At 40.4% G+C, this 72089-nt stretch overlaps 1 pseudogene; it reads right to left on the bottom strand.

Annotated features, from left to right (window-relative positions):
• Nucleotides 1-34677: 34677 nt before the first annotated feature.
• Nucleotides 34678-35050, bottom strand: LOC147436873 (uncharacterized; annotated as a pseudogene).
• Nucleotides 35051-72089: the final 37039 nt, after the last annotated feature.

Here is a 72089-nt window from a genome sequence, read left to right as displayed (position 1 = left end):
CTTCTTCCTCTCAATCTACTCTCATACCCTGCTAGCTCTCACCATCTTCGAAGGTGTGTGAGGTCTTGGGTCTGAGAACGGGGATAATTCAAGTTGTGTTTGTTAAGTGTTTTGCTTAGTGCATGAAGTTTCCATCTTCATTGCACTAGCTAGTCTTGAAGGAACACAAAGAATTGTATTGTACAATGTCTCTCTTGATGGGAGAAACCATAATACAAAGCCTTTTGGAGGGGGGACCGGCTCCATGCAAATCCGGTCCTCAACTGTTGTCAATAGCTTAATTTCTCTCTCTTTTGAAAGTATTGTCGATCCTATCTAACTAGGTGTTATGCTTTTTCTTGCTCTCTCTCCACCCAAGCACTCTTGTAATTCTCATTAGGAATCTATTCTAATGAAATGCCCACTATGTTCATGCTAATTTCCGCTACACATAAGTTATTAGGCCATTAAATGTTACATCATCCATGCATGGCCACCTCATAGCCACATCATTTATTTATATCTTTAATAAATGTTTATTAATGAATAAATTATATAGATTATATGTAATAAGGATTAAAAGACAACTTAAAGCAAATTAATTTAAATTTTTATGTATTTTAATATTCTAAAACATTATGATTATTATTAAATTTTTATTTATTTAAATTACTATTGGATGAGAACTTAAGGATTATACAATTTTTGAAAAAAAATCATTTAACATAAGTCAACTAACTTAAGAGATTGTTAACATTTTATATAAACTATTTTTCTAAAATTTGATTGGTCTAATCTTATCCATATTTACACCTTTTTAGATTACGTTAGGGAGACAATGTATGTAAACCTTTTTTTTAGTGCACGTTGAGATTTTGAGTGTGAGTGAGTTTGTGAGTTTGGAGCATTTATGCTCTTTTCATTCAATCACTAACTACTCTAACATTCATTTTTTTCATAAGCATGGGTTCACAATCACGAAGGTCTAAAAAAGCAAGATAGACAGCACAAAGACCCCGTCCACAAAGTTCGGGATGCGGAAGCAATTGCCCATGCCAAAGAAAATCGACGCAAAGCTCGAGAACGCAAGCAACACTCTAGAGAAAAATTCAGTGCAGATGTGCTGCAAGAGCCCATACTACAGGCCCTACGATCGAGGAATTTGGGGGTGTTTACATGCATGTATCATTGTATGAGGGTGATTCTTCTTTTCTCCCTCTATCGCCTAGCTTTTTGCCTTCTTTCCCTTGCTTGGTCCCTCTACCATTTTCCTCAACATCTACAGTCCCACTAGGAGAGGGGTCACCCTTGTGGTGAGCTCACATCTCCCACGGTGGGTGCCTTTGGGGAGTCTCACATGGTGTCGCCAGCCTTGGAGCATTTTGGAAGTCTATCGATGCAGCACAATCACCTCATTTCTTCAAGTGGATCTCGCTCTCTTGCTCTTGGAGCACCCTTTGGAGTTGGCATGGAGGCATGTGTGGACCCTACGGTAGCATCAAAGCCCAATCCTTCGGCGATGGTACGCTCACTTAGTGCGTCTGGAGCCAAATATCGTGCAGGCATCATTGCAAAGACCTACATCAGCAACATTGATCTCTCTTCACGCACTCAGGTGCTTAAGCATTTGTTGCAACACCCTTGTATTGTTGAGGCCCGCATAACTATCGAGATTCATAGTCTGAGATCCCATCGTGCTACGACGGTAGTTGTAGATAGTGTCAGACGCTCTTACATTGCACTATCACGATGAGGATCGAGGAATGGACTTGTTGCTCATTGCACACTCACTACAGCAGTGGTGGCTACATCCGTCACAGGTATTTCTCGGGCCACTTCTCGTGTGTTGTGCATTCGTCGGCCCACCTTGCGTGCCAGATGCCTTACGAGACAATGACTTGATTTGGGACATAGTGATGAGATATGGGCGAGCAGTGGGCGTGCTCCACGATGCTCATGCATTCTAGATTCATGCATGAGAGAGTTTATAGCAGAGTTTTGGGAGGAGAATTGTCGCACCTTGCAAGACTTCAAAAAGGCAATTCAACATAGGATTGGTTGCAAGCAATACATAAAGCATGGTGCTATGATCCTAGAGATTACACAGAGTCAGCTCTTTCATGCATTCTAGGATGCCCACCCTGAGATTAGCATTGGTCAGTGTTCCTTTGAGTCTTGCAAGCCTTGGTACGTGTAATTCATGCACGAGAGGGAGACATGTTGTTGCGGATACCATGTGCAGTTTCAGATTATGTATGATGTGTTCCGTGCTCTTTTGGGGCGTGTTGGAGGGATCCCGACGAGGCCACAAGACTTCATCCACTCTTTGTTATGTCAGTGTGTAGACGGAGCCTGCTACCATCAGATGTTGTATGTGGAGGGCAAGTGTGTCCATCTTGCACGACTTACATCTATCATAGATGATGGTGATGTGAGTAGGATAGTTACATGGCAGCAGTATGACTACAAGACATACATAGGTCTTCGAGGTGGCACATCTTGTAGGTTGCAGCTCACATCTCATACTACGCCATGTCCTTAATTCATGCAAGCTTTTGGGTCCCCTGTGTATTCATATGTGCAGCATGCGCATCGTGCAAAGTGTTAGGATCGTCTAGTTTCGTGCTTTCCTTGCCGCCTTCCTGATTGGCATTGTGGTCTCTGTCGTGGATTTCACAGAGAACTACACCTTTGCTCCACAGCAAGAGATCCAGTCCAAATACTGCTTCTCTGAGCAGGTATAAATGATAATAGTTTGATAACTTTACATTTGCTTTGCATTTTTAGACACCTTATGTAATCGCATTGTTTCATTCACTCTAACCTTTTAAAGTTCTCTTGAAGGTGGCAATCCTTGTCCATATATCTTATCGTCATGCAGAGGTGGTAGTTGATGGAGTGGAGAGCTTTGAGGACTCACGAGTGATCATATGTGAGTACCATTTCTACATCAGTCATGATCGCTCACACAGTGTGCAGTTTGTGAAACATTGTTTCTAGCATCATGATGGATCTTCGTGAGTGCCACATCTCATTCTCTTTTCGTTATATTTGGTTGGATGGTTGTGGTGTGCAATTCAAAAGCACACGTCAGCTCTTTTGGTTGTACAGATGGCACCATAGTAGTGGCATACCTTGCATTTGGAGCTTCTTTGAGTCAGGGCATGGAAAGGGAGAGCACGACAATGCATGCGCTTGTGTAAGGTGCACTCTTTGATGATGTCAGTTTCAAAATGATAGTGATCGATTTAGAGATGTTAGACAGGTTGTGGAGTGGTGTTCACAGCCCATGGCACATGACTCATCTTCAGGTAGTGGATGCTCAGTGAGGAGGTTCTTTTGGTGTGTGGATAGCCAAGATATTGATCTCACTAGCTAGGATTGTTACACAATAGCAGGTACACTCCCGTTGCACAGCATTTGAAGCACCGCAGCTAAGGATCCCACTATCTTTACTAGGCACCACTGATGCTTTTGTGATGCCTGCGTACATGGTGAGTGGGCAGATTGCACCATGACAGAGTAGGCTAATAGGTGGACACTACATCCTCTTTCACCATCACAAGGTATGACCACATAGAGTAGCTCCATTGATAGCCAGGTCACACAGTTCTCAGATGATGCTAATACTCTCACAGATTACTTGGCAAATTGCTGAAGAGGGAAATGCAGAGGGAGTTGACTATTATATTCTTAGGTGAACCAAGGCAAATTATGTGCTTCAGGAATCCACCGTGGATGATTATGGTGAGGCATATTATGCTCACAGTATGGTTGTTTAGGGGCACTATTTTTAGCAGGTCCATGGACGTGGGCACTACATCCATTTTGTACAGTATGAGTGACCGAAGGTGGCCATACACTACTCCTATCTTGTCCTTGCTGGCGTTTGGGTCCGGATGAGCACAAGAGCATCATGGAGACATTTCGTAGCCAAGCAAGAGTTGTAGACCTTGCGGATGATATTGGAGTTGCTTCTATAGATGATGGTTGTGATGATGAGTGTTAGCGATGGCCCCTACATTTGTGTTATTTACCATTCCACCTTTTTGGCCCTTTCTGTCATTTCTAGTCTTGTATACTCTACTTCATTGATGTTCTATATTATGGTGTTGTACTTTCCCTTGTTCATTTGATGTTCATTTTTGAAATTACCATTCATAGGTTGTTATTTTGGTTTACCATTGATCTAATTTTATTAAACATTAATGGTCTTACGTTAGCATAAGCAGGACGAATGCCAATTCATTGTAAGATGCAAGATACACGATTGAGACGGATTGTGATCAAGCATTTAAGTGCTTTCCCTACCCCTGCAAAGCTTCATGGCCATTTGCTCCCGTCTCGTCGATCTAGGGTGGCACAATCGCCAATTGTTTCGTTTTGGCTTCGCTAATGGCACCAATTGTCAAAAACTGGTGATTGTGTCACCGTAGACTCTCGAGACGGATTTCAATGCCCAAAAAATTTTGCAGGGACAAGGATTTAGGTGATTTCCCTACCCCTACAAAGTTTCATGTCCACTCTCGTCTCTTCGGTTTAGGGTGGCACAATCTCCAATTTTTTTGTTTTGGCTTCGCTAAGGGCCCAATGGTAAAAAACTAGCGATTGTGTCACTGTAGATTGTCGAGACGGATCTTGATGGCCATGAAACTTTGCAACGGTAGGGATTTAGTTGCTTTCCCTGCCCCTAAAAAGTTTTATGGCCATCCGCTCCTGTCTCTTTGGACTAGGGTGGCACAATCACCAATTTTTTTGTTTTGGCTTCGGTAAGGGCCCAATGGTAAAAAACTGGCGATTGTGCCACCGTAGACCATCGAGACGGATTTTGATGCCCATGAAACTTTGCAGGGGCAGGAATTTAGGTGCTTTCCCTTCCCTTGCAATGTTTCATGGCTATCCGCTCTTGTCTCATCGGTCTAGGGTGGCACTTGTACCAATTTTTTTGTTTTGGCTTCGCTAAGGACCCAATGGTAAAAAACTGGTGATTGTGCCACTGTAGACCGTCGAGACGGATTACGATGCCCATGAAACTTTGTAGGGGTAGGTATTTAGGTGCTTTCCTTGTCCTTGCAAATTTTCATGGCCATCAACTCCCGTCTCATCAGTGTAGAGCGGCACTTGTGCCAATTTTTTTGTTTTGGCTTCGATAAGGACCCAATGGTCAAAAACTGGCGATTGTGCCACCGTAGACTGTCAAGACGGATTCGATGCCCATGAAACTTTGCAAGGGCAAAAATTTAGGTTCCTTCTTGCCCCTACAAAGTTTCATGGCCATCCGCACCGATCTCTTTGGTCTAGGACGACACTTGTGCCAATTTTTTTGTTTTGGCTTCGCTAAGGACCCAATGGTAAAAAACTGGCGATTGTGCCACCGTAGACCATTGAGACGGATTGTGATGCCCATGAAACTTTGCAGGGGTGGAGATTTAGGTGTTTTCCCTAGCCCTACAAATTTTCATGGCCATCCACTCCTGTCTCATTGGTCTAGGGTGGCACTTGTTCCAATTTTTTCATTTTGGCTTCGCTAAGGGCCCAACGGTCAAAAACTGGCGATTGTGCCACCGCAGACTACCAAGATGGATTTTGATGCCCATGAAACTTTACAGGGGTGGGGATTTGGGTGGCAATTGTGCCATTTGTTTTTGTTTTGGCTTCGCTAAGGGCCCAATGGTAAAAAATTGGCGATTGTGCCACCGTAAACCGTTGAGATGAATTGCGATGCCCATGAAACTTTGCAAGGGAGGGGGATTTAAGTGATTTTTCCACCCCTGTAAAGTTTCATGGCCATACGCTCCCGTTTCGTCTAACTAGGGTGGCACAAACACCAATTTGTTTGTTTTGGACTAATGAATTGCATAAACTAGAACACAACTACTGTAATCATAATGACACATTTTACAAAGGTAAAAATGTATAAAGCAAAACATTGTAATTACACTCATAAGGAGACATCAAATGAGGATGTGCTACCATTTAGTATCTTACAAATCTATGGTACAAGTGAACACCCAAAACTATAACGAGATTGTTAACCACCGTCGTCCACTTCTAGTAGTCATGGCTCGGGCTTGTCGGTACAATAGGAAAAGGGTAAGAGTAATCGCCGATGAGAGGTGCACTCTAACTCGAACATTCAAGGGTTAGTTGGCTAAGCATGGGTGCCCAAGTGTGAATGGGCGCGCTCATATAAAAGTCAACTAAACCTAGAAATCATTCATTCTCTCATTTGTGCAATTGAAGAGTGCTCTTACTCCACCTCCATCTTCTTCATCTCCTTGAGTGTGTGTGTGTGTGTGTGTGTATGCGTGAGAGAGAGAGAGAGAGAGAGAGAGAGAGAGAGAGAGAGAGAGTGATTGAGCATTGCGACGACACGACGGTGGCGAGGCAGTTGAGCGTGGCACGATGGTAGCCCCCTTTTCTTCGCGGAGAGGAATCCTCCACGAAGGCGAGTGTAGGGCGGTGAGTGGCACACCCTTTCTTATTTGAGCTTGCTATATTAATTTGATTGTGTGCTTGCAGCCATTTGTGGCTCACATGATGTACGATAAGTTGCTTGCTTTGACACGTGTGACATACGCGCACATTTTTGGTGGCGTTGCCAGGGAAATTCCTTGCACTAAGCTCGAATAGCATTCTATACTACTTTGTGGGGCAATGTGAAATGTAGGAAAGGTAGAGAAAGAAGGTGTGTGGCTTGTTGAGAAGGATTTGTGAACTTTGTTTTTGCTGCAATGTGCAATGTACTATTTTCTGATAATAAGGTGTTAGATTTTTTGTTGTAAGGTACTGTTTTCTTTTCATAAGTGTTAGCTTTAAGGTATTAGATCTATAATGTTAGATCTGTAAGGTACCGTAAGTAGATATGTTAGTTAATTAGTTGTTGTAGTACTTTGTTAGTGTGTAACAATAGCTTTGTTAATTGCATGTAGGTATGTAAGGTGTGTGTGTGCTCGTGCGTGCGGCACGACCGCGGCGACCTTATCCCAAATAAAAAATTTAAAATTAAATGTTTTTAAACAATAAATTAATTAAAAGGGCGGACCGAGATCGAGAACATTCCCAAGCCCAAGCCTAAGACAAAACGATGTGCCATAAAGCACAGCACGACCCCCTAAGCCATATGCTTGTTTTGAGCTATTACATGCTCTAATCCAAAAACCGATCGTGATGGACGTTAAAAAACATCAAAAAACGAGTGAAAACAAGGCGCAAAACACCTAAAAAATTTAAGTGGTTAACCTTCGAGGGTATTTGTCAACGCTTGTAGAGTGCCAAAGGCACATGCATTTACACTCTGGTTGTGTGCTAGAGGCGGAGCAACTTTGACTTACACGGGTTCTCAAATACCAACCTACCTTAGGTTCTGGGCTCTCGACGGGGACCCAAGGTAGTACAACCAAGACCTAAACATAGCATTTAGTGACCCTTCATCTGACTATGATATTATGGAAGGACATCCTACACCAAACCTCGAGCAAGTAAACAAAAATGTACCTATTTGGAACCCACAGCCTGGATCTAGTGTGTTTAGTCGCTTTATAGAAAGATTTAGTAGAGCTACTCGCTCTGAACATGTGGCTAGTCAAGTTAACGAAGGTGAGGGAGAGGTAGATTTGCCTTTGGTATCTCAGGGGGAGCCTATACTCCCCAAGAGTGTCCACGTTCATATCCTGCCCCCTGCTTTCATGAAAAACCTTGCAAAGCATTTACCCCCGAAGTTCTACTGCTCGATGGTAGGAATCTTGTGTAGGTGCAAGAAGTTGAGCGCTATATGCAAGCGGCTAGGGAGAGGGAAATGGAGAGTTTCCTAGAACAATGCCGATCCATGAAGGGAAAGACCCCTGGGACAACAGGCATAGCAATCAAGAAATCTAGTGCTCTTGAGTTAGTAGGAAATGTGAGTCAAGATGTGGGGAACAACAATGCTTCCACCTCAAGGGAAACCTCTAGTACGTCGGGCCTAGAAGGGTTATTTCTCAACAAAAATTGGGAATATGACCTACAAAATGAAACCTTGACTGACCTATACATGGGTTACACATACCATATAGATTGGTTAGAAGTTGTACAATCTACTTCTAGCGCCACAAGTCTAGAGGAGCAGCACCAGATGGTCTGCAACGTCATCCATAGCATCATCCAATCGTAGAGGCAAAACCGAAGGATTAACATTCCTTCAATGGGCCTTATGAGATTCTTGGATGCGAGCAAGGCCAGACAACCAACACTTTCACAGATGGAAACTCCTTTAGTGATTCCAATGGACACTTCATATATGGTGTCGCTTGGAGTTTCGGTACAGTCTGAACCCACAAGTAGTAGTTTTACTTCTCCAAATCTAGCTTATCTGTCTCTCGAAGACACTATGTCTACAATGCCTACCCTGGTGATGAGTACAAAAATTACACCTTGGACCTCATTTGTTAGCACTACACTGCTACCTAGTAGCACAGTGCCCCCAACAATACCTACAGGTGTGCATCAAGCCTATGTACCTGTCGCACCTCATGCCCACGTAGCTCCCACACCCTCAACTATGCCAAGGGCTGACACTCCACAATGGCATTTTCTGAGCTCTTATTCAAGTGGGTCCATACCATCTAGCAATACATGTTGTATATGGCACCGGCTATGCCTAGGGCCACACCTATGGGCTTTGGACCACCACGTGGTACACCACCATACGAGGTATGGTACCAGAGGGCCGCACGTATGCGAAGGCCAAGGGCAAGGCCAACTCCCATCCCACATGTAGTTCCAGGAGAGTCTGCACCTACGGCCACTGTACCTGCTTATTTAGGAGATTTTGGCAACATTTTCTCAAACCATCGGTCAATCTATTGTTGAGAATATGTGTAACACGCCTGATAGAGAGAGTAGAAGTAAGGCAGTACAAATAACCAAGCTCACACAAAAATTCAGTAGAGACGGGGATGTGAGAAAGAATATCGAAGTGTTTGAACAAATATGTGATTCTTTAGGAGAACACAATGACCTGCATAAGAGTAGTGCTTTAAGCCTAACTTTAAGTGGGAAGGCTGGGGATTGGTATAGAACCTAAGGGTGGAAGAAAAAATGATTTATCCTACTCTTAGGAGACTGTTCTTGAAAGAATACATACGAGAGGGAGTGCTTTAGGGTGTAGCCTCTCAGCTCCAGAAAGCCCAACAAGAGGAAGGAGAGTCGGTGAGAGACTTTATTAGTCACTTGAAGCATTTGAATTCTCATTGTAATCCAAATGAGCACTTCAATAATAATCAATTGCTTGATAGATTCATTAGGGGATTACGACGTGAGGATATCTACAATAGCCTAGTCATAAGACGTATCACCACTTGGGAAGCAGTCACCACCAATGCGATCCAATTGGAGGATAACTTAATGGTTCAAGGAGAAAAAGTGTATGTGTTGACCGCTGGGTCAACAACACAACATAACTCAAGTTTCGTACCAAAGTCTTATCTTTTGCGAGTTATGAAATGTTGCGGATTATGGCTATAAACGTCATTTGTAATGAGTAGTTATTCTAGTTTCAGAAGCCGGGGTGCAATGGCACTTCTAGATTGTAAATACAAAGCCATTTGACCCTTTCAACCCCATTTTTGGTTAAACCTAAGGTAGCCTTAGTATATAAGGTACCTAGGTTATTTTGTAAGGAAGACTTTTAATCATAATCAAAACTGAGCGTTGTCGTCTACTGTGTGTGAGAGAGAAAGAGAGTGAGCGTGAGCTTCATCCTCTCGCTACGCCCGGCTCGCTCAACACATTGGAGATCCGACTGCACCATTGCTGTAGGCTCGAGGAGAGCTACGCGACGACACCAAGCATTCCACGCGAGACGAAGCGCACACGTTGACGCATCTACGAGCTATTTGTGGCCGTAAGTGTATCAAACGATGTCATAAGCTAGGCATAGGTACTCATAAATTTCAGTTTTGGGCACTTTCAAAATTCTGCTTTGTCATCCTACGCGTTTTTCGCAGATGGGTTTAGAGTGAGGGTTTTGAGTGTAGAAGCTTAGGGACAGGTGTATCCTAGTGAGGAGATGGTGTTCCTTAAGTTTCGTACAAATCTGGCATGATTAGGTGAGTTACCTTCCGTATGTGTGTATGTGGCTAGGTGGTGTAGTTGAGAGCAGTGAGGTTCTTGATTGTGGTTTAGTTGGCCTTCTTGAGTGTTGTATGTGTAGGATGGTCTCAGCCTGACAAGCTAAAGAGATTTCCTCCATGTGCCTGTCGTGTCATCTGTGTCCTCGATTGACATTATGTTGATCTAGGTAGTGTTTGCATGCACTTCATGGGTGTGTGAGTCACTCCCGTCCAACATTGGCGCCACTGCTAGGGACACAAGGACCTAAGTAGGTTTCCTACTAACACTCGTGTGATGGTTGCTTGATTTAGTTTCGGCTAAAGAAAGCATTTTTCTTAAGTGGATCCGGAAGAGGATATTCCGTGATCAAGTGGATAGCCAGGAAGCGTGTGTCTTGTCGAGGGTCTGCGACTAGATAGGTGTAAGGTCTCTACTTTCAAATTGCACACAAGTTCTATTATGCATTTGTATTTTTTTGAACCATCACTCCTTATTTAAGATATTCGAGTTCAAATTATGAATCGTAGGTTGAGAAAACCTAGAAATTAAAATTTACGCTACAAAATTCTGACATGTTTAGCTATATGAATCACTAACTAACTTATTGCAACACTTATTTACTGATTGTAGAATTTTCTTTTACTACTGTAAAGTTAATATAAGACTGTAAAGTTTAACTTAAAAATGTAAAGTAAATTATCATTAAGGAAATAAATAAAATAATTATAAAGACAAAAGAATACATAGGGATGACAAATGAAGGCACGTGGACTCACATAGGAGGGGACAAAGTGGGGCACACTGTCACATGAAAAAGGAGAGGCTACTCTTGACTAATCTTAATGAGGGGGGGGCTGTGTGGCCTTATCTTTTGATGATAATGACAAAGTGGTCAAGCTCATGGGTACCACAAGGGTACCAAAAACGCGGGTATGATTTTTTTTTGGGGGGGGGGGGGAATTTAAAAATTAAAAAAATATATTTTCTTTTGGAAAAAAAAAAGTTGGACGTTTTCTTTTCTGCTATAATAGAGCATCCATGCTCACACTTTAAACATAGAGATTGTCTCTATAGCGCTCACGAAGTGCTGCCACTTCTCTTAGAGAGAAGGCGTCCACAAACCACTAAGAGAGCAAAAACTCTAGTGGACTAATAAGGTGTGTATTAATTGAGCATTCAATTAGTTTTAAGAAGGATATGTGTGCATGTGCTATCTCCTACTCTAATCTCTCTAATAGATTAGTAAGATTCAATTAGTTGTGTGTGTGTGTGTGCTATCTATTACTCTAATCTTCTAATAGATTAGTAAGATTCAATTAGCTTTAAGAAGGATATGTGTGTGTATGTGTGTGTTATCTTTTACTCTAATCTCTCTAATACATTGGTGACATTCAATTAGCTTTAGAAAAGTATGTGTGTGTGTTCTCTTTTACTTTAATCTTTCTAATGGATAGTAAGATTCAATTAACTTTAGAAAAGATGTGTGTGTATGTTTTCTCTTACTCTAATCTCTCTAAGTATACCTACTCTCTCTAGTTAGTACATCTTCATTATTAACTTATATATTGTTAATTGAAAGTTAATACATAAGAGAACTCATCATATTCTTATTATACATTATGAAATTCTCATTCACCAATGTTATTGTCAATTAGGTTAAATAGAATTTTGAATAATACTAAAAATTGATTTAGTTGAAGTATAGAATTGAAGTTAGAATTGGATTAGAAATGTCATGCATAAAAGTAATGCATTCCTAAACTTTCACTCGTAATTTACACACTTAATTTTTGATTAATTAAGATTAGCAAATATTTGATGTATAGAAATTAGATGCAGAACAACAACACTAAGTGTGAGTCCGAGTTGGCGAGGGTTCAAATTACAGACTCTTTTTGAAAACAAAGAGACTACTAGGGAAATTGACCAATTTAAAGTTCTAAGTGTATAACATAAGTGTAGTACAAAAAAAATGGCTCCAAAGCGTGCTCGAACCCAAGGCGCTAATGATCATGAAGCTGGTACAAGTAACGGTGGAATCCCTGCGGAAAATGCTATGTCTCCACCAATCGGACCAATCGGAGCTATGGTACAGGTTAGTATTGCAATTTCAAGTTATGCATCATTGCATATGCGAGACCATAGGAATATATTATTTACCTTATGAAAAGAAAACACGGACCGAAACCACGGGCCTTAACCCCAAGAAACTCGTCATATGTTTGACAAGTAGGAAAGATTGTCTGGTTAAACTGGTTGCTATAGGAAAGAATGTTTGTCCAAAACCTTCAGTATGGTTTCTCTCAAGTCTCTCTACTTATTAGCGTTGGCATTATGTGGCAGTTGCCGAGGCGTGAGATGATGCCCAGGATGGCACCGCTAATGCTGTGTTGGAAGTACACCCAGATTAGCCCAGTTGGATACTACAGTTTTGATTTGCCATGGCGTGAGGATGACGCCCAGATTGCCACCGTTGTTGCTGTGATGGGAGTACGTTCAGATTAGCACAACGAGTACTTGTCGAGTGGTATGGGACGCTCATGAGGACAAGGATTTTTATAATTAATGTATATACCGATCGGACATAATAGCCCTAGTAGAGATTCTTGAGTGAACCTAATCCAAGGGTTGTTGGTTTAAAATTGGATGACTCCTTATTTGACTATTGTTTGTAATACTGTTTGAAGGGCTGTTCTAACGAACCAGTATCATAAATAAAGTAAAGGAACATGTATGTTTAAACAGTGTGGTAGTAATTAGATAACAAAAGAAGGGTGAGTGTGGTGTGGAAAGTGGGAGAATGATACCCCGACGGTATCATTCTATGGACGGGTGGACCCAATGAGTCGGGTAACTTTCCAACGCTAGAATTTTTTTTTTAGTCATAAATCTTAAAAGAGACAAACCTTGGCGGCTGTGCTTCTGAAACATGGAGAAAAAAGCGCACAGGTTGGTCACTCTAAGATTTATACTTTTAGGTATAATTGATTATAGATAGTTTTTAGATAGGGTTATGGTGGTCACGCTCCGCCATAGCGAGATAGGACCAATCCTTCACTAATGGTTCATGCCGGTGGCTACGTAGTAGCTAAGGCAATGTCCGTTGGTTTTTCCTTATCAGGATTGGAGACCTATCAAAGGTACTCCGCTCCTCTTGACAAGGGACAGGGACCTCACAATAGGTTTAGTTAGGATCTGTGGATTAGAGTAGTTGTTGGTGGTCGAGTGATTTGTGAGGTGATAAAAGCGTTTACTAGTCCGTGTGTGGCAGTGAAGCGTTTTTCTACTCATAGATGCAAAACTCCATATGATTTGTAGGAGTAGCTTTAGGTAAGTGATCCGATTCGGATCTAGAGCTATTCATCACTGAATTATTTGCTAAAGTGCTTGATTGCATTTGAAATCACGGAAAAGTGTGCTTTTGAGGGTAAAAATGCATTAAACAAGCTTTTGTGGATATTTTTGTATGACTAACTGATGTTGTGCATATAAAAGAGCATTTGCAAGGGTTCTGTGAAGAAAACCTGCAATTCTGTAACCATAGACATCCTACGCGTAGGATGTCTCAAGAGGGTTCTGGAGACCAAATTTGAAAATTCTCACTGCACCAGTGGGTTCAGAGGGTAGGTTTCACCCTAGTAACATATTGACTTGGGTGTTTTTTCCTATTTTTGTTGACCAAAAGCCAAAAGGCGGAGTCAAAAAACGTAAAATTTCAGAAAAGGCTTAAATTGAGTGATTTTTGCATGTTTTTGCAATTGTAAAGCATACTTGCACTTTCTAAGAGCATAAGGAAGCATCAGGGACACTTCAGTCTCAAAAAGTCAGCAGTAGACATCCTACGCGTAGGATATCTATAGGGTGATCTGGTGGAAATTTTGAAAATCTGAGGTTACCAGTGTGTTTAGAAGGTAGGTTTTACCCTATTTTCACCTGGAAAGTGGAAATTTGACCAAATTTTGACAGATCAAAGCCAAAAGACGAGAATTGCTAGACTTTTTGAGACCAAGCCATAGGATGACTCCAAAGGCATGTTCTAAATGTTGTATTGAATGCATGTGAGAGTTTTCAGCTCATTTGGGTGAGAAAATTGGGTTCAAAGCGAACACTTTTGACTGAAAAAGGCAAGAACAACTAGTTTTGGGGTCTTTTGACATCCAAACTCAAATCTAAGCATACCACTGGGTTACTGACATCAAGGGGAAGCTGTGGGATAAGTCTGGGGTCAAAGAGGCCAAAAAGACATCCTACGCGTAGGATGTTATATGTGTGATTTTGCACTCCAAACTTAATTTTGAGCATACCACTATGATCAGCACCTTAAGGAGAGTCTGTAGTTCAAATTTGGGGCAATTCTGAGCAGTTAGACATCCTTCGCGTAGGATGTCTAAGGCATGATTTAGAGGCCAAATTCAAACTGTGGACATAGCAGGGTGTTGTATAGCCTTAGGCAAGCCTCCTAGTCAAATTGGGTCCAATTTGGAGTTGATTTGACTTAGGAATTCATCATAACAGACATCAGGCTTCTGGAACAGATTTTTGATCATTTGACCAACCTATAGGTGTCAGAATCAAAAAGTAAAAATAGCTGTGAGTTAAGCACATCAAGGGGAAGCTACAGTGCAAGTTTGAGCTGAAACAGAGCAAAAAGAAATCCTACACGTAGGATGTCTCTAGCTTGATTTAGGACTTCAAACCAACTTATGAGCACACCACTGTGATCATCACATCAAGGAGAAACTGGGGTGAAAATTTCAAGTCATTCTGAGCAAAAAGACATCCTACGCGGAGGATGTCTCAAGGCCACTTTTGACATCCAAATGAAATTCTGAGCATACCATTGTGTTGTTGGACTTAAGGGGAGTCTCTGGACCAAATTTTGTTAAATTCTGAGCATATACACATCCTACGCGTAGGATGCCTCTAAGCCAGTTTTAGGGTCCAACTGTACTTTTGACCATATAGAAGTGTTCACAGTGTCACAGAGATCCCAAATCTTTTTTCAAAATTGAATTTGGACTCATTTTGACTAGTCTAAACTGCAATTCACTGTTTTGGCCATAACTTTCATAAACGGTATCGGATCGAAAAAGTTTTTATATCAAAGCGTAGCCTGAGAGCGGCTCTACAGATCTTAGAGCAAAACTTGAACTTCAATTCAACTTTGAAAAAAACATCGTTTAAGGCCTTAAAATTCATCCGGAAGTTAGGGGTGTCTAAAAGCGACAATTTGCGAGAATTGCGACAAAACGGTTGCGATTTTGGACATAGGTTCGACTTTTCCCTAACCAAATCACTTGAACACAGTGGACCAAGTCTACTTGAACCAATCAAAAGCTCTGAAGCCCAGAAATCATGTCTACCCTAGATTCAAACGCAGCTTACATAAGCTTGGAGATCCCTACGATAGAAGAATATCCTCCCACAATGGATCTTCCAAACTTGTAATTGATAAAGACCCATCTTGTTGAGAGAGTTTAGATGATTGGTCATGAGAGTGAAGGACTATATAGATACATTGACGACAATGAGGTCAATCTTTATAGGTGCTCAGATCCATACCTAGAAGAGATAACAGATTACAAGCTCTTATATGTCTACATATATGGAGTCGAATGTCAATGGAGATCTATAGTTGTTGACAAGTATGGACGAGAATACAGAGTTGTAGAAAGTACAAATCCATAGACTGTACTAGAAAGAGGTGGATATTTGGTCAATGAAGGACCACAAATTCCTCCACCAAACACGAGAATTCCTATAGGAATTCCAAGAAGAGAACCACCAAGATTCCCTTCAAGAGCGATAACGAGAGAAGGATTGGGAGAGTCTCTAGTTAGACTTGTAGACAATCGACGAGTTAGACCATCCCAAGTCCAGAAATGGGTAAACAAAAAATACTCCGGAGATAAAGATCTGAGAGATCACGTAGCGGCTTTTAGAAGAGTGATTAGAGCAGAGGAAGTTTCAGATTTTGCGACACAGTTTGCGGGATTTGGATTGACTCTAGAAGATGATGCAGCTACATGATTCGACTCGGTGGAAAAATGGGATTTTGAGACCCTAGATAAGCTGTTTGAGGAGTTTATTGAAGAATTCTCGCCAAAAGACATTGCTCACAACACGGTCTCGCAAATCCATAGATTCAAATAGAAAGAGAATGAATCAGTACGCAAAGCATCATTACGGCTCAAGAGATATGTTAAGCTCTGTCCGAGAGCGGAATTACCTACGCAAGCACGATTGATGTTGATCTTTATCCAGGGAATGAGACATGCGGGCCTTCAGAAGGATCTGCATATGATAAGGAGGATGACACTAAACGAGTTGATCAAAGAAGCTCTTTATCTAGTGGATAAATGTGAGGCATACAAAGAAAAGCACTTAAAGAGTCAAGGAGATGACACATCCTCTCAGCACAGTGTTTCACAGATAAGTGAGTCCATTGCCAAGCCAACGGCACCTATTGATCAAGAAAAGCTTATCGACGACTTGGTCAAGAGGTTGATTCCTCTTGTAAGGTCTGATTCGGGAGAGCCAAAGTGGTGTGAAATTGAGAGAAAATGGACGAACCATACGGGGGAAGAGTGCTATTATAGCATGGAAAATTATAGGGGGAGGTATGTACAACCTATTCCAGAAGCACCTACTCCACCTAGATACATTACGGGGAATGTGCCAAGACCAGTAGGAGTTTTAAGGCCACAACTTGTCTTAGGACAACAACCTCCGCTGCCAGGTGCTAGAATGCAGGTAGACATGAGATACATGCCAATGATGGAAGCATTAAATAAACCAACGCCAGTACCAGCTACAATGTGGTATAGCAACCAAAGTGAGTACTACCCTTCGGAGCAACAAAATGTGAGAGAAACACATGGAGTGGTGAGGCCAGTACAACCTCCACCTCCTAGGTTTCAGTCGAAAGAAAGAAGATATGAAATGGACAAAAGGACATTGCAAATTATTGCAAATAGGCTTATCTAGGTCAAAGCTTGCTTATAGCCAAGAGGAAATGCTAAAAGAATCTCCTCAACCAGAAACAGATTGTCACAAAAGTCGTGACAACCACTTGGTCAAACAATGTCCTCATACGGAAATCACTGAAGTAAATGCCTATTGTCTTGAGTGTGGCATCACTCACTTGATCCCCGATTGCCCGAAAAAACCAAGCCAAATCAGGAAAAGCACGACAAATGTATTAGGGATTGTTCAGCTCCCAAGTAGCTCAGAAAACGAAAATGTTGTACCAGTTCAAGTAGTTACGAGAGCACAAGCTCAAAAGAAAGCTTATGAGAATCCAGAGACAAAGAACACGAAAAGTGACATGAGTCCAAAGAAAGATGATGGACCAAAGACAGACGCACCTAGTCAGAAAACCAAGAGTAAACGAAATAGTTGTAAAGCTAGGAAGGCTAGGATGAAAGCACGCAGGGAACAAGAGCAAAAATCCCTAGCTGAGAAGCTTATCGAAGCTCAGGAGAAGATAAAACAACATGAGGAAAAGGAGGCACCTTCTCTTACACAGATGGTTAAACCTCTAGAAGAACCATCCACGGATGAGAAACCGAGAAGTGCTAGTTCTGTGTTGGCAGAGAAGGTTAATGAGGCATTAGATGCCCTCTTGAAATCCTATGATGCGAGGCTCAAAAACAACCAAACCCAAGAACACAGGTGGATGACATATCCCTATACGGAACTAGAAAAGCAAAGGTTTGAAATGTGCAAGAAAATGATTCAAACAGCCCAAGCTTTACTAGAACCACCAGTTGCAAAACCTGAGGATGTGATCTGTGTCATACCTACACAAATAATCCCACCAAACCAGGAACTAAAAGAGACAGATTCTAGTCATGAGCACATACCAAACCTCAAAGACCCAGCATTAGAACCAAGGATAGTACTGAATACCACGGATAACTCTTCTGATGGATTTCACCAAGCTATTCCTGAGGATTGTAAAGAGATAGATGGTCTTGACAAATTGTGAAAACAAGTCAGAGAGGCCAATGAAGCCGATGACCTAAGAAGACAAGTAGACAAGACTGGTGATGAACGAGGAGTGTTTCTACCGCCAAAAGAGGAATTTGAGACTCGATCTCAAATGAATCTAGACGTGCAATCGTGTTGGGGTGACAAAGGATCTGTACAATCTATGGATAGTCAACCCCATTCGCTAAGAACACTACCGTCCTACATGGGAGAGTACGAGACCAAGTCAGATGTGGTTGCAGTCCCATCAAAGAGACTGTCTCCCAACAAGGCCATTGATTCAAAGGGGCTAGTAGATATTCTATCTACCCCAGTCACGTGTACAATAATGCTAGCTGAGTTGCTCAGAATAAGACCAAACATATGGGCCAATGTGGGTAAATGTCTAGAGAAATTTGGTGTAAAAACCGCAATGACTCAAATCGAGGAAGGCATCAAAGAGCTTGAAATGCCTCAACTAAATACTAGGCAAGTGCCATTAAACAAGGTAGGCAAGTATTACGAGGGAGAAGATGGAAACACCACCCTTCCTATGGAATTCAATAATGTAAAAACCATGGCAATCCTTGACAGTGGAGCTGGTGTGGCCATTGCAACCAAAGAGGTTTAGAAAAAATGGGGAAAACCTGCCTTGAGATCCACACGAATGACCCTGCAGCTTGCAGACGGACACAAGGAAAAGCCCCTAGGACTACTAGAAAAAGTACTTGTTACTTCTTGTGGCATTGAATATGAACACACTTTTGCTGTTGTTGACTTTGGCAAGAAGAACAACTATGACATCATTCTGGGAAGACCATTCATGCGACAATTGAAAATGGTCCAAGATTGAGGTTATGACCATATATACCTGAGACATATGGAAACCATAACAAAGGTAAACTTGAGGGACCATAGCTATAGGGATGTGACGAGAACACCGGTTGAGGAGTTTGATTCCGCCACAGTAGGAGGATCAGAACTTCTAGCTTGGTTGGGTAAGCCTAAAGAACTGTGGATGTGTGGAGCGTCACAATGTGGTAGCTTGAAACGTGAGGAATGTGTCCTAGAGCGGGTTATAGAGGATACGGACTATACCCCAGAACCATTTCCTCAAGAAGAGTTAGAGCCTTTTGGATGGGAACACATCTTGGCTACTCTGGACGTGTGCATCATGAAGGATGCTCCCACAACAAAGTTTTGTGATGAAAATGGCTATGATGTCGTTCTTTATTTTGCAGTGAGTGTAATCCAGGAAAACAAAGAGAACCAGACATCAACAAGCTCTCGAAATAAGGAGAAAATAAAGAAATGTGGAGAATCAAAAGATGAAGAAGACGATGAGTTCTATGACTCTATAAGACACTTCGAGCTTCAAGAAGATCAACGACCCGGGAATCAATGTCATCGCTACACAAATAAAGTGCATCAAAAGTGGATTCCAAAGTCCTCTGTGAAGACACAGCCACCACAAGCATCCTCATACATGGCTCCTAATAAGGATACAAAGACTCAGCTAGGAGGAATACGACCAGAGCAACAAGCTAACAATGCTCTAATCAATGGGCTAGAAAAGTTCTTCAAGAAACTACCACCCACGAGCAAACAGACAGTAACTTTCCACTACCAGCCAAAAACTCAAGGGAAAGTACAAGAAGTCAACCTTACTGAGGATAGTAGCGATAGTGATGAATCTTACGACATCCCCTATCATCAACTCAGGCCATCACTATCACCAACCCCTTCAGCAACAACCATGACAGGTCAAAAGAACAGGACAACAAGTCAAAGCCAAAAAGCTCGACAAATCTGGATACCAAAAAGCCAGATCGGCCAAAAACAGATATGGATCAAGAAGACAAAGATCTCTAATGACAAATCACAAGATCCAACACCAAAACAAAAACAAGGAAAGTGTGCACGAACGGGTAAGAATATCACAAAGTCGCAAGCTTTCACAACTCAGGTTTGGACTCCAACGAAGTTGATTCAAGCACGAAAAAGTCAGGAATTCATCTGGATTCCAAAACAACCACAGTATCAACTTTCAAAGCCTGAATCCTGTCACCAACCAAGCGTACAAGGGCTGAAGCAAAGAACACTGTTGACTCACACAACAAAAAGGTGGATCCCAAAGAAGTCTCTTCAAACACAAACGAAGCACGGGCAAGTATGGGTTCCCAAACGAGCGTCAGCAACAAAACAGCCAATAATCGCAAAGAAATGGGTCCCAAAGAAGAACAACAAAACTATTGTCAGTGCATCGCCGCTTGAATTCTTACAATTCTTCCTACGATTACAGTACATTTAGAAGAGAGCAAGTCGCTTCAATCAAGCAACGATACAGGAGCTTCAAAGACCATTACATTGCTTAGAATAGGAAGCCTCGCCAACAAATGCCAATAAGCAAATTGCTTATACCCACATCTTGCACAACATAAATCTTTTCTATGCATTGACTGTGTATGCATAATAGGGCTACATTACAAGGCCTACATAGGCACAAATTTTAATTGCCCAAGCACAACACATACCCTTTGCGATACCCTATCGTAAAGGATGACTCCAAATAGGAAGGGGGGAGGCATTCTGAATGCGGACCTAACATTATGACTATTAGAGGGCAATGTTTTGTGAGAGGCGTTGAATTTTTGCATTTTATTGTGATAATTTTTGACGAACTTTAGAGTATATGCCCTCATAGTAGTGTTACAGAGGAGTATGGGGACAAAATCCATATATGAGCCCCTAGGGACATGTGTATAGTGTACATAGCATTTAGATTTCTATTTGAATGATTTTTCTTTTGTTGAGTTGTTTTAAGATTTTCTTTGTTTATTATTAAGAAAAAATAAAAATATCCATAATCCACATGAAGAAAAGACTGACGAGAGGCCTGAGCACTACAAAGAGAAGAAGGTACAGGGAAACGATGAAACTTCACGAAGTATGTCTCAACAGCCACTACAACAGCCGAAGAACTTGTCACAAAGCAGTGTCAACATGCAATTGACAAGTCATACAAGTCAGAGTTGAGTAGCTAAGCCACAAAATGAGTGAGGTGTTAGTCCCAAAGCTTCAAGTAATATTATCTGTGGTCTAAGCATCTTAGCTATTCTAGGTACTACTCAAGCTGGAAGAGTTGAGCATATTTACGTTGTGTCGCTCATGCTGGTATAGGTGAGAAAAAGAGTCGAAGTCTAAGTACTTAAGTCTGGTGAAGTGAAGGAGAAGGTCCAAAAGACACTCACGTACTGAGCACAGTGAGATACGAGTGGAGAAACTTCTACATCGAAAACCCTTCTTGGAAAGGTGGAAGCTATTGAGACATCTTTTGATGTCACATGTGCTACATTTATTCCTTGAAACACCCATCATCTCCTTCTTTCACATTGCATGCTTTTGTTGACAAATTTCTCATATGCATATAGAGTGTCCCATAATTGGCACTTGCATCAAACACTCTTTCCGTGTTTCACCCAAGCACTCACCTTTCATGAACATGTACTTCACGTTCAACTACTCAACTCCAATAGGAGCGTATACCAAAGGCATTTTTTTCCCACCGGGTTTTTTCCCTTTGGTCATCCAGGTTTTAGACCCTAATCTAAAGACACCTATCACCATCCTCTTGTACATATTCCTCCTACATCAACAATAAGGAAATGATACTCAAATCAATTGACAAATGAATTGGAGCACCAATTTCAGATCATAGCATACTTCTCCTCAATGGCGAGTCAAAGAATGGCCTACAATGACAAATCTGCAGACAACACTAACAACATGATTGCACAGGAACAAAGAAGTCCTCAATGACAAAGAGGAGACATAAAAGTAATCAGAGGATCTCAAAAGATGAATGGTTACGATGATAGACGTCCGCTCTAATGGATCATAGTTCTTGGATTCGGCCTGACAGACAGACTTTGCATTGGAGTGCAACTTGGCCTAAAGAAGTTAAGGGTTTAGCCATACAATTTCTACAAAATCCTTACAAAGTTGTCATTGGCTCACAAGATCAGAAAGCCAATCACTCAATTCTACAGATTGTAGAAGTTGTTTCTGAGAATCACAAATACTCCGAATTGACAGATTTGCTAGAGCAAGGGATGGATGGAGCTTTATCTATCCATGATGATAAGAGTCAAGTTAAACGACATTGGGTTCTTTTTGAATTTAGATCTGGCAGTAGACCTATAATGACAGAAAGAGATGCTGCAGCTCGGAGCGTGAATGTGAAAGACATAAAGTTCGTCATCAATTATGATTTTCCTGAATCATGTGAAGACTATGTACATCGGATTGGATGAACAAGACAAGCTACTACAAAGGCTATAGTCTATACTTTCTTCCAACAACAAAATGACAGCAAAGACCACATCGACATCGACAATCAGGTCATGTCGGGGACGACATGAACGCGGAAGGGGGGAATGTTGATCGTTGGGTCAACAACACAACATAACTCAAGTTTCGTACCAAAGTCTTATCTTTTGCGAGTTATGAAATGCTGCGGATTATGGCTATAAACGTCATTTGTAATGAGTAGTTATTCTAGTTTCAGAAGCCGGGGTGCAATGGCACTTCTAGATTGTAAATACAAAGCCATTTGACCCTTTCAACCCCATTTTTGGTTAAACCTAAGGTAGCCTTAGTATATAAGGTACCTAGGTTATTTTGTAAGGAAGACTTTTAATCATAATCAAAATTGAGCGTTGTCGTCTACTGTGTGAGAGAGAGAAAGAGAGTGAGCGTGAGCTTCATCCTCTCGCTATGCCCGGCTCGCTCAACACATTGGAGATCCGACTGCACCATTGCTATAGACTCGAGGAGAGCTACGCGACGACGCCAAGCATTCCACGCGAGACGAAGCGCACACGCCGACGCATCTACGAGCTATTTGTGGTCGTAAGTGTATCAAACGATGTCTGTTTTCTGCGTGCTAGTAGTCTATAGAATCGTGGCGACATAAGCAATGCATAGGTACTCATAAATTTCAGTTTTGGGCACTTTCAAAATTCTGCTCTGTCATCCTACGCGTTTTCCGTAGATGGGTTTAGAGTGAGGGTTTTGAGTGTAGAAGCTTAGGGACAGGTGTATCCTAGTGAGGGGATGGTGTTCCTTAAGTTTCGTACGAATCTGGTATGATAGGTGAGTTACCTTCCGTATGTGTGTATGTGGCTGGGTGGTGTAGTTGAGAGCAGTGAGGTTCTTGATTGTGGTTTAGTTGGCCTTCCTGAGTGTTGTATGTGTAGGATGGTCTTAGCCTGACAAGCTAAAGAGATTTCCTCCGTGTGCTTATCGTGTCATCTGTGTCCTCGATTGACATTATGTCTATCTAGGTAGTGTTTGCATGCACTTCATGGGTGTGTGAGTCTCTCCCGTCCAACAGTATGTTGAGCCTAAAGCTACTAGCTCGCAAGCATCGGGGCTTTAGCCAATGATTCTAAATCCTATTGCTAAGGATCCAAAGATATCTGAGACGACTTTAGCAGATCTCACCAAAGCCATTCAAGAAAGTCTTAGAGACAATCGTGCTCACAAAAAAATTATATGTATCCAAGAAGGGAGCAATAGTGGTTCTCAGTATGCTATGGTCCGGATAGTACCAGTGAATGCCCTACTTTTAGAGTAAAATTCAAAGGGAATTGCAATGCCTATGAGAGGTATGGTCATCAAGGTAAGGATTGCATAGTATTTAAGAACGTGATGGCCAATAGACCATCCTTAGAATGGATAGACACACCTCGAGTGCCTGCATTAATGTCAACACCACCTCTTGAACAAGCGTCACAACACATGGTCCCTAGGGCCCAAAATGTTGTTCAAACAACACCCTTACCACCTCCAATGCTAGGACCACAACCACCACATCCGAGAATCACATATGTGAATCAAGTGGGTTGTGAGTCATCTATTACTTGTTTGGAAGGCTGTGAGGAAGATATAGACCCTAATATGGCCAATGGGATTGATGCGCTTGAAGAAAGTCCACAACACTACATGGAGGACTATTGGGGACAAGTCAAACCTATCAAGTAGCTGCTCTTGCTGCAAGAGGCCTAAATATCAATTACATTGCCAAGAAACAACCTCTTCAATGCTATGAGTGTGGAGGTCCACATTGTGTGGCTGAATGTTCTATTAGGCTACAAAAGAATGCTACACTAATGCAAACCAACCAAGTGATCATGTCTACAATGCCAATACTCATGTGTAATCGATGTGACATAGATCATTTGATTGCCCAATGTCCGAATAATCCAAATGCACCAAAGATCACGCCATTAAACTTGATTGAGGTTACCGAGGAGCCATCACAAAGTACACCTGTGGTACCAGTAAACGTACTCACATGATAGATGCTCCAAAAACAAAACTATATTCTTGAAGAAAGAGACACGACATCAATTGCCCAATCTCAAAGAAAGAAGAAAACACGAAGGAAGAGATTGCAAAATGCAGCGAAGTCAAACCCTACTGCAAAGACCAACATAGGGACTGGTGATGACCCCGTATATATGAACGACATTGAGGAGGATTCTGATTCAGGTGAAACCATGGAGACTAAAACGACCACTAAGAAAGAAACCAACAAGGAAGATCGTCATGAGCCATAATGGCCATGATCCAAGAACAAGACAGGAACTTATCCAAACCCTACAGACGAGATCGAGTGAGTCTAGCAATTAAAGAGTTTGGTAGAAGAGACCCAAAGGGATCTAGAACTAGCACCTAGGCAGATCCAGATTACAGACACAGTGTTTTTGACACAAAAACAACCTCACCAAGTCCATAGACCCTTAGCCATACCTAGTGTCATCCAAGAAGAAAGTGACTTAAAGTCATGGGAAAGTGGGTGTACTCACTTCTTGTTGGAAATAATGTTTACAGAGGGACTACTTGACCCTATTGAAGAAATGGAGATCCCATCTTCCCCACATCAAGGGACTGAAGCCCAAAAGGTGCAGTTAAACATTGCCAAATTGATGGATTTCATGGCTTCAAATGTTAGAACCACCATCATGTCCAAACTATATGGAGACCCTGAGCTATTTTTAGCTCTTTGAGCTTTCGTCAATGGAGAACTGAAGGTCAAGCTACCACAACTTGCACAGATGGATGGAGCTAGGGAGATGCCAATAGACGAGGAACACTTAGATCCACAACCCATCCTAGATGAGAAGCCTGTTGTAGAAATACCTGTTAACAAGCTGGGACGATACTTTCAGGGCGATGAATCCAATGCAACCATACCAATCACTACCAAGGGATTAACTGTGAAGGGAATCCTTGATGGTGGCACTGGGTCATCCACTCTTGCCTTGGGTGAGAGGTACCCTCATTACCTTCCACAAGTGTTTCACATGGTCTTTCCAGTGCTTGCCTATGAATGGGATTTGGTAGGTACGCTAGCATGTGAGAGAAATTTCGATAGCATTTCTCCCATTGCACAAGCCTATGCTTTTGACCAAGATGACTATAGACGTCTAGCGACCTTCTTGATAAACATTGGAGCCTCTAATGATGAAGACAATTTACATGATTACACGGATGGCACATATGGTCTCACGGATGATGACTTTGTTTTTCTCAACGACGAGGATAGGGGTTTAGCCTTAGGGTTCCCCCCCATCTCTACAATATCCTATTCCCTTGACTCTCTAGGGGGACTGCAAATAACTAGGTTAGGGTTCCTTATGTTGTTTAATTGTGTTCAATAAGGGTTGGTACCTCTTCTCAATGATGTGCCTCTGGGGGATGGTGGATGTTTAGCGGTGACTATTATGCAGTTTGTGACTACGTAAGGATTCCTTCGAAGGATAACAACAATGGATGTTTACATGTTACAACGGATGTTCTCCATTATATCAGGTGTACTACTTCCTTTTACCTATGCTTCCCACAGTTACATGTTTGCATCTTGTCATTTGAGTTTCTAGCAATACATAAAATTTATGCAGTTGTGACATTGCCAATTTAGATGCTATAATTTTTTCAAACTTCTAGTACCTTGTCCTTCTCTTTGAGTTTGGTCTATTAGTTGGCTTTAAGTAGGTATCATGACCTTAGGCTAAACTAGGCCACTTAATTGTTGACTTTAATTCTTAAATAGTCTATTAATTGTAGTAACTTCAGTAATGTTTTAGGCTATGAGGATATAGTTCTCTCTAGCTTATTCCACATAAGTGTGACTTGTGTTGTGGAAGTCCATGTGTTAAGCTATTATTTGAGACCTCGAGTCTCCCGGCTAGTTTATGCTCAAGCTAGTATTTGAGACCTCGAGTCTCCCAGCTGTTGGTATTTGAGACCTCGAGTCCCCCATCTACTTGTAGCAACTATGACAACAAAAAAAAGAGAAAAAAAAGGAAAAAAAGAGAAAAGAGAAAGCAAATAGCACAAACTTCCTTGTATTTTATGTTGATAACACTTAAGTGGTATAAGTGACAAGATCACTAGTTTTAAGACTCCGATGAGAATTTCTAGGGTTAACTACTCTTTAGTCCCGACATTTTTAAATTAACATTGGTCAACCTAGTAATTACTTTAGCCCTTGCTCTTGTGTATTTCCCTTAGAGTCGACCTAATAAACCTTAACTCAATTGCATTTTATTCAGGTACTACGCTTGTTGTAGTTGGCAATGTTACAATTCATGATTTTTTTTGCATTTTCTAGAATATCATGTATGCATATTACTTATTGCATGCCTACACATTCTACCTTTGCGCTTTCACAATGTTTTTTTTTTCTGCCTATATGTACTTCTATCGTGGATCTCGATGTTGCACTGTTATATTCCGAGGGTGGAATCTACATCAAGAAGGGGGGCATGTTAACCATCGGCGTCCACTTCTAGTAGTCATGGGCCGGGCTTGTCGGTCCAATAGGAAAAGCGTAAGAGTGATCACCGATGAGAGACGCACTCTAACTGTAACATTTAAGGGTTAGTTGGCTAAGCATGGGTGCCCAAGTGTGAATGTGCGAGCTCATATTGAAGTCAACTAAACCTAAAAATCATTCATTATCTCATTTGTGCAATTGAAGAGTGCTCTTGCTCCATCTCCATCTTCTTCTTCATCTCCTTCTGTGTGTGTGTGTGTGTGTGTGTGTGTGTGTGTGTGTGTGTGTGTGTGTGTGTGTGTGTGTGTGCGAGAGAGAGAGAGAGAGAGAGAGAGAGAGAGAGTGTGATCGTTTGTGTGTGTGTGTGTGTGTGCGAGAGAGAGAGAGAGAGAGAGAGAGAGAGATTGATTGAGTATTGTGACGGAACGACAACGGCGAGGCGATTGAGTGCGGCACGGTGGTAACTCCCTCTTCTTTGCGGCAAGGAATCCTCCACGAAGGCGAGTGTAGGGCGGTGAGTGACACACCCTTTCTCTCTTGAGCTTGCTAGATCAATCTGGTTGTGTGCTTGTAGCCATTTGTGGCTCGCACACAGTGTACGGTAAGTCCCTTGCTTTGACACGTGAAACAGATGCGCACATAGATGACTATAATCATAAAGACAAAGTTTACAAAGGTTTGGTACAAATGGACTACATTAAGTAAACATGGAAATTACAGTCAACAAGATATATTGTTAAAAGGTTTGATACAAGTGAACCGCAAAATTAAAACATGATGACTACAATTACAAGGACATATGGTCCAAAGGAAAAAAATTAAAACATGGCGACTTGAACAAGACGACTATAATTATAAACACCTTTGAGGGCAAAGTTTGGTGCAAATTGACATCATACAAAAATGTGGTACTTGTGAGCTGCAAACACTAGAACATGGCAAGTGAAATTATAATGAAACATTTTGAAAAGGTAAAATTCCATAAAGCAAAGCATTGTAATTACAGTCATAAGAAGACATTGAACGAGGATGTGTTACCATTGAATTGCCAAGACCTAGAACATGTGTTGTCTACAATCATAAGGACAAAATGTACAAAGCTATGGTATAAGTGAACACCAAACACTATAGCAAGATGTCTATAATCATAAAAAGTTTTAGAGAGCTTTGGTACAAATTGAGTGCAATAAATAAACATGAGACTTACGCTCAACGAGACACATTGTAAAAAGGTTTGATACAAGTGAACCGCAAAATTAAAACGCACAAAGTTTTGGCACAAATCGACATCCTACAAAAATGTGGTACAATTGAACTGCAAACACTTGAACATGGAAACTACAATCATAAATACACATTGTACAACAACAAAGTGCAAATGGAATGCATAAGCTAGAACATGGAGAATACAACCATATAGAAAATGCAACAAACACAAAAATATATACAAGTAAATCCAATTTGAATCAGAGTCTGAAGCTACATGATCTATGTAGGGTGCGAGCTACACCCTAGCACGGGGGGACCTGCACTATTCTCTATGCTATGGTGCACTGACTGCCAGGTGCTCTACTCTGCTCAGTGCGGGCCTTAGCTACTGCTGAAGACTCACCAACCTCCCCTCGAGCCTTGTCACACTGGAATTGAATCCTCACAAGTGCCAGCTCTTGGTCGGCTAGTGTGTGCTGTGCCTGTTGTCCCATCTCCCAAATCTGTAAATCTACATATACTTGCAAGGTAAACTGCATTAGGAAAAATATGAACCCTCTAGGGGCCCTTTGGGATTAAGGTTAATTAGAGGTCAGCCAATAGGAAGAGGGTGGTGGACACACTCTATACCCTCAAAAAAGTAGGGGGACAAGGTAGCCTTACACCTCTTAATTGTCTCTTACCTAGTGAGAAGGTAAGGGAGGTGGCTAGGGGAAAGGGGGGGGGGGACCACTTTGACCTCTTTTCCTCCACTTTTTGGCCTGGATTTAAAAATACACTAAAAATTTCAAATTTTCAAAAAAATTCAAATTTCAAGTTTTCCCTCCTTAAAAGGTCCCCAAACCTATTTCATGGTCAAAAAAGTATTTTTGACCTTCAAAAGTAAAAAACGTACACTAAAAAATCCAAAAAATTGATTTTTTTAAAAAACAAATCAAAACATCATTTTCACCCTCCAAAGTCTTTCCAAACCTATTCTATAGCTAAAAAGTGTTTTTCTCTCTCTACAAATCTTTTTCCAAGCTCTCCATTGCTGCAACAACCACATGCACCCCCTATAGTCCATCATTATCTCTCTGCTAGCTTTCTCCCACCTCTATTGTAGCACCAAGCAAGCTCCTCCTCCATCTCTTCCCCTTACCCACCACATAGTTTCACACCAAGCTAGCTCCTCTCCCTTCTCTCATCTCCATTACAACATGAAACAAGATTCTACTCCTTCTACTTTCATTCACTCACACTACATGGAAACCTCTACTCCCGAAGGTGGCAAAAGTATGAGCTCACATGAGTTGCATACCACAACAATAGGAGGTGTGAATATCGCGTGGGCATTGCAAGGGTTCATCTCCAACATAAAGATAGAATGGTAAGAAAACTACCCTTGTAGCTTACATTCAGAGCTTAACATCATCTCCATCTTTAAGTTTATCATGCTGGAGAGAATTAACCTCTTTATGGATTTCAGTGTTTAGGCTTCACACCTCATAACACTGGGTGGTGCTATTTTGTTGATGACTTTGGTGCGCCATCTATAGTTGTGTAGCATGTGATTTGAGTCTCACAATGTAAGTAAGCTGTGTTATCTATGGAGAGTCGTCAAAGATTTTTCTTGTAATTTATTCTTCGTATAATTGTCATTAGATAATTGGAATGATATCATTTTGTACTTTATAACTTTGTGCTCACATAATATTTTGTTTACTTACAGATTCAACTTGTTTTAAGAGGACATGATCAAGCAACCATGTGCAGATATGGAAATCACTCTATTTTTGTTCCTTGAGGAACCTTTCACTACCATGTTAAAAGATTTTGATAAGAATAGTAGGTGTTTTTTAGAATCTTGAACCAATAGGGACTCTCTAGGAGCTCTCATAGAAGCCATCCATATAGTACTACTATCTTCCCTAGTGTCATAGACACACAAATACTCAAGTGTATATGAATCTCTAGATGAGGAAGACAAATACTTGTAAGATAAGCCTAACAGCAACAACATTGTCTCCATTTGTAATTATTTTTCATGAGGCTGGATTCCTCTATAAATGCAATATAAATATGTTTTTTTGTTAAATGGTGTCGCATTGAGTGAGAGTATTTAATTTAGATTACTGAAGTTTCATACAGATCTGAGAAATATTGTTTACTTTTATGGATATTTTGATTTGCCTGTACGATGATTCAAGTCGCAAGTCTTAATCACTCCACCTTGAAGAAATTCAAGCAATATTTTGATTTCAGTTTAATCATTAATGGTTATTCTTATTAAAGTGGATCATAAACTTTGTCAAGATGTCCTCATTTGGGGATTTTGAATATATATCATTAGCAATGTTTCACAAGAACACTAGGTGGACACAAGGAAGTAAAAATTGGCTCCTTGTTTGGTCGATTTCTAGTGTTTAATGTTTAGTGCACAGGATTTGTGAGGCCGTTGACATGGGGAGTTCACTAAAGTATATGTAACATAGCACATGTGTTCAACAGAAGGGATTTTATATTCTTGTAAAGTTGCAGAAACATGTGTAGATAAGGCCTATAAGGGGTACTTTTAATCCATTCTAGTGAACGCACATGATATAGGAAAATTTTACATAGTGAATGCTCCGGACCTTTGAACACAAAGAAAGGGGAGGGGAGCTCTAATTACATCTGAGTGAAAAGAAGTGGAATTTGTACTATCATGTTGCATAAAGATTTGCTTTCACTTAATCTAAAAAAAAATTGGTATCCTAGGTGCAGACAAGGCCATATAATGCAAAAAAAGGGGTAGCCACAAGCGCGCGTAGTGAGCCATCCAAAACTGCTGGATGGGCCATATGTGGGCCCTTGTGGCCACCCTTTTTTTGTATAATTAGGCTATTGCTGCACTCCAAAACCCTGGAAAAGATGAGATGAACCTAAAATTGAACTTTTCAAGCACATTATGCCTTCCTTCAACTCAACTTACTAGTTCCCTGCACCAAAAGGGAAAATCACATTGGATAGTATAAAAATCTAGTCTCATGATGCATAAACATCTGGTTTCATCAAATATTAACATTCTTGCTATTATAAGGGGCAGACAAGGCCATATAATGCAAAAAAAAGGGTGTCCACAAGGGCGCGCAGGTGAGCCATCCAAAACTGTTGGATGGGCCATCTGCGCGCCCTTGTGGCCACCCTTTTTTTTGCATAATTAGGCTATTTTTGCACTCCAGGACCTTGGAAAAGGTGAGATGAATGTAAAATTTAACTTTTCAAGCACATTATGCCTTCCTTCAACTCAACTTACTAGTTCCCTGCACCAAAAGGCCAAATCACATTGGTTAATATAAAAATCTAGTCTCATGCTACATAAACATCTGGTTTCATCAGCTATTAACATTTTTGCTATCCTAAGGGGCAAACAAAGCTAGAAAATGCAAAAAAAAAGGGTGGCCACAAGGGCGCGCAGATGAGCCATCCAAAACTGCTGGATGGGCCATCTGCGCGCCCTTGTGGCCACCCTTTTTTTTTGCATTTTCTAGCTTTGTTTGCCCCTTAGGATGGCAAAAATGTTAATATTTGATTTAAATTTAACTCTTCATGGCCAAAACCACTTAACTTAAAACACATGGATAAACCGAAAAGCCAAATCACTATGGAGACAGTAGACACAACTCTTAATCATTTTGTCATTGCAAAGTCATCTGAAATGATGTGAGCCTCTACAACTTCTTGAATAGCCTCCAACGCTATTGTTTGCATTTTTATACTGATTTCCATAGCTTTGAAGCACCTCCTTCACCGTGTGAGCATATTTTTGATGCATGGCCATGATTCAAGTGTTAGGTTTATTTATTTATTTATTTAAGTGTTGAACTTTTCGGTTGTTTTCAACAGCTTCTAGATTTCAATCGGCTCCGAATCTGTCTGGGCTTGTCTCACATAAATTTGTTCATCTCATCGCGTTCTTCGACCATCATGTGATGAGAAAAAATCATATCTTGCTCGCATTCTCCAAAAATCAATGTGCAAGTTGACAATTTATTTAAAAATGATGTAAAACATACATTTTTTACTTTTTTCTTAATCTACGGGCTCCAACGAGCATTAAAACCATGGAATCTGAAAATACTCAAAGAACCATTGTTTTTTATTGTGTTAAGGACTGTATTTCCTACATACAAAACTTTCCCAAAATCTCGCCCTAACACCTTCAAAAGTGGCTTCCAAGGAGTGTACTCGGTCAAAATTTGAAAGTGAAGAAAAACAATCAGAATGAACTCCTAGACTGTGTATAAACTTTAGAATAACCAAAATTTCCTTCAAAAAAAAGTTATGCTAAAAATTTGAAAATAGCCCCCCATTGGACTCCCCACAACGATAGAAGTCAAAGGGTTCAAGGAGAGGTATGGTGTCACAAGTGCATGGTGGGAATCTCATCGAGGTTTATTCCGTCAAGATCTCTTGTACTTTATCATGTCTTCTCATGTACAATCTTACAAAAAAAAATGATACTTTAAATGACTACAAATCTTATTTAACTTATCAAACAATCTAAAATATGGTAGACCAAGAGTGCTCTTACACATCAACAAACAAAAAAGTCCAAACTTCTTCTCATTAACTTTGATAAACATACATTCGTGAACAACTTCCAAGGGGTAGTGCAGTCATAGTTCTTACATCCATTCCATGACATGGTATGCTCAAGGGGTGACCTATCATATAAAAATATCTCTGGTGGGGGTGCCCTCATGTTAGGAAAGGGTGTGCTGCTGATGAAAAGTTGTTGTATTGTCCTACTAGGGATCTCTCCATGTTAGCATAGTGATTTTTGGTGTAGTGGGAGCCACATTGCTTGAGGAGAGCTTTGTGCCACCGTAAAAGCTTCATGTTATGCTAGTTCCTTGAGCCATTCTTGCATTAGGATGAGATTACCCACCTCTAATAAGGATGGATTTGAAGCACCTACTTGCAAGATGTAACAAAGAAGGCTGTTTTAGAGGAAAAGTGGTGACACTTGACCTCTCTAACCTGCACCCACTGTTTCTTGTAATGCCACTGTTTTGAGCTGAAGAGCTTGACATTCGTGCATCCACGAATGCAAAGAAGCACATGCACCCATACACAACCAATTGCAATAGCCTAACAAGCCTACTTATCCCCTCCCAAGATATTGAAGAACCATACACATTCGTCTCACCGACAGTATGACGATCTTGGGATGACCTCTGCTCACCCTCACGTATGGCCTTCGGTGCAAACACCGCGGACAAGCAATATGTACACTTTTGTTGTGCGGAGTACATGGTGGTGGAGGGATACGATTTGTGATGTCCGTGAGCACCATGGCAGTTTTTGCGTGAGGAAGCAAAGAATGAAAAGAAAGAGGGGGGAGGGAGAGGGAGGAACATGGGAGGAGAGAAGGGGCAGAGGGGGAGAGGGAGAGAGAGGGGAGGAGGAGGAGAGAAGGGGGTAGGGAGGGAGAGGAGAGGGAGAGAGTAGGAAGGAGGAGGAGAGAACAAAGGTTTTTTTTTGGGGGGGGATTTTTTTTTGAAAAAGTGGACTTTTAGTGTTTGTAGGTTTAAAAAAATGTCAAAAAATGATTTTTTGATGTGTATATATGTTGGGAGGGAATTTTAAGTCAAAAATAAGTAAAAATAACTTTTTTGAAAAAAAATCAAATTTTGGCTCTTAGTGACCCACGTTTTTGCTGATGTGGCCACACCCCTTTACTCCCTTCACTTTCCAAAAGCTAGAGAGGGAAAGTGACCTCTTAGGTCCACATCCTACATGTGTCTAAAAAAAGGCTAGAAAAATCTACTCAAAACTAGCTTCTTGAATGCCCTTGTTCCCTTAACCCTACACAACATTAGCCTTAATCCCTAAAAATTAGGATTCCTTACAAGGCCCATGCAAGGTTCATATTTCTCCTAATGGTGAGCGAGTACCCTCCTCCGCTGCTAGCAACTCACCAAGAAGTACTAGGTCAGCAAAGTCTATTTGTAGGGGGAAAGACGCACCACCAAGTGGCCTCCTCAGTGATTTGTCTCTAGAACGCTCTATGAGGATGTCCCACTATTGAAAGATCTCCCGCCTGACCTCCTCTGCCTCTGTGATTGTTGGCCCAATTACACCCACTAACTCTGCCATCTGTATGCCTCCTCCTTTGACACCCCATCCTCTAGTAGCACCCCATGACTGTTTGTCTATCTTCATCGTCACTCGCCCCAAGGGGGCAGTGAGTGACAAGGTCTACAGTTTGCCTCATGGTGGAAAAAGGTCTTCGATGCCCCTATGGCAATACAGGGTGATCGGTATCTGTCAGTGGCACATCGGATAGACTGAACGCATGCACATGCTGTGGACGATGTAGTAGAGGTGGAAACGATGGCCACAACCCAAAGTGTAGAATCCACCATCGTCAAACAGGTCGAGACAAATGCAACACTCTGCATGGTCTCCGAGTGTGGCCTGTTATCCCATTGAAATCTTGTGCCTGCCCAAACCCACATCAGGCATGTAAGGGTAGAGTGGTATCGAGGACTAAACTCTCTAAGTGTGCTGGGGGAGCGGCTCAGGTAAGCATGCAGTCGTGTGAAGTGATCCGCTCAGAAGTAAGCAATGTGACACTCAATGGTGGAGTCCCCCAAAGCCGCTCTAGTGTCTCTAAGTGCCTGCTCCAGCTCTCAACCCTCTGCTGCATTGTGGCCAGCTCTTGCGTAAGCTCATCTACATGGATGTAGAGCTTTAGAGAGGGTTCAACCTACAACAAACACAAAATTAAAAATTTAACTTTCTAATTTTTTTGAAATTATAAAAACTATAGATGATTGAATGTACCTGAGTAGCTGTAAAGGCAGTACTGGGCACTAACTAGGTGGCAGATCTGCTCAATGGAGGTGGCTCCTCTGGTGGTGTAGAGAAAGCAGCCTGATTGTGAAAAAACAAAAATTCCACAATGATAATAATAATAAATGACATTCATAACCAAAGATAAGGAAACATTGGAAAGGTTATGTATATCGTGGAAGAAGTAGTGGGGGCAGCAATACGGTCATGTTTGTGTGGGATATCAAGCGGTGTAGTACGTAACGACACCTAGTATAAAAAAAAAGTATTACCCTACCAATTAAATATTTGTAGGTGAAGACTACAAAAATGTACCTGAGAAGGGCCTCCTGGCTATGCAAACCACTCGACAAGGTGGCTGAGTGTGTCGCCCATGGAACGGACCTCGCGTTCCAAGCTGTGTGCTGAGGCCCTAGACTACGCTCCAAGGAACCATCGGCTCTACTCGACGTCGATGAGCTGGACGACCTCTGAACTCGGTAGTCCCAGGGAGCCTTTGCTGCTGCCCCAGTCTACCAAAATCGTGACCCCCTCCTGGACATCTGTCAAAGTAGTCCATGTTGAGCGTGAGGACAAACTCTATGCAAAGCTGGAAAACAAAGTAGGTAGGCACCTCCAAGTGGTGAGGCAAGGCACCATAGTATGTCATGTAACATAGAAGGGCATGCTCTCTCATGCGAGGGTGTAGACAATGCTCTATAGGAAAGGGTGCTCGTGCCACTATGTCTCCTGGCCGTGGACAAAACTGCTAGAAAGTGAGTGAGCATATTGAAGGAAGGGCCTCCACCTGACGCCATGACAAACCTGCTTTACAATCTATGGACAATCAACCCCATTCACTAAGAACACTACCGTCCTATATGGGACAGCACGAGGCCAAGTCAAATGTTATTGTAGTCCCATCACAGAGACTGTCTTCCAACAAGGTCATCAATTCAAGAGGGTTAACAAAAATTCTATCTACCCAGTCACATGTACAATAATGTTAGCCAAGTTTCTCATAATAAGACCAAACATGTAGACTACTGTGGGTAAGTGCCTAGAAAAATCTAGCATTTAAGAAAACGAATGACTAAAATTGAGGAAGGGATCAAAGAGCTTGAAATACCTTAGCTAAACAAAAGATCAGTACCTCTGAACAAAGTAGGAGAGTACTATGAGGGAGAATATGGGAACACCACTCTTCTTGTGGAATTCCAAGGTGTAAAAACCATGGCAATCCTTGATAGTGGAAGTGGTGTTCCCATCACAACAAAAGAGATCTGGAAAAAATGAGGAAAACTAGCATTGAGAGCCACATGAATAAAATTGAAGCTAGCTAATGAATATATGAAGAAACCCCTAGGTATCCTAGAGAAGGTAGTTGTTACTTCCTAGGGCATTAAGTATGAGCATACATTGCTATTGTTGATTCGGCTAGAAGAATGATAACAACATAATATTGGGAAGACCATTCATGCGGCAACTGAAAATGGTCCAAGATTGTGGATACAGCCATATCTACCTGAGACACATGGAAACCACTACGAGAATAAATATTAAGGACCATAGTTACAAGGACGTGAATGGAACCCTTGTAGAAGAGTTTGATTAAGTTAGATAGCTAGATCACAACTTCCAACCAAAAGAAATATAGTGATCTTCCACTTGCCAATAATATTTTCTTCAAAAAATAAGCAACAAGTGAATGATTGTCCTACATAAAGACAAACATGTAAAACCTTGATGTAGATCAACATCAAGCTTCCTCATAGATAATAAATTTCATAAATCAACAATAAAAATCAGTTCTTGCCTCCCTACTGGCATTATCAACATCAAAAACTCTAAATCTTCAACCTTCCATATTGCAAAATCTTCAATTTTCCATATTGCAAAATCTGAAATCTAGTTTGGGAAACAATTTGAAATTTGGTCAGCAAACTCCACTCCAAGACAAATATTCAAGAAAAAAGCTGGCAAATGGACCAGATCTTGAAAATGTATTGTGTAGGAGCATGGCTCCTCTAAAAGAGTCTTGATAAAGAAAAATTTCTTCCAAGTATTACAACTAATATCATTGAGCATGAACACATATCTCGCCATTGAGAGATGATGAGACTATCCTCATCTCTTCATCAACAAAATCACATAGAGAAATAGAAGCATCTTCACAAAAAATTGCTTCATTTTTTCCAACAACTTGTATTTATAATCATGAGCGAGAACCATCTCCTCAAGATAAAAAAAAGTATTGCCCACAATGAGATCAAAACATTGGTGAGAAAAAGTATATAGATCTTCAAGAATATCATCAAGAACTGAACTTCCCTTGGAAATGATGCACATTCAAATTTCTCCTCCATTGACGTGGAAAAACACATCCAATAGGAATATCCTAAAAGATAACACCCTCATTCAAGAAACCATCCATATCAAGCTTTGAAGACTCCATGCTTTTGAGCTGAGTGAATTCAAGATTCAAATCCAAAATTTGATCATCCTTCTCTGCAACCAGTTCCTTAAAAGTCTCGTCGTGAAAATCTTGATAATAAGAAATATGTAAGTCAAATTCAGCACAAACATCCTCAACAATTTCTTCTCTTCTTGAGGTTGATTGATCTTTGAAACCACTTCATTTATTGCAACCATACTTGAAAATCGCTCATTTTCCAACTCAAAAATAAGCTTTTGAACCATTTCTTGCAATTCCAGGATCTACATTATAAAAATATCCACTTCAAGAACCTACATCACCTGAATATCCTTTTCAGGGAACTGCACTTCAGGGAGAAACTGTGGTACAAGATCTTGAAACTCTGATTCATTTGCTTCGCAACCTAAATTCAAAATATGCTTGTCCAAAATCTGATTTTTAACTTTTGAGTTCTTTGAATCTACCTCCCCATATCACAAACACCTTCTTGATTATCATCTGCTATATGCTCCTCATTAAGACACATGAGAGACTAATCAACAACACCATCTTCATCGTCAACACACAATGTATTTCCTTATTCACGCTCTAAAGAATAATATTTTGGTGAAATACAATTAGCACAATATAAAAGATTCATAAGAACAAGGGAACCCGTCTCCTTGGCAAATTGAAGAATGTCTATTTTTGGCAAAGCTCTAAGACTCTTTGATGTGAGGTTTGGGGATAGTGGGCACTCTTCTTGACTCCTTTGTCTCTTGAGTTTCTCTTGACTTCCTTGTTCTTCCACCAACATGTCTTGGAAATCTTCAAGCATGCTATTAGGTCTCCCCAATCTCAAAAAACTAAAAATTCTATGGAAACATCTTAAGTGCGTAAGTGAAGGGTGAGTTTAGGAAATGAAAAGACACATGAAGGTGGAGAGTCAAAAGACATAAGAAGGTAGAAAGTCAAAAGACCTTTGGTGTCCATATAAAGAGGTGTTCTACTTCCCATTGGTCCATTTGTGTTTCTCTTCTCCTTCATTTTCCCTTTAGAGTTTTCTTCTCTTTAAAGTGTCCTCTCTCTCTCTCTCTCTCTCTCTCTCTCTCTCTCTCTCTCTCTCTCATGTTATATCCATCCTTCTCATGTCTAGTCGATATTGTTGCAAATCTACGTGCTTCATCATTGTGCTCGTTGTTATGGCATGCTATAGACTAGTGCAATGTTTTTACTGTTGTTGAGGGAATCTTTGAATTAGGAATACCTTTTAGTTTTTTTGAAGCCATTAGGAATACCTTTTTTTTTAAAGCCATTAGGAATACCTTTTAATTATAAACAACACCTCCTTGCTAGAAAATCTTCATTTCCTCAGGGATTTGAGTGTCTAGAGTTTGATCTCCACATTCAAGAATACCAAAATCAGGTTTTGAACTTTCACGTGCTTGAAAATATGAAGGTAATTGAACCTTTACCAGTACAAGTTGCTTCATGTTACAAAAATTAGAAGTTTTTTGATAACACAAATAATCATCATCATCACTTGCTTCATCCACAAAATCATTTTCATACTCCTAAATCACATTCTAGACCGCTTCATGCAATAAAAGAATGCGATGCACACTCAAACATGAATTTCTTCTCTTGCCAACATGACCTTTATGCCATTTATGTGCTTCATCAAGAAAGGTTAGAAAATCATCCAATTCCTATTTTGCTTCACTGAAACTCTTAAAGATTTGATAATGGGATAGATCCTCTTGCACAATTTGTGTTACCATATACATGTGGTAGTGATGTGTGTGAACACACTTAGGACTACCGGGGCATTTTTTTCCTCTTTAGTAGGTTTTTCCCACGTGCTTTGTATATACACCCATCATTATATGGATATCTATATTCCATTGCACACTAAGTAAAACACTCTCTGTTGTGTGCCTTCAGCTTCCTTTGTCTTCTCTAAGCTGTGTATGTTTTCCTGCAACCCTAATTTCAACAATTACTATTAGAGCAAGTTGTGTCCTCTCGGGCTTAGTTGCCAGTAGCTCCAGCACATGCCTGCTCATTTTCTCCGAGTTCTATGAGCTTTGACGAGTGTCGACAAAAATTTTGGGTCAACTCGAAGAGCCTTGTCTACTCAAATTTTTTATTCAGGCTCATTTTAGCCTCCGTTTCCACTACATGTAGTTCTGCACAGGCTATTTCATCATTTTGTGTAGAAATTTTGTCAATGTTGTTTTCTGCATAGCAGGTCCCTTATAGTCTTTTGCAGTTTGTGCTATATAGCACGTGTTGTTTCAGCTTTGTTTCTCCTCTTTTTGGAAAGTTTTCCCATCAAGTGCAACATTTACCATTGCTAACAACATAGATGTGTTCAAGATGTTTGCTGCTGAGGATAGATTGGATGGTGACAATTACCCTATGTGGGCTTACATGATGCAACATGTTCTTATGCCCACTACCAGCTTGGATCACACACACACAAACATAGCTATGGCCCGCCACTTGCCATGCCCAGTTGCAAAATCAACACACACACACACGTTGCTCATGATGCGCGTTGTCTCGGAATGGCCCACTGCAAGCAAAGATGGTGTATACACAAATTTTTCCCTCCTGCTGCCTTGGGCCGGCTTTGAACTCACGCACACAGCCAGCCATTCCTACTCCTTGGTCACTGCTTGCTTTGTTTTATCCTCCATTTGGTACGTTGCCAGCTCATCCCACTGATGGCATTGATAGATGACCCGCCACTTGTCTCGACTCTCAATTTCCTTGAGCTACACACCACATTGCTCGCGTCTGCATTGACATTACAGCACACAAACCCTGGAGCACAACTAGCTGCCCAATAAGCATGCTTTTGAGGCCTTCAAGAGTGCCAACACTCACACTACCCCTTTGTCTTTCCCTCAGTTCAGAGCTCGTAGCTTGCTGTAGAGTAAAAACAAAAACATCAAAAGGAAAACTCTCATAACAAAAGGGAGTTTCCACCCTTCTATGACAAATTTTGCAACAATTTGATCTTGAAGCTCATCGCACTTTTTCAAGAGGTTCGGAATATTCTTAGATTGCATTTTAAAATGTGATGTTGTGGACACAAGTTTTTGTTTCGAATACACCAAAAAATGACCATCATTCTCATTTGCCTATTACCTCATGAGCTGAGAACTATATGGTGTGTTGATTGTAATGATTCATCAATGACTAGATGCTAGTCAATTCAAAACCACTTGAGAGAAGTCAAAAAACAAAAGTTCATCATGATTTTTTTATCTTCTTTGCAATATATGCCATATGTGCTATTATGAGAAAAGCATGAGCATCAAGTGTGTGCTTTGATTGTGTGAGCACTTTTATGCATAAATGAAATTTCATTGCACCAATTTTTTCCCTTATGCATTGGATTAGTGCCGCGTTTGATGATAAATTTAGATATGCGGAAAGGAAAATTGTTCTTGTGATATGCATGTGAGAGCTACACTGGATAATATGTACTTGCTTGGTTGAGATTTTGTGCCATTGTTTTTTCATTTTAGTGCTTGCTTTCAATGCAAAACCCTTACATAGCACTTAAATTGAGCTTCTTGAATGACCATGGGAGAGCAATGTTATTTTGGTTTTTTTTGTGAATTGTTCTAGTGCTTGTATTGAATGATCATATGCTTAAGAGCACTAGTGGTTGAATTGTTTTGACAACTTTCAAGTACAAAATCTGGCTATTGAGAGCCATTCATTTTCATTCCATCAAAAGTTGCAATCTTCTCTAGCTCATAGCTTGCTCTAAAATTGTAAAATTTCGTGTGAGCTAGTTGTTAGCCAACTTTTTTGGAGAGATTTAGAAATGCAATATTTGGTCATTCAGAGCCATTCCAATTCTTATGATTAAAAGTTGTATACATTCTAGCTCATAGTTTGGTCTAAATTGTAAAATTTCATGTGATCTAGTTGTTTGTCAACTTTTTTGGAGAGCTTTAAAAATGTAAAATTTGGCTTTCAAGAGCCACTTCATTTCATCAAAGTTGCATTGTTTCTAGCTCATAGCTTAATCTAAATTGCACATTTCATTTGAGCTAGAAATTAATCAACCTTTGAATCATGTATGAGAGATTGTAGAAATTGTAAAATGTGCTTATGTAGAAGCATTTTATCTCTCTCATTGTTGATATGTATGTATACACTTGCTACAAAGAGCATCATGTGCATAACCAAAGGCACTTTTTTCCCTTGATTTTTTTTCCCTTTTGCAAATTCGGGTATGCAAGACCCTAGCTTTTAGGTTTTCATTTTGATGTTTTTTTGTGTGCTTTTGGATGTCAATAAAAGGCCTTTGGAGCTTGTGTTTACACTTAGCTTCAATCAACTTGGATTGTAATAAAAAGATTAAGAGACTTCTCTACCAAGTGGATGCTTGCTTAAGGATGCACAAAGAGCATGAATAGGTGAAATCCTTCCATGGTTTTGCTCTTTTTTCATCTCTCCATTCTCTATGCTTGGCTTAAGTAATTTTTGCTTCTAAGCTATGGTTCTTTCATGTTCAAAAGCTAGGCATACTAAAGTTTCAAGACTTTGCTTTGTGACCAACTCATCAAAAAATTTGGTTTTATGTGTGCTAATCATAGGTAATCGGCCTTTACCTTAGGTTAAGTAGGATCATTTCTTACTAGTCCTAGACTCTTAGTGATAGTCTTAATACTCCCTTAATTTTTAACATGACCTAGGGCTATGATTAGGCTTTAGTCCTTTAGTCTATTTCCCATTAGCATCTCATGTTGGAAGAAATAAATAACTGCTAAAAAAATGAAATAATGAAGCAAAAAAAGTGTCAAGAAAACGTGGCAAAAATGCTACTAGACACATGAAAGAAAATTTCTATGTTATATTGTGTCTATGTGAGACCTAGCGCCTTATTGGCACTTGGTAGGCGAGGGGAATCACCTTGGCTTGCTTGGTCAAGGCCCTAAACCAATGCCCTGTGCTGATAGGGGTTAGCCGTCACCTTGGTGGGCTAATAGGCTTTTGAAACACCTTCTTGAGAGTTCAAGGAGCCAAGAGTCGCACCTAGACTTGCCTTGGGGTGGTAGCCTTGTATTGTGCTTTACTTTTTGCTATGAATGACAAAAACAAACTTCCATGAGCTTCAAAAATCTATGACAATGTACTAATGTATTAAGAGCTTTTTTATAGCCCGTAGATATGATAGACCTGAATGATTTATTAATATTGGTCACATAGTTTTTAGGCTAATAGGCTTATGAACTTGCATTAGTGTAGGGTCATAATTGATTGGTTGTGTTTCATGCATAAAACTGAAATTTCAAGAGGTTTAATCTTCACGATAGTTTGAGTGTTTTTTTGCTTTATGTTGTTTAGTTTTTGACTATGACTCACCCATCTTTTAGAAGCAAAATTCACTGTGTATGATTGTTCATTGTACTTCACGTTTTTTATCCTTGTTGGCCTTTGATGCTCATTACTTGTTCTTATGTTTTGTAGCTCAACATTTCTTCCATGGACTTGCTTTCTACCATGTTACCGTATTTTGCTTCACCGGCACACGAGGACATGTGCCAAATTAGGAAGGGTGGAATGTTAGCAGCCGCTAACACAGGCTACATTGGTTATGCATCAAGCGGGAGATATACTATGGATGTGACTCACATTGTATAAGGTCTTGGACTCATTGGGAGTTCCAAAGCTGTGTATGCTAGCTAGAGGGCTCAAACTTAAACCCATAGTAGAAGGGATTGTGGTGAAAGCCTTTATAAGGAAGCCTTTATGAAAGGAGGCTTCATTCTTGAGTATCCACTCTTGAGGATCCACTTTTGAGAGCTCCCTCTCTCTTGAGTGTTCACTCTATGGATGCCCTAGCCTTGAGCTTAACAACTTTTGCAGCAGAGTGGGGTGTATTTGCATACAGGGTAATGCCTTTTGGCCTGACCAATGCACCTGCTACTTCTCAAAGACTAATGGCTCATGCATTCAAAGAATATCTCATACAACTTTTAGAGATATACATGGATGATCTTTGTGTTTACTCTCAAATAAGAAGTGATCACATAATGCATCTAGGGAAGGTCTTCAAAAAGTGCAAAATGTATTGTATTTGCTTAAACCCTGAAAAATGTGTCTTCATGGTAAGACAAGGAATTTTTTTTTACCACATTGTGTCCAAAAATGGGATTTGCACTGATCAAGAAAAGATACAAATAGTTGTCGTACTACCAAGACCAACAAAAATGAAAGAAGTGCAGGAATTTATGGGACATTGTGGGTACTACAGGTGCTTCATATACATGTATGCGGTAATAGCTAAGCCGTTGTATGTCCTCATTGCTAAGTTTGAATGGATAGAAGAATGGGAGCAGGCTTTTCACAAATTGAAGCAGCAACTAGTTTCTGCCCCAATTTTGCAAGCCCCTGACTGGAGCAAGATCATTTTATGTTCATGTTGATGCATCATCCTACGCCATAGGATGCACATTAGCCCAACCAAGACAGAAGAAAATGGATTTTCCAGTTTTCTACTCTAGTAGGCAGCTGAATAACGCAGAAAAAAATTATACCACTAATGAGAGAGAAGGTCTAGGAATGATATATGTTGTCAAAAAATCTAGACACTACCTTCTTGCAAACAATTTCGTTTTCTTTGTAGACCACCGAGCATTCTTATATCTGGTCAACAAACCTTGCAACACTGGAAGGATCTTTTGGTGGTTTACACTATTGCTTGAGTTTGATTTCACAATAGTCGTAAAAAAGGGGCCTACACACACACATACACACACGCACGCACACACGAGATTATCATCTTTTGAGACTATTTCATGGGGAAGCTCTTGAAGCTATTGATGATGATCTTCCAGATTCGTACCTGTTTAACATTGAAATGGCTCCAAGGTGGAGTGAAGAGGTCATCCCTCTACTCATGATCGGATCATTACAGGTGGAAAGACAACCATCAATAATCCATCGAACAAGAATATCGAGCTTTTAGCTAGACGACTGTACAAGCACGATAAGAATGGGATTTTGAGACTATGTGTACAACCTGAAGAAGACAAAAACTACCTCAAACAAGCTCACATACAACATACAAGGTTTCATGATGGGGAAATGCAATCATACCAAAGGCTAAAGAGACTCGGAGTCTACTGACAAAACATGGAACAGATCATCCATACTTATGTAAAATCATGTGATATCTGCACAAAAAAACCTTCAGTACAACATGGCACCCTGTTTCGAGTGGTACAAGAACCCAAATGGAGTACTCACATAACTGAGTACTTAAGAAACAAGACCTTCCCTGAGGGATGGGGCAAGGCAAGAATGAGAACCATTGAAGAAGAGGCCAAACACTATCTTCTAATCGCAAACCAGCTGTATAATCAAGGAAAGGATGAACAAATGCGACTGTGTGCTACAAAAAGCAAATATTACGTTATCCTAGAACAAGCTCACTCAGGTGAGCCAAGGAGACACTTCTCTGCTGACAAGACGGCAAAGCTAGTACTTCACTCAGGTATATGATGGCCAATCCTATTTGGCATTAGGAAGAGAATGGGGTCTAGGAGGGCCTCTTTATTTGGCAGTTTAAGGAAGTCAAACCTTTAGTATTAAGAAAGTAATCAAAGAACAGCTTCTGAATTCAAACATGCAAAACGGCTAGTTTATTTGAATTCAAAGTTTCCCCCCCAAATGGAATTTAAAATCTAGCGGGTCAAAGCATATCATGTAGCATATCAATGGAAAGAGCTTGATGCGTAGATTGTAGATCTATGATCTCCACTCAAATCGAAGATCATATGTGGGAGCTATGAAAGGTCAAAAATCATAAAATTATCCACCTCCTTTTTGGGAAGAAAATTGCATCCTTTGACCACTCTTACACACCCACCATTCTTCCACACAATGGAGTAAATCTATTTGTCAAAATGTTAATCACCTCCATAAGCTCATGGCAAATAAAGAGGCCCTCCTACACCCTATCCTCTTCCTAATGGAGATGCAAAGGCCTATATCAAACAATGTGATGAATGTCAACGCACAAAACCACCCCTATGAAGAGATGAAATGCCTTTACGATCGATGATGGGTATACACGCTTTTGCCAAATGGGGCATTGACTTTATTGGCCCCATAATACTGCGGGCATATAGGTCGCACGCATAATACATCGTAGTCTCAACCGATTATATGACCAAATGGGCGAAAGAAAAGGCAACACAGGAAATCGATGCACGGACTATAGCTCACTTCCTTTTCAAACATATCTTTACAAGATATGGTCTACCCATTGAAATAGTGAGAGATAGGGGAACACTCTTTTTAAACAACATCATTGAAAGCCTCCTTGAAGAATTCATGGTGGTCCATCGCAAATCAGCACCCTATCATCCACAAGCTAACGGACAAGCCGAAAGCACAAACAAAATCTTATGCACGTTGCTCACCAAAATAGTCGAAGACTCAAGAAATGATTGGGATCAAAAGCTATACACTGCATTATGGGCTTACATAGTAGCTTTTAAAATCTCCATTGGGACGACTCCTTTTAACCTCGTATTCGGGATTAATACGATTCTATCCATGGAATTCTTAATTAAAACACTACGAGTCGCAACACAATTAGAATGGATGAGACACGAGCTGTTGGAGAGACTAGACACACTAGAGCAACTGGATGAAACTCGAGTCAGAGTGGTAGTCAGGATATATGCTGAAAAAAGACAAATGAAAGCTTTCCATGATCAACATGTGATTAGCAAGGAGTTCCAAAAAGGGGATTATATTTTTGGGAATACCCTTTAACAACACTCCAAAAAACTCAAAATGCGAGGGATGGGGCCTTTTGTAATACATGATATATCACAAAGTGGTGCCATCAAGCTTGCAACATTGGCAGGAGAGGAGATTCCTAACTGGATGAGTGCCTGCAGATTAAGGAAATATCTTCTTTCATTGACACCAGAAGAACTTTAAACCATACATGTGACAAATTAGCACAGATGTTGAGCCCATGACATTCAGGAACAGGCACATCAAGAAGCCAAAATCAGATTATTAAAGCAAAAGGAGCGAGAAAACTTTTAGAAAAATGCCCAATAGAACGATTGTATCGATTCCATTCTGCTGGCATCCATACAAAAGGCGACTACATGGTTAGGAGGCATGTATTTACACATATGCTGCAACTTGCAGATGGCACCAGCGAGCATGTCTTGGTAGACACTAGAGCAAGAGAAAATGTTTTTAATTACTCCACTTTCAAAAAATTAACAAAGGAACCTCTAATGCCATTCAGAGAGAGAGAAAGAGAGCCACAGAAGCATAGGGTTTTCCAGTTTGTTTTTTCCCACTGCAACTACCTCGGTAGCTCTTACTACACCGGATTCGACATGTATGATCATTAACCCTACAAAAACATGTATGTATGTCCCATATTTCATCAACATTGGCAAAACAACAGATCAGAGCAGATCAAAGTCACAAAATCTGCAAATTGTCATGGCCAATGGGGGACTTCAAAACTCACCCAAAACCAAAAACTTTTCATCAGGAGACCCCTGGTAATTGGCAGAATCAGGCAGAGCAAAAATAGTTGCAAAAGGTGGTGGAACATGGATCGCAATTCATGTTCCTTAAACCCTAAATTTAGAAAATGTTGCACAATAGCATCCACATGTGGCTAGGAGCAACCTCCCTTGGCTGGAATTGCAAAATGCTTCCCAACATGGATCGCGATCCATGTACCTTTTTGCCAAAATCACGGCAGGAGTGGTTCATTGCCTGAAGGATGCAAAAATATGACTGGAGCTGCAAAAATAATCACAAAAAAAATTTCTTAAAATCATCAAACCTTCATGGTTTGATGCCTTCGGTCTGCAAATGATTATTTGGCCTTAATTAAAGGCCAAATGGTATGTTCCCAGCAAAAAATCATGGGGTAGGGATAGGAGAAGAGTGTGAAGCTTCCCAACTGGCTAGAGCAGCAATTGAAAACTTCTTAAGAACTTTATTTCAAAGCCAACTAAGACAAAAAGCAGTCCTAAAGGAAATGAAAGACCATCATCAAGAAAATTTCACTTAAAAGTGTATATAGGATCAAAACTAAGCAAAAGGTTACATGCAAAGTTGTGAAATTTTCCTGGATCAATTTTCCCCCTCAGATGGATTCAAATTCTGGTGCAAAATTGGTGGGGAGCTAGGAAAGGCAGTGCTTTTCATACACAAATCACCTAGAATCAAGGCAGCAATAGATATCAGTCTAAGGATGTGCCCAAAAGTGGTTCCAAAAAACTAATATGCTCAAGACGGAAAAAACATGGCCATAAAGTGGGACTTTGAGTAAACTAGGAAAAAACATGTCCAAATTTGAAAATATTTCACCAGTGTGCTAGGAAAACCTATAGGAACATGTGTGCAAGAGTCTGTGTCAGAATCCTTCCCAACATGGATTGCAATCCATGTACCTTTTTTTGCCCAACCAAAGGAAAATCCATACCATCTGGTCCAGTATATTCAAAAAATCCAAGCCATGAAGTTTCAAGCCATTTGGATTCCAAAATCCACATCAAAATGAAAAAATTCTCTAAGTTTAAAGAAGATTTCCAAAATTAGCATAAGTAACAAATCAATGATTTGAATCCCAAAATTCTTGGACCAAGGCACCATCTTGATAAACCCTACTAGATGGTATCAACAGATTGTCAATATGTTGCTCAACATGGATCGCAATCCATGTTCCTCAAACCCTAAAACCAGAGAAATTTGCACAATAGCATCTCCATACACCCAGAAACAACCTCTCCTAGTTGGATTTTCAAAATGTTTCCCAACATGGATCGCGATCCTTGTATCTTTTTGCCAAAATTCATATGTTACCCTTTTCCCTTGTGCCTATAGTAATCCTAGGTGCACTGGTGAAATTTGGTCAAATTTGGGGTAGTTTTGACAAAGTTATGCTCATTTTTATTTTATGGTCAAAGTTTGCGTTTTCTTCAACTTTTTGACAGTTTTGATCAGCTGCTAAACCCCGTTTCCAAACCAAAACTGACCACAGGATGCCTGGAAGGAAAGCACAAAGGGAGTGGGAAGCAACACCATATGAGATAACAGATTATTCTCAAATGAGAAGGCCCATATCACAGAACAGGTGCTTGAAGAAGTATCGGCTAACATATTCATCGAAAGATTTCAAGCCGTGGACAGAGAGATAGTCAAGACCACCATCTTCCCAAGGGAAATGTGGACACTACACCAAAAGCCAGAAGTGCAAGCAGGAGGTAGGTGCCTATAGTTGGACAACTTTTTATGATTACCACCATGGGGAACGGACTTTAGAAGAGCTCATGAACTCATAAGCTCGATTCAGTACAATGGGGAAGCCACCCTGACTGACAAAGATGGAGCAACAGTCAAGGTCAAGATCGCAGCAAAACAATCAATGAAGCCCTCCATCTGTAGCAAGGGACACACAATCTATTGCAAAAAACAAAGCAATAGACAACGAAAAAGCCTTCATGAAGCAAAGAGGACGCAAGCTAACATATCAAGACTTGATCTACTCAGAAAGTGAATTATCGTTGCATCTCATATCGCAACACTTCAAAGTACAAAAGCCACCAAGATACATGGAACCGCTACTGCACATGGCAGTAGTAATGGCAATGGGCTTAGCAGAAAGAAGGATGGTCAGCTGCTACTGCCAATTTGGAAATTACCTCCTTGACAACATTGTTGAAGCAAATCTTAAGGGGAGCCAAAAGAGAAGAACTACATGAACGTTGGACTAGTGCTGACGCAAATAGCCCACCAGGCACTGTGGATGATTGATGATTTACAACCTACAGAAACACAAATAGATTTGATCCACAAATCTAAAAGAGTAGTAAAACTGGTGGCCGGGCCATCCACAAGGTCGAAACCAAAAGTTAAACAAACATGGGAAAACGCCACAAGAACGGACACTGATAGTGACAAGATAGAGTCCGATGCTCCAAGTAGCGGGGAAGCTGGGTCTCAACAAAGAGATACCCCTTCAGAATACCAGTCTTCAAAAGAGGAGTATGGGGAATGAGTTCTCCCTCGGATATACAAGATTTAAGAAGATAACAGCCCGTGTGGCGGAGGCCATCCCAATTACCCAAGTCAGGAGAACAATGGAGGAAGCGTAGGCGTTGATAGAAAGAATTCGTAAGCGGAAGCATTAAGAGAAACAAAGTAAAGGAGGATAAGCGGACGATGAAAAGGAGGAGGAATTAGAAGAAGAAGTTCCATTACGACGTAGGCAGACAACAGCTTTGGAATACATCAAACAACAAAAAAGACAGAAAGCGGAGAAGAATTTGAATATTGCTAGTACCATGCGGCAACGAATTCAGAGTGAGCTCAAACAAAAGATGGAGAAAAGAGAAAGAGAAGAGGCAACACGGCCATGCGTCAATGATCTCGAATCATCTGATGAATCCACTAAGACCAAGGAAAAAGATGATAACCAACAAGAGAAGAGAGAGCAGGACACGCTCGACCAGCAAGGTCAGGAATTTGAATCTCCAAAGGACAAAGAGGTACCTTCAAAGACTGGAGCAGCAAAAGGAGAAGAAGTTGTAGACCTCCCAGAACAAGGAGCAAAGAAGGTGTTGTCAAAAGAAAAGACAAATCAAGAAGCAGAGATAGCACAACTGAAGCCTACTACAGTTTCAGTTGCTATGGAAGTACTAAAAATGAAGGATTTAACAACTAAAGAGGCTGGGACATCAAAAAAGGGCCAAAAAAGCTAGCAAAAAGCACGATCGCCTTGTTTGCAAGCTATAGTAGAGGAATGAACAAAAATGATCAAGTCATTCAACATTGATGCTTATTTAGAGCACATCAAGCTCCAGTTCCAATGCCAAAGAGATCTCTACAACTTGCGTGAGCTAGAGTTGGAAGATACCAAAAAGGAGGCGTCTAAAGCAGACAAAAACGCTCTGCAGCTAAAAGAAAGAATAGAGGAGTTGGAGAAAGCTCAGCTACAACTCCAATCAGAATTGCAAAGAGAACAAGAAAATGTGACCTACTACTACAAAGAAGTCCAGCAATTCAATGAGGCCAACTCTATTCTGCAAGTCGAGCAGCAACGACTAAAGGAGGAGCTAATCAACGAAAGAAAGCAGTGCAAAAAGATGCAAGAGTCTTACATGGTGGTCAGCAAGATTTTGACCCAGCTTTTAGCCCTGCAAGAGATGCCAAGCTCCTCAAGTTGACCAGCTAGATCAACCTCACTGAATAAAGAGGTCCAAGACCTAAAGGAGGCCCTTGCTCAGAAAAAATATGACAGCAAAATCATGAATGCGGGGCATAGATCACTACAAAAAGCCAAAGACGAGGAGATTGAAGAATTGAGAAAGCAGTTGACAAATGCCAAGGGAGATTTGGAGGCTTTGAGGGCAGCACAATCAAAGACTAGACAAACAACCCCAGTGGAATTTGAGCAAACAAGAGAATTTGAACATTCCACTCTTTGAAGCTCACCAAACAGATGTGCCAGGAACAAGCAGAGGGAAAGTAACGCAGGAATCTAAAGATCCAGCCATGACATCCATCTTGAAGTCCGGCCAAGGAAGAAATCTAGAGCTAAATCTTAGAAGTCAAAGACCCCTCACACAAAGAATATCTGCAATATGATCTGAAGGTGTTCGAATCTGTTGCCCTGCTCATGATCACTCCAATTAACCTGGTCTAAAACCTTGGGCATGAGATGATCGCCCTGCCACTAATGCGGAAGGAGGCCAAATTATGGGAAAAAAGAATGCTATCTGAGCTAGAGCCAAACAGTAGAGGGGATTATAGAGATGTTCCTGACACAACAATACAAATTTAGACTATCATTGATAATTAACCCCTCTGACAAAAGAAATAGAACCCACAGATGAAACCTATTATAGGAATGCTCTACAACATCTCAAGATCGACCCAACTTATTGTCCCATCAATAGACGGCGATCTTGGGATAGCTTTTACTCTTGGCAAAGCAAAAGACCAGCAGTATTGAACTACCCGGTTATAACAAAGACAATCCCCCCCCCCCCCCCCCCCCCCCCCCCCCCCCCCCGTCAAAGAAGTATATGGTTCAGACGCTCAAAGGGGTCATTAGGGTGATGAAGGAGATCCCAGATCTCGCATGCCAAATGCTTCTTAAATTTGCCAAAATGCTTATCTCCTGCATAACGACATTCAATGATATAGAAGCAATAGAGCATCCCTGGGAGATTTTTGTTGAAGGCACAAGAGGGCTCTGTTAGAATATGGAGACAGAAATACCAAGCAAAAATGTCATCATGGAATTCTATGCGAGAGTCATGTTTCTACCCTCCCACTACATGCATATTTTTGAGGAGGCGTTCATGACCGGGTTCTTTGAGGTAGACTCCTCCATATTCAATCCTATGACCAAAGATCTACCAGCCCAACATGTAGCATATCAAAGCACTCTCAGCAATAATCCTTTCAAAGAGCTGGCAACAAAAGTGGAGATTGAGGCAAGACCACAAGTTCAGACACCTCACTGCAATGCTAGAGAAAATACGATAGAAGACACTCAGAGACAGATTGCACGAGGACATGCAATGAATAGGAAGGGGGGAATGTATGGTGGACACAACAGACTGACATGTAAAAGGTGGATGTACACCAAACCTTATAGTACTTGCTCATGTTTTTGAAACAAGCGATGTAATTTGGCTAGTGAGGATTTGTAATTGTAATATATTCTATCATGCCCTCTTAGCCTCTCTAAGTCTACACCCCTTGTAAGTGGACGAATGGCCGTGGGAAAGTCCCCTTAGCCTTTAAGTCAACATCCTTAGTTTAGACTAAAAAAGAAATCATTAGTTGGAGGAGTTTGAACATTTACCGTGAGAAGCCTCCTGAACTGGTAATCAGAATTCATTTCCTAATAGCACATTGTGTTCCTTGTCTCTTTCTCTACAATTTAAGTGTAACCATTCTCAATTTTGCTATGGTTTGTAACACATTGTTTGCGAGCTAAATGCATTGATTTGAGGTCTTAAATGGTTGTTTTTTTATTGCTATGGTTTGTAACACATTTTTTGTGAGCTAAATGCATTGATTTGAGGTCTTAAATGGCTGTTTTTTTATTGCTTTGACCTTGGATAAGTGTCTCTATGCTTAAGGGGGACCTTTTTGTATAGATCTATTTTAGTTTTTTGCACATTTTTTGTGATGGATTGTGATTTACATACCTTCCCAGATGGTTGCAGAACTTGGTAGGATTGTGCCCCTAGGCATTGTAATACCTCTCCTTAAGTTGTGTTGCATTACAAATTTGTTTGGATGCCAAAAAGGCGTGATGACCTAGAGCGATGATATTGGACGCAGACTGATTCTCTGACTAGGAAGAGGTTGATTTGCTTTTCTTGTAGTATGAGTAGCCCTCTCAGTTCACTTTGGTGAGATTGACACTCTCATCAAGTCTCTGTGCCCCATCCTGAGTCGCTTCCTTGCATATTGACGTTATGTTAGTACAAAAAAGCTATGTTGTAGACGTCCATCGTGACGACCCTCTAACAAAGCACTTGCCTATAACTTGCTGGTTAGTGCTCAGTTTGCAGTGCCGTCTGTTGCATCTACTGCCGCAAGGCTATACATATCTATTATATGGAGTGGTGTAATCTCTTCATCACCATATCCAATATTGGGAAGACGAAGAAGAAGAAGGATACTCTCTCTCTACTTGCTTGTTATCTTCTCTCTCGTTTCACGGTGTATGCGCTCTCAAAAATCTTTCAAGGCAAATAGCTCTACATATCTCTCATCACCGCTCTCTTGCGACAAAGAAAGAAGCCTCTTGACAGCCCCTAATCAAATTTAAAGCATAGTGAGAATCCATAGCCATCATCTCTCTCTCTCTCTCTCTCTCTCTCTCTCTCTCTCTCTCTCTCTCATTTTTCTGAGTAGTCACCCTCTCGGTGATTGTTCTTTCTCATACGAGTGCATGTATGGATTAAGTGAGTACATACAAAGTTGCCCCATGATTATTTCATCATGTTTAATATGCTAATTTATGCACATGATGCATTTATGATCACGTGCGGGCATAAAAAGCACTAATCGAACCCTTTATACCAGAGATAAAACACATCATTTAGAAAATTTTCTCTCTTTGGTGTCATGTGAAAAGAACGCGAGCTAAGAGATATGGTCAAAAAACAGCTTGCTGCCCACCACACAACCAAATTTTTTGACTCCAGGCTCCTTGGCAAACCACTATATAGATTCACTGGATGGGCGAACCCACATAACCAATTAAAAATTTTGAGGAAACTTGATGATAAATGAATTTATGTCTCCGTTATCACTTCGGTAATGCAAGTTATTAATCGTTCTATAACCGGTTTTACCTATACGTATAGGGGTGCTACAAAGGGGCGGTACCATATGATGTCGTGAGTTAGCCGAGGTGTTTTTATATGTTTTGGTGAGTTGATTTCAACCATTAGATGGCCATAAACTTACGTGAGAGTACATGGTTAAACATCCCGAACCGCATAGGCAGATATGATTAAAGTGGCATCCTTTTGGGGTTACCGTTTGTTCTGTGAGTACCATATGGGTGAAGTGATGTGATAGATTGATATTCTACATTATGAAGCTAAGCTTAATGCATTGGTTCGAGGTCAAATACTTTCATTTTCATGTTTTGCATGCTCCCAAAAATGTCAAAACATTGTTTATGCATATGTGTGAAGTTATGGTTTATTGTTGACCTAAAGATCGGATCTGTTTTTCATCATGTTTATGGTGTTGGATTTTTATCATATGATGTATGGGAACTTATGGATTGATGTGGATGACTTGTATGCATGCTTATGACTTTCTCGAGGTCAAATACTTTCATTTTCATGTTTTGCATGCTCCCAAAAATGTCAAAAAATTGTTTATGCATGTGTGAAGTTATGGTTTATTGTTGACCTAAAGATCGGATCTGTTTTTCATCATGTTTATGGTGTTGGATTTTTATCATATGATGTATGGGAACTTATGGATTGATGTGGATGCCTTGTATGCATGCTTATGACTGCTTTCCACCTTTCTAGGTCAAAACTAGCTCTTTGTGCTAGAGAGGTGAAGTGCAGATGTGATGCATCAACTTTTCATGGTTGGATGTTGTCAAAATTTGACTTTTATATCATGATTAGTTGTTGTTTGGACTCTTTTTATGCATGAAAGAATCACATCTTAAGGGTCCCATGTGTCTTGACTCCGATTGATTGCAAGGGATGTATCAAACTCCAAGTGTGGGAGTTGGTTCAGAGTGATTATGATTTATGGTTAAGGGCTGAGATTCCCTCATGGTTTATGGTTGAAATTTTATGGTGGAAGCCGGTGTGGTTTATAGTTTTTTTTTAATTTATTTATGTTGCCAAAATTTTTGCAGCCATGTTATGTTCTAAAGTGCTTATGCATGATTGATCGTGCATCACCCGAATTGGGTGGAGGGCTCACCCGTGTGATGTGTTTGGATTATGGTTTATGGCTTTGGATTGGATCATGAAGTGGGTAAGATGGTTTATGGTAGACGTGTAAGGGTAGATACCATGTACATTCTAGCTGCTTGGAAAAGATTGTTTATGCATATGGAAAGAGCTATTGTGATTGGACTCATGTGTTATGTTTCTCATGGTAGCATCACTACAAGACTAGGATCACCTACAACGCTTAGCCCTTAAACTAAAGGTTCATTGACCTGGGGCTTTGCTGGATCGGAAGTGTTTCCTAGGTCATCTTCTTTTTTGTTAGGATCATCTACACAATTAGTGCGTCCGGGGTTGAATGACCTATACTACTAACACGTCAAGGATTTTGCCTTGGCTTTGCCTAAACACCCGGTGTCAAGCATCGAAGAGGCATGGTACCTAAACATGTATGGTTGGTGTTGATAATTTACCAGCTGCTCTGGTACTTGGGATCCTTTTAGAGCTTGAGTTCATGGAGGGAGGCAAAGCAGCATCAGCTTATGTCTGGCTCAGGTAGGTTGGAGGTGTTCTGACTCACTCCCGACGAAGTGAAATCTCTGTCTGTAGTAGAGCAGTGAAAGTGGATGGGTGGACTGGTCGATCCCTACACAGGGTCCGGTGCTCTGCTAGTTATTTTGTCATAAACTTTTTGTTGTCATGGTATACCCAGATTTTGTCATTGCATTAATACATGGTTGCTTGTTTCATTTAAATGGGGTATTTAAAGGTTCTGTGTTGTCATTCTCTCACATCTCTGTGCACTATATTTCACCCCTCCACTATATTCTCTCTCTCTCTCTCTCTCTCTCTCTCTCTCTCTCTCTCTCTCTCTCTCTCTCTCTCTCTCTCTCTCTCTCTCTTCCCGCAAAGTGGTGTACACATATATTCACCCTCCACAATTTTATATTTTTCTTGAGTACGCTTCCATTCATAACACCTAGCTTTCATTCATAACACCCATTCAGGGGTAGCACTAGTCGCTAGGTACCTCTGGATGCAGTTTGACTCATGGCCTAAACTCCATGCTTGGTCGAGCGCTGAGAACTCCTCCCCTATGAAAATGCTTCTACAACTTTGATGTATATTGAAAATTGTTTAAAGGTATATTTTGTGTATAGACCCCCGGGGAAGGGTATCTCTCACCTGGTATCAAAGCCAATGCTTAAGGTTATGGGGATAGTCTAAAGCTTAATACTAGGCGGGTTAGTTATCCATAGTTATGGGGATAGTCTAAAGCCTGATACTAGGCGGGTTAGTTATCCATTGTGCGTGCATTCATGTATGTTGTTTGAGAAAGGATATTGTATTCATGATGCATCTAGAAGTGACATTGGTTGATTGTACTTGTTTCACTTGTCTTCTTGCGTGGAAGCGTTGGTGTAAGGTCCCCAACCCGCCATTACCAAGATTGGGAGGGGATCCTTGACAGGTCTCTAGGTCTAATAAAAATCATAGTCTCTAAACAAGAAAAATCCAAGGAATAGACCTTTACCATTGACAATGGCTTGGGTCTATAGCCTTAGAATAAGACCTAGTCCTGCCTCGCAGCGAAAATGGGACAACCTTTTAAAAGTCCAAAAAACTATTTCGGCCCTATAACTGCCACAATTGAGCTAAGGTATCCTCAACCAACTCTTTTTTCCCCCTAACAGATGTGAGGGCACAGCCACTGGTGGACTCCTCTTCCAAGTGAAGAAGTTTTCTAAACGTTTTAGTGCGCAAGGATGGATAGTTACCTGACTAATCAGGTCCACCCATCCATGATTGACAACCTTAGTCAATCCCCACTTACCACCCCGCACTCACACATGATTCTTTTGTTATTTAGTTACTACCACGTTCTTATCAAAATTAAAATAATGATTCCTTTTATCCTTCATAACAAAATTTTATTAAAACAGTCCTTGAAAACAGTATTGAAAACATTCTTTTAGCAAACAGACATCTTTAAACTTAGGACAGGGTACTGTCAATCAAAACATTATCCATAATAACCATGACCAGTACTCTTCTTGTCTCAAGACCACCTAAGGGTGAAAAAACGGCACCCAATTCCTTATTCATAATCCGGAGTGGATAAACCCCCACCCAAGGTTCTGGGTGCCCATACACCAAACCAGTTGTCCATACAACTGGGCAGCTCCCCTAGGATAAAAAAAATGATATCCTAACTTATGTAGAAACATCAAGACATGGCACGGAGTAGAAACTCAACGTTCATGGGGTTAACCAACTTACCATTGGTGGCTGGAAAGCCATCATTATCATCAAAATATACCAAGGAGTCGGAGGTGTCTTGAGACAAGTTGTCTTAATCATATCTTTCCTAATTCAACCGGTTTTAACCCAAACAATTCTTTCCTACATTATAAACAATTGCACGTTGGAAGTTACCTTCCGTTTTCAACCAGTTTATCCTTCCTAACCTTATGTATGCAATGCTAACTTAAAAATGAACTTTAAAAATTTTAAGTGAACAAAATAGAAATCCACCTAGGACTGCTCGTCTATGTGCTGTTGGGCGGGAGCCCATAGACCATCCTTCGTCGGCCTATGGCTAGGCCCAGCCTCATGGTCATTAGTGGCCTTGTTTCTTTTGTTGCTAACATCCTCTTCCTCGGTAAGAGGATTTTCCATGGTTCTCTTTGGAGCCATGTCAGCAGCCTTATAAAAAGACTTAATCGATTAGAAACTTAATTGAATAATCTTCTTTTTCTTTTTTTATCCAAAAATAAGGATTTTTGGAGTAGGTAGGTATCCTTGATAGTCAATTTGATGAGATATTCCTTCTGTAACTTATTTATGCTATAAGTAATTTCTCATAATTACCATTTACTTTGGAAAGCCCTTTAACTATGTTTATCCTTAGTCTATATTCCATTTTAGCCTTAGTAAATTATAAATTTCTATTGGCTAATGGATTACTCACCCCAAATTGTAATTGAATATGTTCTATCTTTAGGAATTTTCATAAATTTGATTTATAACTTTTATTGAAGATAATTACCTAAACTATTTATATGAGGTTGGGGTATTTATTACAAACTCCTCAAGGTGTGTTCTACCTCTGATATTTATATCAAAGGTTTTTGGATTAATTTACTATATTTCCCCTTTTATTTTCCCCTAAAAATATATTATTTAACTAGGATAATTAGGTAAACTAATTATCACGGGTTTCCTAAGGTGTAATTAACCTCTGATAAATAACTCAAAGCATTTTGAATCAATTTGTTAATTTTTTTTTTTAATTTGTCCTAAAAACAATTTAATTAGGTAAATTAACTATTTGAGCTTGATCACGATTTTTCTAACATGTAATTAACCTTTGATAAATAACTCAAAGCATTTTGAATCAATTTGCTAATTTCTCCCTTTTAATTTGTCCTAAATACACAGTAATTATGCTAAAGTAATTAGGTTATTTAATTATCTGAGCTTGATATACTTATCACGGTTTCTCTAACATTTAATTAACCTCTAATAAATAACTCAAAGCATTTTGAATCAATTTACTAATTTCCCCCTTTTAATTTGTCCTAAAAACACAGTAATTCTGATAAATAATTAGATAAATTAATTATCTGAGCTTGAGATAATCATCATGGGTTCTTTAATATGTAATTAACCTCTTATAAATAACTCAATGCATTTTGAATCAATTTACTAATTTCTCCCTTTTAATTTGTCCTAAAAATAGAGTATTTCTACTAAAGTAATTACATAAATTAATTATCTGAACTTGGTATAATTATCAAGGGTTTTCTAACATGTAATTAACCTTTGATAAATAACTCAAGACATTTTGAATCAATTTGATTATTTTTCCCTTTAATTTTCTCAAAAAAAACAGTGTAATTTTGCCTAATTAATTATGAAACTTACTCAAAAAATTATAGGATAATTTTCCTAGTTTAATGACTATCTATTGCAGCTCTGATAATTACGTCAACTTAATCTAAACTTAATTAGTATATTTCCCATTAATTTATGGTTAATTTGGATAATTTCAGTCCTAATATAATAGGATAATTAATTAGCTTAATATTCCCAAGCTTTAATTACAACAATCAGCAGAGAATATTTAATTAAGAGAGGATTTATGAGTATACATAGGTATAATCTTTAATTTATTAAGAAAATAGATTAATCTAGCCTTGCTAATGAAGAAGGATTAGGTTAATTATCGTTTAAGTTAATCAACTAGATCTTAATCTCTAGTGATTTCTGCGTAGCGATCTCTCTATATGAGAGAGAGTGTGTCAAGGCTCTAAGTCTCTCAAATTGTGGAGCAAGGGTCATATTTATAGGTTTCTGGGCACTCACAGGCTGGAAAATGGTAGTAACTTGCATCCCAAGCAACCATGCAGGTCAAAAAATGCCCCCTGCTGCTAAATCTAGTCTAGGAGAGTTCATCACTACCCCACACAGTCCCCCTGAGCTTCCAGAATCGATTTTTACTATTTTCACTGATTTTTAATGATAAAAATTAGAAATATCAGTAATTTCTAGAACCTTAGGATAAGAAAGTCTTTGTTAATAATAATTATTGAAACCATCCAATTTTACTTAACTAATTAAATTCATAGTGTAACCTTTCAAAGCCCGTAATTTCTCCAGATTTTATCGAAATTCTGTTCTGAAAATTTCTAGCCCGAGGTTTGCTGTGACTAAGAATCCAAAAATACCAATATTTGCCACGGTCAGACAATTCTACATTGCTTTTTTAATAATCATATTAGTTTGATTAAGCTTTATACAATCTTTAAGGTTTCAAAAACTGGAAACGTTACAGTTGGATTGAGTTATGGTAAAGTGATTGAAGTGTTCAACAAGTGTATCAAGAATTTCTTTGATTTTTTGTTTTAGTAATGACCCTTGCGGGTGACTTCTAATGTCTCGTAACTAGATCTTGTCTTTCAATGGGGTGTAAATGACTACCCATTCCTTAGAAAATTATTGTTAAATTTTTTTTCCCTCCCACCCACCCTTTTTGACTCATAATGCGGGAAGATTAATGTAATATATTGTTAATAAGATTTTGGATTTGACATGATGTAAAAATAGATCATGCCTCCTAGAGAAAATGGAGTTCCTGCTAATGGCAATGTCCCTATTGCATCTCAATCGACTATCATTGATCGTGACATCGATGCTATGCTTCAAAAGTCACAATTGGGAACTTTAGCGGAGAACACAAAGATATAGGCAAGGTTCTTGAGGAGTGGATTGAGCGTATGGATGACTACTTTGATTTAGCTCATTCATCCACGAAGAACAAGGCTATCTTTGCTAAGTTTAAACTAGAGAAAACAGCCAAGCGTTGGTGGAGAGACCATATCGCAGAAAACAATGTTGATCCTAATGCTGCAACTTGGGATTATCTTAAGACCCAGCTAAAGAAGAACTATCAGAACAAAGTTTATCATTCAGACTGTATGAATGAGTTTCTTGACTATACTCAAGGAACCAAAGATCTGGAATCATATTATCAACATCTCTTAACCCTTGTCAAGTATGCTCCAGTCAAGATGACTCAGGAAGTCACAGTGGCACGATTCGTATCAGGATCCTTTGGAGACTAGACTTCAGAGCTTACGTCTTACAAATTTTGCAGATGTTCTTGATGCGGGTAAACCGATTGAGCTCAAAATATCAAATGGTAATGAAAGACCTCAACCAGAGGATGAGTCTAGATCTCCATATCCTCAGACGCAAGAAGCCATATTACGTAGGAGGGCAATAAGAGATCACCTTTGCTTAAATTGTTTTGAGCATGACCATGTGTCTCGGGATTCTCCATTTAAGGATCCAGATAATTATGAACTTGCAAGAAAAAATGATGCTAGAAGTACGAACACTAACAGGAACCTTAGAGATTCACACTATGGACCTAATACAAACCAGAGACCACCACAAAACCAAGGGAATTTCAGACCTACAAATCTAATCTTCATAAGAAATGGACAATCCAATTGACCAGCTCGTTCAAGAGGAAATAAACAGCCTCAAGGAGAAACCCAAGCCAGTGAGGAAATCCATCAAATGTTCATGTCCATGCAGCTACTACAAATGAAGAAGAAAATGAGGAACTTTTGGTGCCATTTGGACTTGCAAATGCTCCAACATTATTTAATATTATGGCAACCAAAATCTCTCCAAGATAGAATTATAATTAAGAAATAGGATAATCAATTTAGCATATATTTATAGAAGGTTTTAGACTTACTCATTTGTTATCCATGTCGAGGTGAGGACACCTCGCATTTTTCAAGTGTGAAAGGATATAAGATCCCCAATTTTTGGGTCTCTTCTAAAAATAAGAAAAATAGCTTTCAATATCTATTTCACCAAATTTTGACTTAAGATGCTTGATTGAATGTATTGGAAGGTTCAAAAGTAAAAAGCAAGGTCGTTTCCATATTCCAATAGGTTAGATGGACGTTTGGTGCAGTTTTGGAAAAATCCGTTCTTTTTAGCTTTTTCATGCTTTTAGGTGCTTTTTTGCAAAAAACTGTAAGAAATACGGAATACAATAAGGATCTAGGAGCAAGGAGAGTAGAGAGAGATACGATGCAAAGTAGAGCTTAGATGGCGATTTAAATAACTAGAGCAAGTAAGAATACAAGGGACTAACAATCCTTACACAAGGTTGTGTTGCGGTGTCAAGTGTGCACACCATTCTACCAAATTACTCATGAGAAGGCCTCCTTATATAGATGTAAGGGAGCCTCTAAATGCCCATGTGCAGCCACTCTTAGATAGCCAACAAGTCCAAGTAGGATTCTCCCATGCGCCCATGTGTAGCCGCTTCTGAGTAGACAAGTCCTCCTAGAACTCGGCCAACTGGCCAAGGAAATCCGGCCACCGGCCAAAGACCACGGATAACCGGACACCAACCACCGAACGACGGTCATTTTTCGATTGTCTTCCAATTGTTGTCCAGCCAAGATATTCCGGAAAAAAGAAATATCTCGGCAAAAGGAATAAAAAACTTCGTACCATCCACAATTATAGATAGAGATCTCATCAGCATGCAAAGATGGAATCCACCAAATATATTTGCACCATTGGCTTCTCCTCATATGGGGGCATTACAAACTGTGCAGCATATATTGTGGTGGCAATACTGAGAGAGGTGGGCACTGCAAGTATACCAACAAAAGCAAGGTCGGATCCTTGATCTATGTGTTCTAGGGAAGGCTATGGTCCAATTTTGTAAAAATCTGCTTTTTGAGTGTTTTTCATGCTATTTATAGCTTTTTATGATTTTTAGTGTTTTTTAGTGAAAAACAAGTCCGCTTTCTTATTCTAGTGGACAAGGTGAGCCCGTGGTTCAATTTTAGAAAATTTTTCTTTTTACGTTATTTTTCACTTTTTGTACTTTTGGGCGTTTTTGAAGAGCAATGTGCTTTTTATAATGACCGAAACATAAAAATATTAATTTTAGTCTCCGTCGAATTTAAAAATGATCACCCAAAGCAAAAAACGAGACCAGACGGGATTTTTTACGAGAATTCTTTTTACAAAAAGCGATATCGTAAATACGCCAGGGTAATACGGGAAAGTCATAATTATGTCGGGACGTTACGTTGCGACATAGTCTAGCTACAGTTTCCATTAGTTGCTCAGATGGACAATTTTGTTATAAAAATTGAATGGTAAGTGGGAGAGTTGACCACCAAAAGTTGTGCCATGTTTTTAGAAAAGACTGGAGTTTTTCTCAAAAGAAAGGGGCTATTCCAAGCTGAAAACTAGCGCTACCTTCTAGCTTGGGGGCTACTCCAGCCTGCTGCACTTGCCTATAACTTGCCAGTTAGTACTCATTTTTCAGTGCCGTCTATTGCGTCTACTACCGCAAGGCTATACGTATCTATTATACGGAGTGGTGTAAGCTCTTCATCACCATCTCCATAAGCTCTTATCCCTTGGGAAGAAGAACAAGAAGAAGAAGGATACTCTCTCTCTACTTCATTATTATCTTCTCTCTCGTTTCACGATGTACATGCTCTCAGGAAGCTTTCGTGCTGGATACTCTACGTAGCCCTCATCACCGCTCTCTTGCGGCAAACCAAGAAGCCTTTTGACGGCCCCTAATCGATTCTAAAGCATAGTGAGAAGCTCTAAACTCCATAGCAATCATCTTTGTTGGGGGAAATCGTAGCATAGCCTAATCAACCCAAGACCAAAAAAATGACAATTCTAGGATTGGCAACCCAGCTAGGGCATGGAAGCACCAACATCCGATGAATAGAATGAGAGGATTCAAGAGTATGCTCATCCGATACAATAGAGGTTAGTCATTAACTCTAATCACATCATCAATCAAGCATCACCTACACGCATTAAGCCCACCGAAGTCCAACTTACCATAGACTAGAAACCCAAAGCACACTAATGATAAGCACACACTAATTGCATTGGTGTTGGCCTCTCCAATCATCACATGCAAACCAAGGCACTTCATCAAAAGCTATACACACAAGGTGAATGATGCTAGAGTTTCATAAAACCCATCCACACACAAGCAAAAAATAGGACACACACATTAATTACAAGATTAAGAACCAACTTAATCAACCTAATTAATGATGTTAAATATCGCAAATCAAATGCTTAGAAGGATAGGAGTGGTTAATAGCAAGAAGTCATCACACAGACTCAAATCTAGAATAATGAGAAATGTGAAACTACTTCATGACATAATGGAATAGAGAAGAAGTAGACTAATGAGAAAGTAGAGATTAGATTAAGAATGGTTCTCTAATTACAATGTATTCGCACTAGCCTCTTAAGCATGGGCATTAAGGTCAAGGCTAGACAATCGATAGACTCAACACTCAAGAGAGAGAGAGAGAGAGCTCCCAAAAGTGGATCCTCAAGAGTGGATACTCAAGAATGAAGCCTCCTTGCATAAAGACTTCCTTATAAAGGCTTTCACCACACAATCCCTTCTACTATGGGTTTAAGTTTGAGCCCTCTAGCTAGCATATACAACTTTGGAGCTCCCAATGATCCCAAGACCTTATACAAAGTGAGTGGGGAATATTGTGCACCTCCATAGCATATCTTGTGCTTGATGCATATACGGTGTAGCCTGTGTTAGCCGTTGGTAACAATCTCTCTCTCTCTCTCTCTCTCTCTCTCTCTCTCTCTCTCTCTCTCTCTCTCTCTCTCTCTCTCTCTCTCTCTCTCTCTCTCTCTATGCCGTTTTTCTGAGTAATCACCCTCTCGGTGATTGTTTTTTTGCATACGAGTGCATGTATGGATTAACCAAGCACATACAAAGTCTCCTCGTCATTGCTTCATCATGTTTAACACTTTGATTTATACACATGATACGTTTATGATCACGTGCGTGCATAAAAAGCGCTTTTCATTTCACATCATAGAGATGGTAGGAACGCTCTTTTGGTCATTAATCACAAACCGTTATGAATCATCCCAAACCCTTTATAGCAGAGATGAAACATAGCATTTAGAATATTTTCTCTCTTTGGTGTCATGTGAAAAACACGCACGAGCTAAGAGATATGGTCAAAAGACAGCTTGTTGCCCACTACAACCAAATGTTTTTACTCTAGCCTCCTTGGAGAACCACTATATAGATTCACCGGATGGGCAAACCCACTTAACCAATTGTAAATCTAAAGGAAAATTGATGATAAATGAATTTAGGTCTCCGTTATCACTTTGAGAATGCGAGTTATTAATCGTTCTATAACCGGTTTTACCTACAAGTATAGGGGTGCTACCAAGGGGGGGTACCATATGATGTCGTGAGTTAACCGAGGTGTTTTTATATGTTTTGGTGAGTTGATTTCAACCATTAGATGGCCATAAACTTATGTGAGAGTATATGGTTAAACATCCCGAACCGCATAGGCAGATATGATTAAAGTGGCGCTCTTTTGGGGCTACTGTTTGTTGTGTGAGTATCATATGGGTGAAGTGATGTAATAGAGTGATAGCCTACAAGTATAGGGGTGCTACCAAGGGGGGGTACCATATGACGTCGTGAGTTAACCGAGGTGTTTTTATATGTTTTATGATTTGTTTTGGTGAGTTGATTTCAACCATTAGATGGCCATAAACTTATGTGAGAGTATATGGTTAAACATCCCAAACCGCATAGGCAGATATGATTAAAGTGGCATTCTTTTGGGGCTACTGTTTGTTATGTGAGTATCATATGGGTGAATTGATGTAATAGAGTGATAGCCTATATTATAGATCTGAGCTTTGATGCATTGGTTTGAGGTCAAACACTTTCATTTGCATGTTTTGCATGCTCCCAAAAATGTCAGAAAATTGTTTTTTGCATATGTGTGAAGTTATGGTTTATGGTTTACCTAAAAGTCGGAGCTATTTTGCATCATGTTTATGGTGCTGGAATGTTATCATATGATGTATGGAAACTTATGGACTGATGTGGTTGTTGCATGGTTATGACTACTTTCCACCTTTCTAGGTCAAACCTAGCTCTATTACTAGAGAGGTGAAGTGCGGATGTAATGCATCAACTTTGCATACTTGGATGTTTTTAAAATTTGATTTTTATATCATGATTAGTTGCTAGTAGGACTCTTTTTATGCATGAAAGAGTCACGTCTCAAGGGTCACATGTGTGTTAACTCCGATTGATTGCAAGGGATGTGTCAAACTCCAAGTGTGGGAGTTGGTTTAGTGTGATTATGATTTATGGTTGAGGACTAAGATTCCCTCATGAATTATGGTTGAAATTTTATGGTGGAAGCCGGTGTGGCTTGTGGTTTTTTTTCTGGATTTGGTTATGCTGCCAAAATGGTGAAGAAATTTTTGCAACCATATTATGTTCTAAAGTGATTGATCGTGCCTCACCCGAATTGGATGGAGGGCTCACCCATGTGATGTTTTTGGATTATGGTTCATGGCTTTGGATTGGATCATGAAGTGGTCAAGATGGTTTATGGTAGACATGTAAGGGTAGATACCCTGTACATTCTAGCTACTTGGAAAAGATTGTTTGTGCATATAAAAAGAGCTATTGTGATTGGACTCATGTGTTATGTTTCTCATGGCAGCATCGCTACAAGACTAGGATCACCTACATCACTTAGCCTTAGAATAAAGGATCGTTGACTTGGGGCTTTGATCAGGGGTGTTGCCTAGGTCTTCTTTTTTTTTTAACGCTCATCTACACGGTTAGTGCGTCGGGGGTTGAATGACCTGCACGGCTAACGCGTCGGGAATTTTGCCTTGGCTTTGCCTTAACACCCGGTGTTGGGCATCAAAGAGGCATGGCACCTAAACTGATATGGTTGGTGTTGATACTTTACCACCTGCTGGTACTTGGGATCCTTTCAGAGCTCAGGTTCATGGAGGGAGGTGAAGCAGCCTCAGCTTATATCTGGCTCAGGTAGGTTGGAGGTGTTTTATTGGCTCGCTCCCACCGAAGTGAAATTCTCTCTATCCGTAGTAGAGCAGAAGTGGATGGGTGGATCGGTCAATCCCTACACAAGGTTTGGTGATCTGCTAGTTATTTTGTCATAATTGTTTTGTTATTATGGTATACCCAGATTTTTTCATTGCATTAATACATGGTTTCCTGTTTCATTTAGACGGGACATTTAAAGATTCTCTGTTGTCATTCTCTCACATCTTTGTGCACTCTATTTCACCCTCCACTATTCTCTCTCTTTCTTCCTGCAACGTGGTGTTCACATATATTCACCCTCCACAATGTTATATTTTTCTTGAGTACGTTTTCATTCATAACACCCATTCAGGGGTAGCACTAGCTGCTAGGTACCTCTGGATGCAGTCCAGCTCATGGTGTAAACTCCATGCTTGGTCGGACACTAAAAACTCCTCCCCTATGCAAATGCTTCCGCAACTCTGATGTATATTAGAAATTGTATAAATGTGTAAATTGTATGTTTTGTGCATTGTGGGACACATGTCTAACCTCACCATCCTATCTTATTGCAGTATTAGCGAGAACCACGACTAATTTGTCAAACCATGGGATGAAGCTGACTCGACTAGTGCATAGAGGCTACAAGAGGTTGTCAATCTCTTGGAAAACAACTAACAACTGCATCTAACTCAAGCTACACTCAAGTGACTGAAATCACCAAAAGCGAATCGCTCATCGGCAAGCAAATCACATCCGTTACAACATCAAATGACATCCAAATGTAATGAAACTTCTAGGACAAGTTTATAAGACCTAAGCACACATGCCTATGGTCTAAAACCCCACTTTAGGTCAAGTTCCAAAATCGCGATTATTAACAGCAATGGATTTTTGACCTAGTCGTTTTCGGCCCAGAATGCATCTAAATGCTTAGCAATGATGCCCCAATACCCCGCCTACACTTAGTTATCAATTTAAAAGTGTAAATTCCTAGTTATGATGAAATTAGGCCGCGGGTCGGCGACGACAAAAACCACGAAGTACTGTGAATGGCTTACATCAATGCATAGAGCTCTTACCTACAGTTGCAATGCAACAAACGCATTCACAATGTGACAACCGGAGAGGGAGTAGGAAGCACGAGAAGGAGATAAGTGAGCACCGTTAGCTCACGTAGTGTATTTCTTATCCAAAAAACTTATTAAAAACTTACAAAAAATTGGCTTTTATACCTTAGCCAAGGTTTTTGGGTGGTCAAAACTAATAATCTAGAGTTCTACCAAATCTGGGTGATGAATAGCTGATACAATCTGGAAGCTTGTAGCTCCGTCTCATTAATTAGAGAGTTTATCCGAGAAAGTAGGAGTTACAATATTCTCGATTCATCAAAATAATAAATGTTTTACAAAGAGAACTCCAAAAAAATGGTGTCCGTGTTAGCTTGCTGCTAACATTCCTCCCCTCCTCGCCTGTGTTGTCCCTTGACACAGCTTTATGGGCTGAAATAGTCTTCGGATTGACGGCTGGCGAGGCGGTCTTTAAGCGCGTCCAGTGCGTTCTGGTATCTGATTCTTCGTTCTTTGTCGGACACTTGCAGAAATTGCATTGTGACTTGATTCTTCAGCTCCACCGCTAAGTAGCCTACAAACCTGGATGTTAGGTTGCTGATCACCGGCGCAAATATCTTCGTTTGCCAGGTGAAGAAACCAGTGTAGAAAGCTTCTTCAAAGGCCAACATATTATTCGATGGCAAGAACATGCATCTGGCATAGAATTCGTAAAGGACCTCCTGTGAAGGTTGCCCACTCAGATCGTAGCATAAGCCTTTGTTTCCTTCCAAGAATGATAGCCATGGGGCTCCTGTTTTCTCAGGCTCATTAAAAACTTGTATACATGTTAGCAACGTTCTGCAGATTTAACATAACATGGCACAGGAGAGATCTAGTAGGCTCTTGAAGAAAGACATGGCGCCCGTTAGGGTTTTCACCATGTATTCCTCCATTGCTTGGCCTCTCTCTGGAGCTGGCAGCCTGGGAAAGTTGAGCCAAGTTGGCCTCTTCTTTTGCAGTGCTTCATGCGCTTGCCATGTCCTTACTCTGGGTACAGGACAAAATGTTGGATCTCTTTGAAGGGCTGCAGGTGCTCTTGTGAACAGAATCGGGTATCTTGGATTCTTGTTCAGCCAGCTTAACCTCCACTTTGGGTGACCTTTATCTGCGCCATCTTCTTGCGTATCCTTGTACATCCTTTCTTTCACCTGTAGTAGTTCTACTTTGATGAGAGGGTACGGCAGGGATTGTTGGTGCCATTGAGAATTTATCTGATTGAGAGTGAGTTGAGTGACATTGATAGAGTGTAAAACTCTCAACTCCCAATCCATAGCGGCTTTCCACTGCTCATCCACCTCTAGGGTGATCTTCTCCTTCAGTACATCTTCTTCAGCTTTTGACAGCTGGACCATTGGCATTGTGTCTGTATCTGTGATGTGAACCTGAAGATCTTCATCACCACTCGGCTCTACTATTGATTGTGTCTCAAACTCAACAAAAGAGACCGAGGGTTTGTCTATATGTGGTGGCTCTAAAGTGCCTACCTCTTCCTGCGTTTCTGGTTTTCCATCTCTGAGGAGTTGATTAATCCGCTTGAGTTCCGCTATCTTTAGGAGCTCCTCCTCTCTTTGAACCCGCATCAGTGTTAGGTCCCTGCACTGTGATTGTTTGAGCTTTAATTCCAATTCTAGGTCTTTGTTTTTCTTTTCAAGTGCCTTATAGACTTTGTCAGTTCCTTTGATCGAGGCCACGACTAGGTCTTCTCTGATTTGCCGTAAGAAAATGGCATGATCATTGATCCTCTGTTCAGAATACTGCAGAGAAGCATTGGCAACATCTAGCTACACCTGAATTTTCTGAGCTGACATAGAGGTCATAAGAAGTTCATTTGTAACTTCTATCAACTGCTCATCTTTTGCTTTGCAGGCATCGGACAGTTTAGTGAGTAGATCACCTAACTCCTCCATTTCTTTTTGTTGTTTATCTCTGGCCAACTGATGTTGTTCTTCTTCTGACTTCAGCTCTTGCACCTGCCTTTGGAGATCAGTGATGACAGTCATCCTGTCTTCTAGCTCTCCTTGGAGAGCGTCGATCCCCATTTCAAGTTCCTTGGCCTTTGTGCTGCGGTTTACTGAACGGAGTCTCTCTGTCATTTCCTGCATCCGATGTGCATATTCATTGACCTGTATTATTACTTCATTGTTTGACTGCTACTCCTCCTACCTTGCCAGCTGGGATGTGCCTGTAGCCTCATGTGTTTCTTTTTGCTGGTCGTAACTGGTGGTGGTTCTTGAGGTAGATGGTCGGTCTTCTTCTTGGCCATCCTGAGGCTTTGATGCCTAGGCAATTTCTGGCTGAGTAGAAGTAGAGGGTGTTGTCTCAACCCTTGCTGTCTCTTTAGGTGCCAGCCTTTCTTCCTTCTCTGGCTTGGGCTCCGTCTCATGTGCAGTGGTGGGTGCTTTTTTTGCATCTGCTTTTTTATCGGTCTCTTTTTCAGATCTACTTGCCTTTTCCTCTTCTGGCTTTTGAGTATCTTCTGCTGCCTTCTCCTGTTCCGGATCGGCTTCTTTTTCTTTTTGTCCGTCGGGGTTGTCAACCTCTTGTGTAGATTCTGTTTGTTGGGTGGACTCCGAATCTTTCTCTTTTTCAGGCTATGCTTCTTCATTGGTGTCTTTCCCTACAGGTGATGGTGGTGGGCTAGGCATGGGATGGTCTTGTTGTTCTGTATGCGGTGAGATAGGTCGGGGAGATCCATGAATTTTCTCTTGGCTAGCCGTCTCCTTATCTTGCCTTTGGTCTTCCGCTTCCTTGGCTTTCTTTGCAGCCTCTTCTGCTTGCTTCAGCTTTAAAGCTTCAGCCTCTTGGTACATTCTTTCTAAATATTCTGTTGGATCATCCACCTCTTTTCTTGTATGATGTTTTGTTCGAGGGCCTTTAAGTCCGGCAGGTACCCATTTTTTTGGGTCCTTCACTTGTGCTTGCCTACTGCACTGATACGCTTGTTTTTCTCTTTTAGAGCGCGCTTTTTTTTTAGCTGGCTCTTCTTGGTGTGCGGCCACAGCTTTTCTTTTCATCTCTTCTCTCCGAGCTCTCTTTTCTTCGTTGTCAGAGCTCTTGCTGCTTTTTCGTTCCGGGAGCTGTCAAACAACTGACTCATCATCAGATTTATATGATCCTTTACTTGACCTTGTAGCTCGTGGAGAGGGTTGTGCTGCCAAGATCCATGTATTCTGATCAGGGGCAGGCGGTAGGTTGTCAGCCATGCTGATGGCATGATATGCAATTCTAGTCAACACCTCTGTCGCACCCAAGTACGTGATTTTTCCTTCCTTCTTGATGCCCTTCAAGGTTGTCAAGACATACTATGTGTGGTCCACGAGCTGTCTTTTTGTCGACTTAAGAACCTGAGTGAATGTGGTGGCCACGGCGTGATTTGGTGTAGTGTACCTTGGTGGCCTTTTTGCCAGAAAATGGAAGTGTTTATGGTACAAATGGGCTGGATCTTCCACCTATTTGTGGATAAGATCGACGAATGTAGCCGCGGCTGTCTCTTTGGTAAATGTGCGTACGGTTTTCCTGTCTCTTGCCCGCATGGTCATTCCTTCAGTGGACAGTATGAGTGCCTCTACCACTATCTCTTTTGTGATCACTACTTCAACCTTGTTCCCTTGGGTGTCTGATATTTGTGCGGTTCCGTCTTCTTTGATGGTGGATAGAAGCTCCTAAGCTTTTTGAAAGTCCACTCCTGTTCGTAGAAATTCCTGAGCCCCAAACTACGGTTAGCCTCTTTTGTCTCTGGCTTGGCAACAGCTACATCATAGACTTCTTTGGGCAGGGGTTGCAACTCCACCTGATGCCCCTCTTCACTCTTGAACCTGCCAATGAAGACGGTAGTGTGGTGCTCTTCCAGTTGTTCTCTAGAAAGGTAGGATGACTTTGCTTCCTTGATTGACTCGGGGTCTACTTGATACGCGGGTAGTTCTTGCAGTTTCTCTTTTTGGTTTAGCTTCTTCTTGGCCCTCTCCGCTGCTTGCATTGCTCCTGTGCAGTGAATAGAGTGCAAAGTTAGAAGATTTGTCAGAATTTTCTCTGAAATGTTCTTTTAGACTGAAATGCTGACAATTTGGTCCAATTTGCTTCAAATCAATTTTTGAACAAGCAAAGATGCATAAAACACATGCAAGGAACAAAATTGTATGGTCAAAACAAAAATTTGCAACCAAAGTAAATAATCGCGATTATTTACAATTGAGGAAAATTTCCAACTTTTTGCAAACTTAGCTTTATAGGCCTGAAGCATACACCAAATACATTTTCTGAGTGAAATATGGGCTCATTTGAATGCACAAGGTGAAAATGGTACGAGATTTTGGCTTTAGGTCTCTGAAACAGTAGATATAAAGGAAATTTAAGATTTTGAACTCCAAATTGATTCAAAATTGGCTAGTGGGCTTATCACATCATGTACTTTGGATGTATGATGACAAAATATCCAAATTCTCCAATTTTGACCAGAAAGTAAATAATCGCGATTATTAACTTTTCTTCCAAAATTGACATTTTTGGTTCTAGGCATTGTATAGACCTTGTACATGAGATATGAGGTGATTTCGATCAAGAAAAGTTGTTCATAACCCAAATTTTGGCTTGCAAAGACTTCTTTGCATTTTTTTGGCAATTTTACAAGTAATTGGTGGTCATTTTGGCTCATACTTGATTTTTGGCATGTAATAGGTGTCTACACATGATAGGTGAGGTGAGTTGACAAGTTCCAAGCAAAATTGATGCAATAGAAAATAATTGCGAT

Source organism: Adiantum capillus-veneris, chromosome 17 (genome assembly GCF_014529385.1).
Source record: "Adiantum capillus-veneris isolate H3 chromosome 17, ASM1452938v2, whole genome shotgun sequence".
In the NCBI taxonomy this organism is placed as follows: domain Eukaryota; kingdom Viridiplantae; phylum Streptophyta; class Polypodiopsida; order Polypodiales; family Pteridaceae; genus Adiantum; species Adiantum capillus-veneris.
Note: the sequence above shows the minus strand (reverse complement) of the source record. Positions and strands in the feature narration are given on the sequence as shown.